This window comes from Tachypleus tridentatus, chromosome 1 (assembly GCF_004210375.1).
Source record: "Tachypleus tridentatus isolate NWPU-2018 chromosome 1, ASM421037v1, whole genome shotgun sequence".
NCBI classification, from domain to species: Eukaryota; Metazoa; Arthropoda; class Merostomata; order Xiphosura; family Limulidae; genus Tachypleus; species Tachypleus tridentatus.
The window spans coordinates 33,042,024-33,098,943 of NC_134825.1; the positions used below are offsets into that span (position 1 = coordinate 33,042,024).

Sequence of the window (56,920 nt, forward strand, 5' to 3'; positions counted from 1 at the left end):
ACTTAACTAATATCAGCCAAAGTCTGGGTGTGGAAGTCCCTAGAGTTGCACTTGTATTGCAGGAATTCCTGAAACGTTCCAGGCCTCAAAGATGCAGTTACATAGGAAATGACCAAAACACCAGATGAAATGTAAATTGTTGCACAGATGCAACGTCTTCTGAATGTTGGAGACTTACATTTGAAACATTTACTCCTAGTACACTCCTGATATAAATACGTAAAAAACTGTGGTAATTGTATCAACATGATATCGTTAACATTCCTCTGTAATTAATTTTCCTGCACCATAATACATGTGTGAAATATGATGCACTAGATTAAAAAACTTTATGATCATCCTGTACATTTCAATAGTATAATAAATATAATTACAAGGATAATGACAAATTAATCTTACTATAAATTTGATCAAATTGACAGTTCTACAAACCTAAAGGTTGTCGTGTATAAGTATTATATATCTTGTTCTCTTAAAGTATTTCACATTAGATTCATCTAGATATTACACATAACATGCTAAATATGACTGAGGTCGTATACTAAATAGAACCTGAAAAGTTACTTTCTGTAACAGGATATGTAACAAAACCTACTTCTATTTTATTGGAAGGTTGTATTGTATTCCATTTTACTTGTGTATATGGGGTTCATTATGCCTACAAGAAGGTTTACAATATCAAAAATGAAAAGGTACTAAAGGAAAAAAATCAATTATTACAGTTGGCATTTCCACAGTCTCTACTTTCTGAAGCAGTCCATCATCTCAACAACCTTCCAACAGCCCGAATACTTGAGTGTTAAGAGGGCAGTGGACAGTGAGAAATTGTTTCGATTTGGTGCCAAGGGTCTGTGAAAAATTGATGCAAATCCTGTGAACTATGCATATAAACTCTAGCAAGGAAACTTGTTCATGAATTTGTTTTAAGATTTGGTGTGTCTATGGAACTTCACTTCAATCAGGTGTGGGATTTTAAGTAAGCTTTGTTTCCAGAAATATGTCAAATCCAAGGAATAAAAATTTTCCAAACGACAGCTCTTTATTCATCTTCTAATATCATGGTGATGAAATACAACCATACATTGTTAATTCAACTAGCTATTTGAATTGATGAATACCATAAAACATGAGATCATGATTTTCCACTGCTACTTATGAGTATTTTGGCATCACTACATGAAGCTACAGGCAACACACCATGATCACTGCTATTTTTGGTAGAATAGGCCATGGATCTTCTTTACTTACATCCAGATGATAGTCACTCAATAGTCTTACACATAATGCATAGAGAGATTAAACAAACTATCAATGTCATACAAGACTTACCTGAGAAAGGCTTTTAAATAAACTAATGATAAAATAAAAATTTTCTGTGATATTAATGCTGATAAGACTGCATTCCATTGAACTGACATGGTATGTTTGTACAAACACCACTGTAAGAAAGAATAATTCGAAAATTAGGCAAGCATTAAGATCGACCATATGTTGTACTTAAATAAATCAATGATGTGGTTTATAGAATACAAAATAACAGGTAGTAGTCTACGCAAAAAATTGACCTGTCTGGGAGCCCAAGATTTCAATTGAGATTACTTAAAAATCATCAAAGATAGAACTGCCAATGGATTTACTCAATCATCTACCTAAGAAAACCCATTTCTGGCTTCCGTCAGGTCAATTTAAATGCTAAAACAAAGTCAAGGTTGTTTGCACCACTCATAAAAGTTAATACAAATATCATGTCTTGCAACTCAGCCTCTATAATGTACCACTGACTTTAGAATGGCTGCTAGTATTTCCATGATGTAGTTTCCAATGGGCATGGTATCTTACCTACCATGACAAAATTTATGATTGGTCACAATTGAAAAGATGAAGTCATTGTATTGAATGTTTACAACTTAAACCTGAAATGTAAGGCAGAAAAAATGTTCTATAGTGCAATGAACATTGGGTTTAGTTACAGTGCAAAGGGTGCAATTATCTCTCCCAGGCTCTGCAGGATATAATCACATAGTAGGTGATTACTTTTCTTCACAAACAAATATACATATAATTAGTTTTTGAACCATCATTCTTTTCCAATGTAATCTGTAAATCCAATAATTTATTATGTTATATAATCCCATAACCTTAGAATCATAATGTGCTAATTGGCATCATTCATATATATGGCTGTTAATTCATAGTTGTTTAGTTACTATAATGACCAAATCATCAAGTAATTATACAAACACTACACAATACAATAGCACTATTACACTCAAATATCATGCATCAAATGAAAATTTCAGAATTGTTTGCAATAGTGGGTGAAAAACTATTTCTCACTGTATAATCAGAAGTTAGTAAACAGTTAAAGTTGTATGAAAAAGGCAATACAGCTCACTTTTGGTTGTTTTTTTTGTTGTATAATACAAAACCCATACAAGCCTTCCTTTTTTAGATTTATGAAGTGACAGGATTATCAGACAGAAATGAAAATCACATTTTTAAAATTCTTTAAAGAATGTTATGGGAAAGTAATAATCCTATTAATACTGTTTAGGTATTCTTTTACACTTATACTTGTAATTATTTTATATCATTTTTGCACACTGATTTTTAAAAATATTTGTATTTGTTCAACACAATGTTAATTTATTTTTTTTATGAAATACTAATTTATTAGACCACACTTTGGAAATGTTGGCAACAAGGTCTCCTTCTTATAGCCATGGTTATAGGTAACCAGGCCTGTCCAGAATTTTTATACGTGATCATATATACACTGGGATATTATTTACTTAAAATATGAGCTGCACCTGTGTGGTAGCCTCAACATTGCATATACTTGTTGTCCCTCATTTATCCAGGTATTTTCATCTTTTTGTCCACTACCTGGACCACAAGTACAGGATAGGATAGAACATGTTAAGATATGTTAAGAAATGCTGTCTACCCAGTGCCATTACTGTGTAATCAAAAACTGTTTTATGAGTGTCATGACTACAAACAGTTCTTTCTTTACTAATATTTGTATGGAGAACATTTACTGCTAGGGTATATCACATGTTGAATTGCATTGTTCAAAACTACAATTTAATTATAATGCACCAACTAGCTAGAAGCCTGAAAATGTGGACAGAATTTTCATTTAACAGGTGAGAACTTGTCCATTTGTATTGTTTGAATCATAATGAAACCATACTCAATCACAATGTTAAATCAAGCAAACAGTGAATATTTCACTGATGAATGAATACTGAACATAACAAAAGAGCTCTTGTTCAAAGCTGAGAATAAATGTATGTTGACCAAGGTGTTTCTTTCTTATTTTATATAAGTTTGATTACTTATTACATGTAACCATTAGAGATTGTGTGATAAACTTAGTATTGTCATAAGTGACTGCACCAGGATGTGGTCACCAAAAACCTGACAAATTTTGTTCACTGTATATAGTGTATTTTAATATGGCCATATTTTATTTAAGACTCATTTCTATTCAACATGTTACATATTCATACTTTAATCAGCTTCAAAATATGTGAAAATCACATTTCATTAATTAACAAAAAGTATCTAAGAAGACAGTGCCATAAATAATAGCCACTAATGTCATTGTTGTAACACAAACTACGTTCATGTATTATGAATTAATCCTTAAACACATTAAAGTACAATGAAGTCACAAATGTAAAGAAGTTTTATATTTTGTATCCTATGAAGTTTCAGGAATTATGGTCAAAAAATGTTATAACATTCTTACAACCATGTTCAACTGGTATTAAATGTATAATACACATACACTCAATAAACATACATAAAACAGTTTTACACAAAAATAATACTTTAAATTCATATAACAATAATATAATTATGGTTCAAACCCACATACTTAGTTTTTGATAGAAAGGTTGTTTTGCACAACCAATTTTGTTTGGTTAGTCTTAGATATAAAAGTGCTGATTAATAGATACTTTACATTTGTCATTCATTAAATTTAAATTAGAAAGTTACTTCCTATATAAAATATTTTATGTACACAGAATCAACAAAAAATGTGAAAATTTTCAGTTACAATTTCTTAAGAAACACCAAATAGAACTTTTTATGTCACTTTGCCTAACTCACAGTCAATAGTCAAGTGTCATTCCTATACATTCTTTATTGGATACTTTATGTGGCTGAAGACTGCAGGCAGGTGACACAGAAATAACTGAAAACCATGAACTATGGTATGTATAGTTGCAGATTGTTTAGAGTAATGGTACTTCAAAAGATACAAGTATTTCCTCTAAACAAGTACAAAATATGAAAAATGCAAAACACAATAAGGAATAAGGCAAAACATATAAAACCAATTACAATATTAACAAAATCATGTTAGAAAAGTCATCAGCATTTAGAATAATGTGTATTTCATAGTATTACACTGTATTAAACTGACTAGAAAACAAACAAAATCCAAAGCACGTCTTTAAAGTTTGTTAAAGCTTATTTTTTCTATTTAAATTTAATTCTTTCTTCATTAAAAACAATACTGCTAAAATAATCATGGGATGATAAGTTTTATTCTAGCTATAAGAACAACTACTCTTCTAAATCAATATCAATAGCACTGTTTATTGTATTTTTATGCAAACTGTCAGACAGTCATGTGGCTGATATGAAAGTATCTGTTATTTGAGTCCATATTTCAAATGGTCATTTGTCACTAAAGACTTTACATCATAATAAATGATCCAGAAGAAATTGGTTAGAAAAACATATGATCAACTCAGATAGTAATCTAAAGGCACACACCGATATAGTAAACTCAAAATGAGTGAATCAAACAGTTGCAAAGGTAATATGATTCATCAGAGTTACTTTTAGTTCATTAACACTGCTTGGAAGTGAACAGTGCTACCTCGTGTCTTCCTAGAGAATTTCAACATGTCTAATAATGCTTGAGTGCAGTAAGTGTACTGGCCAGTCTATTAGCTCAATTCCTTCTTTTCTAAGAATTTTCTAAACAATTGAGCATGATGGATATGTGTATTACCATACATTAGAGAAACGTTCAGACTTAATACACCTATATACAGTAATGTTAATGGTTGTAAGGTTACATCTCTTAAGTTGTATGGCATTTAAAATGCCATGCCAATGCACAAAAAAAGTCAGTGTAGCCATAACTATCCTCATAACATTTGCCTGCTTCTAAGATGACCAAACCATAGCCTTGGCAATGTTTAAGATAGGCTGTTTGAGAACACAAATTAGACTAATCATAAAGAATAACCATTATAAAAACATTATAAAACCTGTTCCAAATTACTGATTTTTCATCCACTTGCTGTCTTGAACAGTTGATTCACTGAAGGTAACCGGTTGCTGCAAGCCCATTCATTTTGTGTGGTTGTTGACAATGGTCTACCTTATTCAGGTCTCCAACCAACTTCTATTTGTGTTATGAAGGCAAATTCATTTTTTTCTAACTATATTTTGTCAGACTTGTAGGTATTGTGCAAAGACTTGTATTTGACCAATTTTTATCCAGTCTGTTATACTCAGTATCTTTCATGGTTTCATGACATTTCACTTTCTACCTAGATCTCCTCATTCTTTCTTCAGTTGTCACTGTTAATTGACTGAAAAAAACTATTCCTTCACTTGTATACTCAACTGAAACATACATGGTAGATCACATGACTGGCCACCCATTTTGCATAAAAATGGACTCACTGGCACAATTGACATTATTTAACAACAGCAAATGTGTCTTTTCATGATATTCTAAAAACATGTGGAGCAATGTCTTGATAAAAATGAAACAGAAACCCTATAACCCATGCGCTTTCGAAAGGTGGACCTTTCTTCTTCAGGGGCAAACTGGGAGCAGTCGTATGATTGAATGAGTGATATATATAAAGGGTGTTTAGTGACATCATGGGGGTCATCCTGTGTTCTGGGAATTGTTTATTTCTCTGTGTACTGTTGTGAGCATCTCATTTCTGGTGCAAAGTAGCCAACGGCAATAGTGTGCATTAAAAGGTGTCAGTGATATTTTAATTTTGAAATGGCTATATGTATGTGTACTTTTTTTTAAATATGCATAGGTGTTTAAGTAAAATAGAGATAACACCTGTAGAGTGATTGAAAAAGATATTTTATAATAATCAATTTCAAAAACCAGCTTTGATATTTCATGAAAAAACAAAGAACAAAGTAATTTTTCTTTTTCCGACAGAGATGAAACTAATAACTGGAGATCATCGATTCCTGGATCTAGATTAATTCTGAAAGGTTGAACAGTGTTTAGCTTGGCAATCCAATAGCCTTCTTTTATTTCTCTATATGCTTTAGTTTTGAATCCTCTTTTAATGCCACTGAGAGTAACATCGTTAATGGAGTGACCATATTAGTTTAAGCATTCAGCAACAGGAAGATCTTTTGTAGTGTTAATAGATTTATGATTGTTAAAATGTTCTCTTAGAATTGTTTGTGTTTGTCCCACATGATTGCATTATTTACACTGTATAAGGTAAATTGAGTTTTTTGTTTCATAAGTTATTTCTTTAGATATTTTAAAATTTCTTTGATTGTGTTTGTAAGAAAATGAGTCAGTAATTTTTTATGAATTTGCAGGTTTGACAACAGGCTTTACTGCATGGATGACAACCATTTTGGGGTGGGATGTAAACTATGAAAGATATCCTTGTTCACACAAAAAAAATAACATCCAGATTACAGGGTTTCTATTTCAATTTATCAAGCAAATGGGTCTTGTAATAGCCAGGATGTAGAAACATGGATTATCTCTCAACTGCTTCTAATAGTGTATGTTTATACAGTTGCATACACACATTACCAATAAATAAATAATGATCCTTTATACATGGACTTGCATTTCTAATAAAAAAAAATGTTGTCAAAAAATGTTCCAGAATGTATGGCAAAATTTTAATGTTCCCAATTACTAATACACATTCTATTTTTATGTTATATTCAAATACATTTCTTACATAATATTCTTTAACTTACATATTTCATTGAAACTCCAATGAACAGACTTAATAACAGAATAATGAATTTGAAAACTGGAGAAATCAATATTTCTTTTAGGATAACAAATACCATTTTTTCTTTTAATTAAAATATAGCAGCTGCCCATAAATTATATTAAAAAAGTACAACATAATACTGTTTTGCAGTTCCTTGATTAATAATTGTTCATATACTCTTCAATCAGAAAATTATAAGAAGGCTAGATGTTTTTCACATTTTCCAAATCATTGACATGTGAAAAATGTAGGCCATCACCACTCTGGGCTGAAGGTATCCAAGGAAAAAGCCAGACTAAGTACCATCTTGTTCCAAGAACATCCAATAAGTTGCATTTGAAACCAAGGTTATAGGATTCTATATTATGTTTCCTTTCATACTGTGTCTGTCCATAGAATATAACAAGCAGTTGTATCAAAAGAAGATAACTAGTTATGAGAAAGACAACCATTCCTAAAGTGTGAAGAACAGCAACTAGGAATCCAAAAGATGAGACTGCACCAAATACCCATGCAAAATGTGGTGCTATTAGTACAAGAACAGACCCAAATCTTAACCCACCAAGCTGCTGTAAACAATAATCCCATTGATAAGAGACTCCATATATGGCTCCTGAAAATGAATTATACAAGGCTTTAAAAGTTATTACAAATCACAGACATTTTATATTAATGTTGCATCTAACAAAATTTACCTTTTCTTGATTGTAATAAATGGTTTGAAATGCAGTACTAAATATATACTGTTTAAATTTTTACTTTAAAAAAAAGAGTTTTTAACACTAAACAGATGCATTTTAATTTCATATTAAGTAAACCCAGACAGGTTTCAGAAACAAAAGAATAATTAAAACATCTGTTTAGATTTTATTATAACCACACTTTAATGACACTGGAGAATTAAAATCTACATTCTTAAAAGAATAATGTAGACAATTCATGCATTCATAAATTTTGCTCACATACAAACCCAAAATTCTGATTAGATAATTGTACAATGGTACATTTGCACTTATACAAGTGCAAAAGTGCACAATGCTTAAAATATATACTAATGCAAAACTACAATATTTATAACATTAAAGGAAATCACTTCAGTAACATAAACATACAAGAAACATTGTTTCTTTGCTATTCCATGGTTTGTAAATAATAATGGAATACCATTACACCTCAATACAAATTTGAACAGGTGTCTAAAATCTAACAGTTAGGCATAGAGTTTAAATAATCTTTACAAGCAAAGCATATATTTATCTGCAATGATAATCTATGGAAATTAACCTCAATAATTACTGCAACTTCGTAATTTACTTTTAATGTTCTACAGCTAACAATGAATGACAGAAAATAAGCATAGGTTTCAAGTGATATACAAATGCAATTTATACACATACACAAGAAATGTACACGAAAAAAGATGACAACAATTAATCTTCATACTTCTTGATGCTTTAAATTAGAAAATGCACTACTTCATAACTATTATGTTTACAATCATCTCATATGCCTCAAATGTGACAATTAGGCCTAAAGTTATTGGTTGTATAGATCTGATGCTTTGCTAATAACTTCAGCAGAAAGTAAAAACAAAAGTTAAAATCATTATAAAAGGAAAAGGTTATGGCAGAAAAACAACAGTGTAAATTAAGATGTTAATAGATAACAGAAATGTCAGACCATTCAAAGTGGCACCTCAATGCAGCTGAGACATACAATATTCCAAGAAACAAAACACATTATGTTCTTAAGAAGAGCACTATAATTATCAGAACTATAAAATAATAAACACATAACTACAGCAGTTATAACAATGATTATTCACAAGTAAACTAACTGGTTAACTGAAATTAGAATATTCAATTACTGCAACTATATAAATAATCAAAATATTGATGATAGATTTGTTGTTAAGCACAGAGTTACATAACTGATTATCTGTTATCTAGCTGATTTTAAATTTTTTACTTCAAGTTTTCAGGTTTGATGATTTGAATGTCTTGTGTTATGTTCCCATTGCCACTAAATTTGTCCACCCTTTCTTTATTACCAAACAAACTACTAAGACTATCTGTTGGTGTAATTAACTTTGAATTGCTGACTAAAGGGGAGGTACATGTCTTGTAGCATTTGCTGCCAACTTTGTTTTTTTTCTACTTGCATATATTATGGTTTGAAGAACAAGACACTAATCAATTAATTTAATGTAATTTACACAATATACACACACACAAACAACACAACTTACACAGCATCACATCATTAGATATTTATTCAATGATACTGTCTTTACTGCTGATAAAAAGACCAATATTCCAGCCAACACAATGAGGAAACTGCCACAATCTTTTGAAGCTCTCAAAGAGCAACAAACAAGTTAATAATTCAATAATTTAATTTCTGTGAATCTAAAAAATTATTAACATAAATTTTCAAACTATAATTTCTTTCTTTCCTAGATTTGTTGAAAAAGGCAGCAGTATTTCACATAGATTGTTGTTTTGGTATTAAGCACAAAGGTCTATCTGTTCTCTATCCACAATGGATGGGTATTGAAACCCTGTTTTTAGCAGTATAAGTCTACAGACATACTACTGAGCCACTGAGGACCATTTCAAGAGGAACTTAAACTTTGTATGTGTAAAGGACAAATCAGCTAACAATGACTTCAAGGAATTTAGAAACAGTATTAAATTTAACTGTAATGAGCATGTTCTATCAAGCAACACATTTTAGCCCTTAGCTTTGCAGAAAAGGAACTATTGATGGGTAGGAAAACAAAAGGGAGAGATAAGGATGTGATTGATAAACTTATGGTTATAGTTATAAATGATTATTTAACAATACATGGAGAGGATAATCTGCAGGGAAAATAGAGAGAAAAGAATTAGATTATTGAGGAAAGGGTTAAAAACATAACTGACAGAGCAAGAGATAGAATAAAACAGGCTAGCAATGATGGATTTTTTTGCTGTGGATGTACAGGCTGATGATGTAGGGAAAAGTAGGTCAGAAGAACTAATTTGGAAGTACAGGAGGTTGGATAAAGGCATTTAAAGAAAAACATCATAAATGTGTCAAGGGTGCTTTTAGTGGGCATTTGTTACAAACCACAAGATCATACTGATGAAACTGAGAAAATTAACATTGAAATTAAGATTCCAACTGTTATTGAAGCTATAATTATAGGTGATTTTAATTCCCAGCACACAGACTGGGAAATACTAGAGTCAAATTATGAAGAAGAAAAGTTTTTGAAACTGTTCAAGGTGGCTTTCTCCTCTTAAATACAATGGTATTTTAGATTTAGTGTTACTTCAAACACAGAAATGAGATAGAGTGGAAACTAGGTAACATCTAGGTACAAGAAAGAACTGCTGTATTAGGTTCAATGTTTTGTTGCATATGAAAATACAGAATAATGATATTTTGGTCACAAATTTCAAAATACACATTTTTAATAAAAGTGATAAGATGGTCTACTAACTGCCAATAAAAATCAGATACTGGTAGCAACAAAGATCAAGTTGTTGTAGAAGCTTCTTAAACTTATCCAGTGTAATGTGCCCTCCGTACGAGAAACCAGTTTACCTATCATTGGCATGACTGCTATCCTTCTTTACCTTAAGAAACATAAATCTAGCATAATGTTTGCAAACAGTAAGCATCTACATTGTTTGTCTTCTAAAGCAAGCACATACACCTCTACATTTGTCTTAAAAAAAAAAAAGTTCTTGAGCTTGTGACACTTCCAAAATTTTCACTTTCATCCAAGATAGCATCATCACAATCAAAAAGGAAAATATGTCTGTACTGTCAGTACTTTTGAATGCATATAAGCCTATGACAGCCTATTCTCCAAGTTCACCATACCTGTCCTTAATCTTCAACTCTCACCTAATTTTCTGATAACAGTGATCAAAATAGTCAATTATGAAATGTACCCCCTATCATAAACCAAATACATCTGTACCTTCAAACAAGACATCAAGCATTTTATCAAGGTCTTCATGTATAATAATGAACAAGCAAAGGATAAAAAACCAATCACCCTTTTCTAAAGAATGTTTGCCCTTAGTATTTTTGGAACACTCACAATATTAAATGTAATGTTCTAGATTAACTGACAGTTAATTTTAATATAAGTATGATAGGCAAAAAAATAGGTGTGGTACTTCCTTTGTAACAGTGTAACATAAAGGTTGGCTACCCAAATAATAAAAAGGGCCTTTTTTTGAATTTGATAAAAATGCAAGATAATGACCTACAGCAACAATCCTTGTAACCCCTAATTTGAGAGTTAAAAAGATACATGTACCTACAGAGCCTAGGTGTTCACCCATTGATCTAATATTTTTTCACTTAGGTGTCTAAGTTCTGACTTTGTTTTAATGCAAGAAAGAAATTTTTTCTCTGCTTTTGTTGGAGTGTTGTCATTCACAGAGAAATGACTAAATTTTTTTTAGACTCTCTTGGTGCAAATAGCTTCTTTAACAAATCCTTCAACATACTAATCAAAGATAATTTTACTCTCACCATATGCACAGGTGAAGCACATTCCTGTTTCAGCAAACATCTGTGATGGAACTTGTACGCTCATAAGTTCTGGAATATTTGAATCAAATTCACTATGTATATGTAAGGCATCAATGATCAAAACATATCCAGACTTATCCCAATCAAAAGCCGTTCATATACTATCTGGCAAAAGAAGCTCTATTAAAAATGAAAAAATGTGCACACTTTTTCTAAAAGCAAAACCATCATGCAATCCTGATGGAAATTAGGCAGAGGAATCACAGGAAATTCATATTTCTCAACAGTTTTGTTCATATCTATGCCTCCTTTGATTTTGAAATAACTAGCAACCTTGCCATCAGTTGTCTTTCTTGCATTATACAAAAAAACTGACATTTAATGTTTGTTTTGAAACAACACCTGCATCTTTCAAAAACCTAAATTTTTCTTCTTTTGCAGTTTCCAGAGAGGAGCCATTTCATCAGTTATCCTTTCCTTCTTAAATAACAGCCACCTGACTACAGTTTAGCTGTAATGTTCTAGATTACAATTTGTATGTGTCTTAAAATTAAAAAGAACTCTAAACAGTTGTAAACCATCTCTGTCAAAGAATAAATGCATGAATGAACACCATACATTTAATCCATTACAAGTTTTACTTTTTTTTTTATATGTACTGTAATATTACCTTAAGTACTTCTAGTGAATTTATTGCACAGAATTAGGATAATTAATTTACAAAATACAGTTTACTTGTGATCAAAAATGCTTATTGATATTTACAACAAATAATACTGAGAAGTAAACTATGAAAGTGCTTTTTCAGTCTACACATTTAAACACACCTTTTGGTTTTATTCAGTTATCATTGTGAATTTGTAAACAGATATTTACTTAACCATAAATGAATAACCATTTCAATCTTTACCTCACACATTATTCTGCAATAATGAGAAAATTCTCAGCAAATTAATATTAACAGATTAAAATGTAATAAAAATAATTTTTCCTTATATACTAGTACCCACCCGTGTGAATTATCTGCATTAATATTTATACAGTATGGAAACATATTTACAAAATATAATAACAACAATGTCAGTGAAATACTTTTGGTGATGATAGGGATAGTTGACTTCTACTAAACTGTACCTACCAATCCAAATATATAAAATTGCCACTAAGTAGTATCTCTGGTTGTGATAACCAACACAACATCCAGTAAACATGCAGTGATGATCACGTTTCAGTATACATTCATTACAAATTGGGCAATGATAAGACCTTGGAGGCGAATTTAACTCGCACAAATGACAGTAACGCCATTCTTGTTTCAGAATTGCTGGTAAAGATTTCTGTTTGCCAGATGCATCAACCCGTTTTAGAAGATACATATTACCAAAGATATTAAATACTATGAAGCAACTAACGAGAATGTGAATGAGTACAACTGTGGAGAAGTAGGTGTGGTAATTTGGAAGAACAACGCAACCTTCCCATAATACAGCGAAGGGAATTCCAACTACCATAAATATAAAAAGACTTCGATCTCGACGATTTCGCGGAAGCAAGTCCTTGCTATGCATAGGCAGTATTGCATCATTACTAACCATTTTAAATTGAATAATTTACAAAACCAACATAAAAATTACCGTAACATTAACACTGATATCTAAAATTTTATAAGATTTGACGATATTAGTGCCACTCTGTGGAGAAACTCGAAATATAGAGACTTAAACGTGAAATAAGCCTTTCCTCTAATATTACCTCCTAAAATCTAAAAGGAAATAAGGGTTTACAGGTGCATTCAAAAATGTTATCTAAATTAAATTTTATACAGTTTATAAGATATTGTGAAACTTATATTCAAAGATTATGCTACTACGTTGTTACTGTTAATAGTAAGAAAATAATGTTTTTTGTTGTTTTTTTTACTGCTTTTCAAAATTAAATTGAAACGCACGACCTTTCATGTCTATATTATCACGGTATTGTAGTTAGGGCGATCAACTCGCAATTTGTGGGCCGTGAGTCCATAGCCTGTCATTAAAAAATTGTCGCTCTTTTAGCCATGATGCATTATTATATGATACTCAGTTCTATTTCTTGTTAGTAAAAGACGAACTAAGAGTTGGAATTGGGTAGTGTTGACTAGCCATCTTGCCTCAACTCTATCGCTTCTAACTTACGGACAGCTGAGATAGTTCTCGAATGATTTTGTGTGAAACGTAACAAACAAAAGATGTCCCCTTAAAATTATTTTGCGTCTATGGTTTTCTAGTTTCATATTTCGTATTAAATTTATACTACGTAATTTTATTACTAGGAGCGGGAACTCCCCAGTCACACAGCAGTATGTCTGCAGACGTAAAACACTAGAAAACAGATTTCGATACCCGTGGTGGGCACAGCACAGATAGTCCATTGTCTAACTTTGATCTTTATTGCAAACAAACAATGCTAAAGAAGGGCAAGCGCTAAATTTTGTGAAATTCTCGCGTTCCACACACCCACTGGCCAATGAACTTCTAAAAAAAAATATTTATAATTATTAATCTTTATTGCACAAATATTAAAATTAATTAGTTCAATTCATTGCACATTATCAAAGAAAAATATTGCAGTTAAGCAATAATTTAACACGCAAACACATTACATAAATATTCACATGCATTGTACAGTTTTAAAATAAAAATCCAAAATTGAAAATTTGATAAGGTAAGTGAAGTATTAGTCAACACAAATTATAAGTAAATAAATGTCTCCTAGTAGCACAGCGGTATGTCTGTGGACTCACACCACCAAAAATGGGATTTCGATACCCGTGATGGGCAGAGCACAGATAGCCGATTGTGTAGCCTTGTGCTTAATTCTAAACAAAGAAACAAAATGATAGAGCTATGAAAAAATATATAATAATAAATAAATAATTATACAGTTTCCTATATAATCTTAAGAGAAGTTTAGATTTTGGAAATTAGGCACAAAATTACAAAATGGACTCTTTCTGCTATACACATCACAGTTACAGAAAGCGGGTTTCTAGCGTTATAAGTCCGCAGACATGCCGTTGAGCTACTGGTGGGCTAAGAAAATTTAAAACTGAAGAATAAAAACATAATAAAAAGCTAAAACGTTCATTTATCCCATTAGGATAAATATTTCCCAGATGAAATAAAAAGTTTTGTTTTATTGTAGTTTGTGGATATGTTTGTTCGCAAGGACTTTCTTCAAAGCAAGTATTTTAAAATCATCAAGCGAATAATTAAAGTGTCAAGCTACTGATTTATGTGGTTACAAACTGATATATGTCTGAGATATTCTCAAATACGTTCTTCTTATAATCTACTGTTATTTTTTTCGTTGTAAAAGCTTTCACAACACGTGCATAGAACGGAATATATTGCACATTTTGATGTGCAGTTAGGCCGTAAATGTAAAAATTTGATTTAGGACCTTGCGCGGATGTTCTTGTGTCAATATTAAGCACAGGTGTTGCAGCGTCTTCTATTACAGTAATATTTATGTTTGATGAGATAGATTTCTGACAGCTGCTGCAAACTAAGTAATTTCAATACTGTTATTGTTACAGTAATAAATTACGGAGTCTTCGAAATATACATTTAGTTGTGTCAAATTCATTTAAAATATTAAAATTATTTAATATATTATTTTAACCTGTTTGTTGTTCGTCTGGTATGTGAAAATAAGAGATGACCTGATACACAGGAGAGTTTAGTGTTTATTTCCATGAGAAATGGACAGGAGTTAAGGTTTTGATTTGCAACGGACTTACAAGTTGTTGTTTTTTTCAGGATATTTTAAGAGTACCTACGATCATGAAACAAAAATCATGATCATATTCAATAAAAAGGTTTGCAGAATTTGGGTCCGTTTTAGTTCTCATATATATTCCACTAACCTGCTCATACAGTTCATCGTTAAAACAAAGCCCACTGCCTTTTGAAGCTAGTTCTGCCAGAAGGACCAGAGTGTTAGTGAGAGAGATAAGTTCAGAATGTTTGCCAAATAAATGTTTTAAGGTTGTAGAGCCTTCCTGTTGTGATACTACTTTAAAGATTTGATGTCCATAGTGGATAAAAAGACTGAGTATGGTTTGGGGTTAAAAGTAACTGTGTTGAAGAGTTTAAGAGCATAATAATTATTCTTAAGATAATTAGCGATTAAGTTGACGAGAGAGGCCATTACAGAATCTAAATAACTGGAGATAAATTCGATTATTGCATTGCAGGTAGCACAATGGGCCTAGCAGGATTGTTGCTTTATAAAGTTTAAGCAATAAATAGGAAAAAACATGTCTGAGAGTCAGAAACACTGAAAGTTTTTTGAAAATTTGTCTCTAGAACATGGCATTACATTGGGAAAAAAATAATATATTAGTTCTTTCAGGATGCAGATACCATTCAAATGACTAAGTATCACTCTCAATCTAAAGTAAGGGATTAATATCCCCGAAAAATCACCCAACCAGCCAGTAGAAAAGAACACTGTTGTTTTCTATACAGAATGCACTATGTTACTACAGAACCTTTAACAAGAATGCTCACATGATACCTTAGTTGACTGAAACAATTACGTGTGTAACTAGGGTGAGAAAAACTTCGCGGCTCCCTTGACTGGATTTCTACATTAACAACAAAGTGTACAGAAATTTTGAAAAGTTATGTGTTAACTAAATGAACAGAAACACATTGAAAGCTTAGTATACCATCATAGTGTTGATAAATGTCTACATCATTATATTTGATATTGTTTTACAGCAGTTACATTATACAAATTTATGTATATTAATGCATTAAATATTGAAGTGATCTTAGAAACCTTGTCCGTGAAGCACTAGTAATGTGAAGAGAAATCAAGAAAGTTGCAAACTGATCATTTGATTATAAAATGAAGCTACTATAAACTGCTTTGATGCATCTCAGAGCTACTGGTATGGGTATTAACAATTTTATTAATAAGGTGAGAACAGAGTTTCGATCTTCCTAGGCCATCTTCAGGTGAAGAAAGAAAGAGTTTGCAAGTGATCGTTACCGGATACATGTCTAAGGGACGAGAGTATAAATGGGTACAGTACTGTAGGGAGCGCTGCAGTTGGGTGTCAGGTTATTAATTAGTATAGGTATAGAGGTGTTCCTTTATATTGATTTAATTTTGGTTTTAGTTATTACATAAGAAGGGCTTCCTTGATTTTGCGTTTGTTTATATTTGTTTCCCTACTTAGTATTTGGGTGTTTTCCATGGTAATGTTGTTTATTTGATTTGCAGTGTTCAAAAACGTGTGAAGATGTTTTTTGTGTTCTTTGAATTCAGTTTCAATTTTTCTGCTTGTTTCTTCAATATAGAAGTCGTAGCACATGTTGCATTGTATTTTATAAATTGTGTTGGTGTTGTGTTTGTCAGTGTAGTTTTTACACAGTATGGACTTTAGTCGTATTTACTAGAATGTTGTGTTTTGTTATACTTTTTTTTCGGGAACATGTGGTATGCATCAGTATAAGGTGTTGTATCTTGGGATTTATTGTTGTTTGTTTGCTGTTGGTCCAGGTGTATGGGTATAATTTTTCCACGGTTTTTTTGGGAAGGGGTTATTTGTTGATGTTGATGAGATGTTGTTTTATTTTGTTGATTTCGTCATTAATTTTGTCGGATGAACATAGTTTTGTGGCTGTGTTTACTTGGTTTCTTAATATGTTGTTTTTGTTTCGTTTCATGTGCTAAGTAACAGGAAATGTATAATCCAGTATGGGTGATTTTTCTGTGGATTTCTGTTTTGAATTGTGTATCAGTTCTAGTAATATTGAGGTTGAAAGATGCTATTTTGTTAGTTTTTTCCTGTTCACAGGCGAACGTAAGGTTGAAGTGTATCGAGTTAACGTGATTGAAAAACTAAATGTGTGTTCTATAGATATGAATACAGCAGTTTTATTATCAACATACATGTACCAGTATAGTGGTAGGTTTAAAGCTCAATTGATCACTTGAGATTCAATCTGTGTCATTAAAATGTTAGCTAGAGCTGGTGACACGGGATTCCCCATACCTAGACCATTTATTTGCAGGTAGATTTGGTTATTGAACATAATGTTAGTTTTGGTGGTAGTGAATTCTATAAGGGTTGCTAATTGGTTACTGTGGATGTGTATCAATTGGTTAGGCTTTTGGATATAAAGTTGTAAGGCTGTTTTACAGGCTTCAGTTGTGGGGACTCCTGTGAAGAGGGAGATTACATCAAAACTGGCCATTAAGGCTTTATGATTTAGTTGATTAAGAATATATTTAAAGTTAAAAGAGTCTTTGAAAAAGGAGCCTGTTTATGTTACATGTTTAGTAAATGCCCACGCTGCATACTTACCGAAGTTGTAGTTAAATGATTCATAGGTCGACATTATGGGTCGTAGTGGACAATCGGGTTTCTGAGGTTTGGGAGTGCCGTATAGTTGTGGTGTGCGTGAATCGGTCTTTCGTAGGTAAGAATAAATGTTTTCTGAGATTGTGTTGGTTTTTTCATTTGTAGTAGTATTTTGTTTAATTGCTTTTCATGTGTTTTTGTTGTATTTGTATTTAGTAGTTTAAATTTGTTTATATCTCATAAGATGTTCATTTTTTGAATGTATTCATTTGTGTTAATTATAACTATATAATTGCGTTTATCTGCTTTTAGAATTTTGATGTTGTCTAATTTTAAATTGTTTATAGAAATAATATATTTTCGTGTTTGTATGTTTTTTATTTTTCTTTTCTGTGAAATTATGTTGATAGTTTTGTGTGAAAATTCTTTGAAAAGGTTGTTTAAGATACTGTTTTTAGGTGTTTCGGGGAAATAGCTGTTTTTAGTTCTACTTGGAAAGATAAATTGTTGGTTGTCGGAGGAATTGTTGTCGAAGTTTTCTTCTTTCTGGTGGTTTTCTTCCGTTCTTTTGTTGGTGTTTTCAATGTATGTAAAGCGGATCACCTGATCACGATTTAACCTGGGAAATCCTTACACCCATATATATTATAATAGTTCGGTGTATCCGATCACAAATAAATTTTTAAGTGTTGACCTACCTGTTGGTAATCAATGTTACCTAAGAATACAGGTTCAACTGTCATTTTATTTATTTATTTAAGTTCAATCTTAAAATTGGAGAAATTGAATATTTTGTCACTGCACTCTCCAAATTTAATTATATTTATATATAGTGTTTTGTTGTTGTTTTGAGTTAAACACAAAGCTGCACAATGGGCTACCTGTGGTCTGCCCACCACTGATATCGAAACCCGGTTTTTAGCGTTGGAAGTCCGCAAACATACTGCTGAGCCACTGGGGGGCATATTTATACATCGACTTAACATAATTTTCAAGCCTCAAACCGAGAAAGTTTTCAATTTTTATTATAGGTACCGGCACCGGTATAATAAAGAAGCGCTTTCATAACCTAATTCTTCTTAAACTTTAATGCTGCCACAAAAAAAAAGGAATACTGGTAGTTTATATCTCTAATATTCATTTAAATTCAGCAATGCAAGGAATATCAAAATTTCACTAATTTTTTACTGAAACGTTTTTGAGACCATTCATATTTTTCACTTCAATGAAATTTCTTCAAAAAGTCTTTATTAGTTTTATTTTCAAAGAACTCACTGTAACTCGGGTCAATATTGAGTTTACAATGCAACAGTTCTTTTACTATTGATTCATCCATTACACCTCTTTCTTGAGACCAAATGCTATTCATCACCGAAAATACTCTTTCAACAGGAGCAGAAGTGCCTGGTAAACCAAAAATATACTCCATAACTTGCCTGAGATTAGGTACAGAAATACTTTGATCTTAGAAGTGATTAAAAAGTTCTACCCATTTTTCTTCACAACCTATTTCTTTTGCTTTCCACTCGTCACATTTTGATGACCAGAAAGATCTACCAAGAATAACTTCATCAAACAGATCAACATTGATTACAGCATTTCCAAACGTTTCATTAATTTTTTCAGCAGCTGCTTCTGTGTCAGGCCACACGAAAACATTGTCTTTTATCCAAACAAAGTATTTCCCACCACCAAAACTATTTTCCCACAGCTCAATGTAAGACAGGCAGCAATCAGAAAAAAATGGTAAATTTCTTCCTAATCAAGTCTACCTGGCATCCTCCATCTTCCTTTAGCACACTGAGTTTTTTTTTTTGGTTTTTTTTGGCAGCACCAAGGGGAATAAAGTTTTTCTCGTCTTTCATTCAGGTTGGTTTTCAACTTATTAAGTTCTGCAACAATATCACTTGCAGTTGGTTTTGTTTTCTTTGTGGCTAAAATCACTTTGTTGAACAAGCCTAGTTGTTCATGAACAAACCATAAATACATTTCTTCACAGTTACTCTCAAAAAATCTTTTTATCAACAATGGGCACTGTTCTTGTGAACAAAAAATATGACTTCCGTCCTCCATAAATCTGGGGAATTCTCTCAATAACTGCTACCACGCGCAGTATAAATATAAAAATACTTGTAAATTTTGACCACCAAGCTTTCCATTTCAATAGGAAAGACATCAACTGTAGTTTGGAGATAGTTATGTAGAATATGAGCACCACAACCAACACCTACAATATTTCTGCCAAGTTCTTCTTCAATCGACTACATACATTGTTTTCCCCTTTCTCTTTACACTTCCAAAATTTGTATTGCAATTATCATCACAATAAGCAACAAGTTTTTTGACAAATCATGTTTTTATAGTGGACACCAAACAATTCGTCAAAATTTCTGATATAACTCCAGGAACCGACTGAAAGTCTAAAAATTTTACTTTCACTCCTTCCTGTGGTTTCGACTCGTAATCTGGGGGTCGTGGGTTTGAATCCCAGTCCACCAAACCTGCTCACTCTTTCAGCTGTGGGGGCGTTATAATGTGACGGTTAATCCCACTATCCGTTGGTAAAAGAGTAGCCCAAGAGTTGGCAGTGGGTGGTGATGTATAACTGCCTTCCCTCTAGTCTTACACTGCTAAATTAGGGACGACTAGCACAGTTAGCCCTAGAGTAGCTTTGCGCGAAATTCTAAATGAAACAAAACAAAAAGCAATACCTTTGAAAATATGCATGCGACAGCACTATGGCTCTCTCTATCCATCATCTAATAAAATGAAAACTTAAAATTATTTTTTGTCAACACTAAATCAGGACTCTATGCAGATTTTAACATTTTCCGTGTATCCTTTTTGGAGTTTATACCTTTTCATCAAAAACCGGAACATTCCGAGACAATTCAGTGTCAGCCAGAACAAATTAACACAGGATATTTTGATCAGTGATGTCGAGAAAACCCACTTGTAGAGAAATATATATGCAAAAACGGCTTGTTTGGGTTGAGAAAATATTTTACATAGAAGAGCGAACAACGTTTCGACCTTCTTCGGTCATCGTCAGGTTCACAAAGAAAGAGGTAACTGACCGGAAGCTGACCACATGTTTGAAAGGGGGTTGTCTAACTGAGTGTCAGAATGTAGAGGGCGGTGTTAGATGTGTGAATATATAATTTTATTTATTTTATTATATTAATATAGGTATAAAGGTGTTCCTTTATATTGGTTTATTTTGGGTTTAAGTTGTTGTATAAGTAAGGCTTCTTTAATTTTGCGTTTGTTTATGTTTGTTTCTTTATTTAGTATTTGAGTGTTTTCTATGGTTATGTTGTGTTTATTTGACTTGCAGTGTTCGAAAACGTGTGAAGGTGACTTTTTATGCTCTTTGAATCTGGTTTCCATTTTTCTACTTGTTTCTCCAATATAGAAGTCGTGGCAGTTATCACATTGTATTTTATAAATCATGTTGGTGTGGTGTTTGTCAGTGTAGTTTTTACATAGTATAGACCTCAGTTTCGTGCCTGGTTTTTGAATAAATTTTGCATTAACTGGAATGTCATATTTTGTTACTAGTGTTTGCCAAATGTTGGTTATTTGTCTGCTGATGTCAGGAATATATGGTATACAGCAGTATATGGTTTCGTGATTTTTTGATTCGTGAGATATATTTACTTTAGATGGTTGATTTTGCTTTCTGTCTAGGTGTGTGCGTATAATGTTTTCTACGGTTTGTGGAGGAAACTTATTGATGTTGATGAAGTATTGTTTTATTTTATCTAATTCATCGTTAATTTTATCTGGTGAGCATAGTTTTATGGCTGTGTTTATTTGGTTTCTTAGTATGTTGAGTTTTTGTTTTGTTTCATGTGCTGAGTCCCAAGGAATGTATAGTCCAGTATGGGTGATTTTTCGGTGGATTTCTGTTTTCAATTGTGTGTCGGTTCTTGTAATTTTGAGGTTAAGAAATGATATTTGATTGCTTTCTTCCTGTTCACATGTGAAGTTAATGTTGGGATGTATTGAGTTAATGTGATTGAAAAAATTAAGTATGTGTTCTGTAGATTTGAATCCCGCAACCGTGTCATCTACATATCTGTACCATATGTTTATTTGGTTTCTTAGTATGTTGAGTTTTTGTTTTGTTTCATGTGCTGAGTCCCAAGGAATGTATAGTCCAGTATGGGTGATTTTTCGGTGGATTTCTGTTTTGAATTGTGTGTCGGTTCTTGACAATGACCGAAGAAGGTCGAAACGTTGTTTGCTCTTCTATGTAAAATATTTTCTCAACCCAAACGAGCCGTTTTTGCATATAAACTTTTTCTTGTTACTGAAACGTAAATTTCATGAATTAATTTAGAAACAAAGAAAAGAAACATATATGACTATGAACTCTCATTTATTGATTTTATTCTAAAATATCAAGTTACAAGTAATCGTATAGCAGTGTACTGAATCACACAACATAGTACATGTGACAATGAACTTTCATATATTTCTAAATAACATGTTACAAGTAAACATACAGCAAAAATATTATCAGTACTTTATATTTCTGATTTCCCATTAACCTACACAATTTTGGTGTGGCCAGTGGGGAGATGCATTCCCCCACCCACCCCTCTGTATCTATCCCTGGTCCTGGTTTGAGGGGTCTGTCTCAGCCAAACCAGGGCGTATGGTAAGCCTATTCATACACCATGTTAAAATGAATAATACGTAAAATATAATCTCAAGGATGTTTGTAAATGATACAGTGAATCTTAAAAATCAGTAAATTTTTACGATGGTTAATTTCTTTAATAAAATGTTTGTTGAATATTTTTTCAGATTTTAGTGTAACTGAAACACTTTCGTAATACAGAAATAGCTTTAAATATTAGTTGCGTTATTTGTGCATTTAAAGTTTAGATATTCAAAAAAATCATAAATTTTAGATTGATACTTTCAACGATTAGCTAAGGGTGCTTAGTACTTGTTAGCGCAAAACTATGCACTGTGCCATTCGCATTCTCTGTACGTGGGAGAATTGAACGTTTAGTAAGGTAATCAAATTTACTGCTGACACTGGGGAGCGTGCTTACGAGATTCAAATGACCAAATGTACTAGACAAACCATACTAGTTTTGAAAATCTTATTAAATTGTTTTGAATATTTCATAACATACAAAACAAATAATTTCTTGACGTTTTTAAGATAATTAATTAAAACATGTCTTTAATTTCTCTTGAAAAATTCATTGTAGAAGTACTAACTTTACTAATTTACCATTAAAAATAAAGAAGCAAAGTAACCCGAATTACGGAAAGCAAGATCTTTCTGCGGCATTGTCGTCCATGGTCGTTGGCGGTTTCCGTGCCACTGCATTGGTTGCGTTATTAAGGTAAAATTTCTAGTGAAAATTGAAATTAAATCCGAGACGAAGCGGGTTATTTATTTTACTCAGTTATTGGCAGTATATGGCTTCAATGATGCACGTTTCAGCCTGTATGGTCTTTCCTGATAGTTCAAGAAAGTTGAAGTGATATGATATGTAAACTGAACTTGGATTTTTGTTTCTTTTGTTATTTGATTACACTGGGGAACACTCATTTTGTTGCATTTAAAAAAAGACCTTTCTATAGTCAATTTGAGTGTGTTGATTTCAAATCTGAAGTCGGGTTTTGTCTGCAAGCTACAGATTTTATGCAATTTGACATTTTTATTTGAAAGACCTAAATCCCGCACTAAATCATTCAGTTCAGCCTGGGGAAGAGGCTTGGGGTCGGGAAAGGTTCAGTGTCTGAAGAACAGTTCTCCGATTGTGTACACTTTTCTGACAATTCACTGTCACAACTGTCTTGTTCGCTTGTATCATGTCCAATGTCTTTATCGTCCAATGAAGGCAAGCCTTTGAAAACTGGAACAGGAACTTCTTCAGAGTGCGGAGTAGGCCGAATAGCTGAGAAAATGTTCCGATACGTAATCTTATGTCGGTTTTTCTTCCCAACACCCGTTGTGTTTACCATGCAGAAATAACAGTCAGTTACATGGTTGGTGGGTTCGCGCCAAATCATTGGAACACCAAAAGACAGACCATTGCGTTTTCCTTTGGTCTAGTCTTGAAGCATTTCCTCACAATTGTGGCACACAACATGAGGAGCCCATTACTTGTCTTGAACACCAAGATGAACTTCAAAATATGCCTTGCAGGCACGCTTGACGAACGAGGATATGTTACGTCTCTGACGATTGAGTGTGTAGCATCCACATATGTAGCAGAAGGCATCAGGCTTGTTTCTGCAATGATATCTATTTTTGGAAGCCATGTTTGATCTGAAACAAAAGAAGAATGATCAAAATATTAGAAACTATCTATATATATGGACGTGAAAATGCTTATACATGGTTTACGCAAGTTCACATTTGTACAATTTCATTAACCTCAAATTGCATACAAACTAGAGCTTGTAGAGAAAAACTAATTTCAGATTTGAAATCAGCGCCTAAAACTCCTTCAGAATCAGTTAAAATATCCAATGCAACTCAAAGTTACTGAAAAAGTGTTCCCCAGTGTTATTAGTATTATTTCAGGAAAGTTTTCCACTCTCAGTTCTGTCCTAGGTTTATTCAGTTTTTACGTATTATCGATACATTTCATCAAACTGAAAAATCGGAGAGCAACTTATTTTTCCTGCAACTGTGAAACGTGTGTTCTTTCAAATTAGGGGTTTATATATAAGATACGAAGCTTCTGGTTATTTGCACAGTAAGCTGAGTCGATAATTGTAAAGTGTAATGTAGACTTTTCTGCAAGTGTCGAAGGTGCATGTAATAAATAAACTATTACAATTGTTTTCTAAGAAACGTGAAGTCTAATGTTATCAGGGTAATATCAAACCGTGGCTTTAGTAAAACGTGTTCTTATTTCGCAGTATTATCTAGAGCACTAATAATACTTTAGTGTTTCTATTATTAATGTTAACAATGCTAGAGTTCTAATTTAAAATTCTAGGCTTGATAGATCACAGATAGTTGTAACTTTTAGGTCATTATAAATGTTGTAATTCTAGTAAGTTACCTGTTTTCTCAAAAAGGGAGAAAAAATTATTATTATACTTTTGTTCTTTCTAAAAATTAATAATTGTAAAATGATTTTAATAATACCCATTGGGTATGTTTTTAAGTTTTTAAATTTTAAGCAGAACTTACTGTTGCTCCTTGAGCTAACCTGGTTATTATTGCAATAGTGTTATGTTGTGAGTGTTACTTATGTTGTGCAAAAAGTTAATTGGTACCTGGAGAGAAGCAATAGAAAACTCCTTGACATATTGAGTAATTTTATTTCACATTATAAGTCTGAAATATTATTAGTTAAGAGGTAAATAACTCTCCTCCACAATATTGCAATGTGCATTTCTTTAATTTTTATTTTCTGTCTTTTTAACTATCACTTAAAATTTTTAAAATCCAAAACACAACATCTAAAAACAAAACCAATAACCCAAACACTTTTCTAAAGTAAACTTTCTACAGCAAGGGTCCATTTTCTGACTTGTGATGAAGAAACTGCATTTGTCAGAATTTCATAGTGTTTAAGGACAACAAAGAGTTTTATTGGTCCACTAAGATTATCCAATCCTCTGTACTTTTAATCAACAACAAAAAATGTTTAAAACTAAAAAATGAGCACTTGCTTATCTTAACCATTGGTATATTTATTTAATGCCCCTTACTAGTACAGCAGTATGTTTACGGATTTACAATGCTAAAATCAGGGGTTCAATTCCCCTCAGTGGGCTGAGCAGATAGCCTGATGTGGCTTTGCTATAGGAAAACACACAAACCAGGGGCATAGATCCTGGGGGGGATACATCCCCCCTTCATTTTAGGTGGGGGGTATGGTACATACAATCATCGCCCCCTACAGTTTGGTTTGTTGAATTGTTTTATTGCATCATAGGCCTACAAACTGTGTGTTTGTTCTTGTGATTCTCGTGTTCTTACCAATTGAATTACATAATTAGGCCTAGATGTAGGTTTTTTCAGTAGCTGAAATGTACATCTTTAATATAGGCGTGCTTCTAAGCTTTTCGACCTACGCGATAGTTCGTAAGTATCAGTCAGTAGGTCTAAGTATACATGCAAATATCATGGCAACAAGATTACTCTGTAACTGCAAGTTTACAGCTTTCAGGTTTACATAATTGGAGATTACCAATTTGCAAATAGAACAGTCCACGTAAGTGGTTGCAAAAATCATCCCCCCCATCGGGTGTAAAAAATCTACGCCCCTGACACAAACGCACACATTTATTTAATGTAGAGCATTCTAAAAGTAGTTTTAAAAGTAGTACAAGTATTTTTATGATAATAACATTAAGTATCGGAGTAAATGAAGGTCTCTATTGGTTAGCTAAGAATAAGAAAGCATGATAGCACAAAATCATACTTAGTGTTAATGTCTATAGACATTTACTTTGGTCATGTATGTGGATGTCTGATAAAAATTTGAATGAAATGCTGAACATTACTTATATTTTATAATTTAGATCTAACTTTAAATGTTTACTCTTAGTCTTTTCTTCTTGGTAGTTTTTAAAACAAAGTCTGGCACTTGTAAAAGTCTAATATTGTTAAATATTTTGATTTAATTCAGTTAACAGTTATTGTAAACTAGTAGTGGATGTATCAGTTAATTAGAATTATTAGAAGTTTATATCTTCAAGTTTGATATATTAACATGTTTGTTTTTATTTTCTGCTTGGAATAAAAGTAACCAGGACAACGCCTCCATGTTGGAATTTTGATCAAATAAAGATTCTGACTTTACTGCACATTTTTGGAACAGAAAGTGGTCAAGAAGTCAAACATGGTAAGAATTTCTGATATTTATGTAGTATTTTCATTTATAGAATTAAGTTTCCCTATTTTACTTGTATTTTTATTTTTATACTTTGAATGTATGGAAAAAGTATCATGTTAATAATATAGCTGTTTAAGTGCTCTCTTAACTTTAATATATTTTACTGTTTTATGAATGCACTTAATAAGTGTATTATGTTTTTGTGTTATTTAGTTACATAGTATTTTAACAATAATTCTTTAGGATTATTACTTATAAAGAAAAAACACAGACTAAATCCTCAACAGTAAAATGACCATACCAGGAAATGAATACACATTCAGATTTTCAGATTCCGTCCTTTCCTTAAGAAAAATCCTAAATGATCGATAATGAAAGTAATAAATATGAATTTAAAAGATACATTTTTACTTACGTTATTGCTGTTACAGATATTTCTCTCACAAATTTTTTTTTCAAGCAACATTTTGTTGGCCATGGTTTGTCATAAAATTCTGAGAAAATGTCATTCTTGCTCACCGTTTAGTTACTTTAAATAAGTGCTTCTCAACTAAATGTTGGCTGTGAATAGAAGCTGCCATTTTCATTCAACTATTTATTTTAGCAGGTGAAATATCATATCCTCATTAACCTGTGTGCTAGTGACATCATGTCATCTTAAAGTATTGAACATGTACAGCAGTATAAAAAGTGACAAATTATAGACAGAATGAAAACCAGGTCATTTAAAATTATCAAATGATTTAACAGGACAGCAAGACAACATTACAAAAATGTGAACATCTGATAACCCTACTCAACAGTGACATGTGCAAACCAGATTAGCTTTAGGTGGCATTATTTTTGAGCATCCATAAGTAGGTAAATTTGTCACATTTACATATTAGAGGTTTCAAAGTAAACTTCAAAACTCTCTCTTAATAACATAAAGTTTCTGTTACATTTGTATAATTTTGGTTGTTTGTGTGTGGACCAGGGGCGTAGATTTTTTACACCCGATGGGGGGGGGGGATGATTTTTGCAACCACTTATGTGGACTGTTCAATTTGCAAATTGGTAATCTCTGATTACGTGAACCTGAAAGCTGTAAACATGCAGTCAGAGAGTAATCTTGTTGCCACGATACTTGCATGTATACTTAGGCCTACTGACTGATACTTACGAACTATCACTTAGATCGAAAAGCTTAGAAGCACGCCTATATTACAGATGTACGTTTCGGCTACTAAAAAAGCCTACATCTAGGTCTAATTATGTAATTTGATTGGTAAGAAAATGAGAATCACAAGAACAAACACACAATTGTATACCTGTGATACAATAAAGCAATTCAACAGACCAAACTGTAGGGGGGGATGATTGTATACCATACCCTCCACACACACACACACACACACACACACACCCAGGATCTATGCCCCTGGTGTGGACTAAGGTTTAATAACTCGTGCTGTACGTTTGTCTTTTTTGGGACATGATTAAGCTAACACATTACATACCATATAGGCTTACTACAATTAGGTTGTGTTATGATGTGACAGGTACAAATGTATGTGAGCTATTGAAAGTTGTTTTTAGTTGCAGTTTATGCTGTTATTTAGTCGACAAGGAAAGTTGCGTCTTCAGAAATGGTATGTAGCACACCCTGATAAACAGAAAAAGAAGATTACCAGAGAGTTAATAGCTATAGTATTGGCAAGAAAACCAAAGATGTGTTCTTTCTTAGAATGGAAGGACTTAAAGATTGTCTATAAGAGGTATGGTATTAATTTAGTAAAATTAAGTGGTTATATCCCTATTACTTAGACATACAAGGTAAACATTAACAACAAATATCACTGTGGGTGATTGTGTAATCAATCATTATTAGGCCGCATCCTCTTATTCATTAATTCCATATAAGAATTCACACCATCACACTCACTTTTAAAGCACAAAAGTTTGTGTGTCTGTCTGTTTGTCCTTTATTTAACTACTCATAGGTTGCTGGGCCAATCTCAAACAAACCTTGTGGGGTGATAGTTTGATACAAAAGACGTGTTAATGAGGGATTCATAATCTCCTCTTCCATCATTATTTGATGTTATTGAACATTTATCATCTTTGATGTAAGTTAAGATTAGTTGTGTTTGTAGACAGTGCCACATTTTTAGAGCAAACAAAAAAAACAACAAAATCTTTGTGAAATTTCTCTCCTCCAGTGGGACAGCAATAACTCTTCAAATTTACTATACTAAATTCTGTGTTTGATTCTCCTAGGTAATCGCAACAAATAGCTTAGTGTGGCTTTGTTATAATTAGACACACACACACACACACACATTATATTTACATACACACATGTAACACAACATTTACATGATGAAGGGGAAAATACACAAAACTTCTTGTGTGTGTATATATCAGAGTGTACTAGCACTGTCTGTAGAAGAATACAGTAAAAACATATTGCTGACAATATTGCAATAATACATAAACTCTGAATCTTGTACTACAACAGCCACCATAATGCTGATATGAAGAGCTATTTCTTGAGCTCTACCCACTTTCTACTTTTACCTGTGACCTCACAACTTCATCCTGCAAGACACTTCTGTGGCCAATTAATTATTAATGAGAAACACTGTGAAAGGAAATTAAGAGTTATGTGTTGAAATTGGGTAGCAGAAGGCACCCCTTACTGTTATTACTACATAGGCTCTTACTTCTTCATATAAAGTCACCCTGACCATCTCTCAAAGTATACCATGTTTTAAGCATATACTTAGCGAGTTCTTTTAATGTAAAATAATGAATCTATGTAAATATAATAGTGCTTTCTGTTGTATGTCCAAATCACTACTTCACATGGTGTGGCTGGATCTTCAACAAAATTATATGAAGATTCATTAGGTCAATGCAGGATAGACAAATTTTTAGTTTTACAGTTATTATGGTGGTTTTTGTGTTTACCACTACTTCACCCTCTTTAGATGGATTTTCTCCAAATTTGTTGAAGAGATCAATTGGATACACAAAGAAATATATATGCATATTTTTATTTTAAATTTTGCATTTTTTTATTTTTATGTAATACTACTTCACCCACTGTTGATGGATCTTATCCAAATTCGACATGAAGGTTCAAGTTCTTCTGCTAACTTGCAGTTTCACATTTTATATTTTGCAGTTTTTATGAGCATTTTTGAATATTTTTACAGTTAGATACAAGGGATGCAACTTTTTATGTCCAAAGATAACCTTTCATTAATTGTGAATTTACATAATTTTCATCCACTGGATGGGTACTCCTGCTAGTACTGTAATGTTATATTGTGTTAAAAAGAAAAAAAAAGTGAAAGTTAAAATTTTTTGCATTATTTATTATAGCATTCATCACTTTTTTTTGTAGTTCATGACCCAGACAAAAGATGAATACCTCAGCTTGAAACATATAGTTTGATTATAGGATAGTTGAAAGTACCAACTGTATTTAACTGATAATTTCCATGAGCCATGGCACTAATCAGTTGAGCTGAACTACCTTGAATTTAATCAAATATGCTAATCAGAAACCATAATTGCAAAATTTTGTTTAACTTGATTGTTAAAATAATTAAAGTCCTTAATAAGTGGTTACATTAATTTTGATTAATCAGTTATTTTACTTGGTGCTAAGTGATGTAATTGATGTTTATAAATTATTGAATTAATAATCCAGCTCTGTGTTAGTGAGGAAGTGTAACTATTTTAGCAATATGTTTCTGGTGTTAATAAGCACAGTTTCTTGCTTACTACAATTTGGGTACTTGTTGCATGTCTCTTTGTGGATGGTTATGATACTCATAGTTGCTCCATATTCCTTTGTTTTCTAATGCTATTAATTAAAAGGAATATTCCTTCTTGGTTACTCTAAATTCCCAATTCTGATGCATTTTTATTATCTGAATGTATGACCGTTTTGCAACAGAAAGAGGTATTATGTATCGTTCCTAAAAGTAGTCAGTTTTGGGAAGTGTCATACTACCTATAAAATGGCAAACAATGTCAGAACATAGTTTTGATACATTCCATTTTAACAGAAATGTATATTGGCTGTGGTGTAATGTGGCTTCTTGATTTGTATATTTAAATTTGTTATAAAATATTCTCTACTCTCTGTAAGAAGAATTTTTTTATGTTAGTAACTAGCAGTACAAATAAGTGTTTAAAAGAAGAATATATTGGAGAAATTAAAACTTACTGAATGTTTTGTTTTATTAACAGGTATGCAAGTTTGTACTTCTGTTGTGCCATAGATCAAAACGATAATGAACTTCTAACTTTGGAAATTATACATCGTTATGTTGAATTGTTGGATAAATACTTTGGAAGTGTAAGTACATTTTTATGTATTATGTGTGATATTATCTGTAAGTATCCATTGTATCATATGCAAGTTTTATCATAGGAATTTTGTAACAGTTTTATTTTGTGCTTTTATCATTATGAAATATTATTCCATTATTTGTGTCAGTTATATTTGTGCATGAAGTTATAATTCATCAAGAAATGAAAAACTACTCATGGTTTTCTGCTTAACTATTGAGACATCAACGTTCATCTATTTGTCAAGGTATGCAAGTTCCTTAACAATCTTTTTCTGCTCTTTTAAGATACAACTTTGAATGATCAGTGAAGTTAATTAACATGTGAGATAGTCCACTATGATAAGTAATTAAACTTAGAAACTTAATTGTAGTTTAAAAAATGCATTATTTTATGCAACATTTACTTAACATAGATATATTTTGAACCATTCACCACAAATATGACATCTGTATTTTCAAGTCCTCTTGACAACAATTTTTGTATACTTATATCCAACATTTGAAGATATTTTTATTGATTTGTTTTGAGGTACTCAAAAAAACAAATACTTGTTGTAATAAGTACTGATTAAAAGATGTTCATCTGCTACTGAATGATGTAAATCTTGCTTTGAGAATTCAAATTTTCCCATGAAATTGTTTCCTTATAACAAAGTAGAAAAAAAACATTTATTGGCCACTAAATATCACCAGAAGTATTCATGTCACTAATCAGTCATAGCAAAAATTTTAAAGTTGCAGGTCTGACAATGCATCAAGGATATTTTTAGTTGCTGTATAATTGTTGTAAAATTAAATTTGAATTTTGAAACATCTGAAATATGTAAATATAGTTTCAAGTGAATCTACAAATTTAGTGATGAATCAGTAATAATGAGCTACTTTATGCAGTTACCTACTGTTAGATGGTGATTCCTAACTTTGGAAGATCTTGTATGTGCAAGGTCCTTCTCCATATATGAAATACACAAGATACAATTATATCTGCATGTACTAATTTCATTCTTTATGGGCACTGCTCTTACAAAAATTCTATATCCTGTATATGTAAATCAATTAAAGAAAAGATTGTTTCTTTGCTGTTAATAATAAGAAATCAAGAAGCCAAAGATCCTCACCCTGAAGACTCCACATAATACAAGTAATGGTTGTGGCATTGCTGTGGGACACACATCAACCTGGTTACCTTAAAGAGATATCAAAAGTGACAAGGCTATAAAAATTCCTTAAAGAGATACCTTACCTTAAAGAGATATCAAAAGTGACAAGGCTATAAAAATTCCAACACAAGATTAAGGAATTTTTATGGGTTATGAAAGACAAGATGGGTTAAAATGTTTTAAAATGTATGTGGGGAATTTTTGAGATCAAAGATGGAATGTGTGTCTACTGCCAAGACATTTGTGACAAATGGCAAGAATTACCAATATGGTGAACTTGGTAAGTAGAAACATGTATTCTTATGAAATGACATATGGCTGCTGCCAAGAAGATGTAATGCACAAACACAAATTGATTTGGAATAAAATGTTTGCAATCTGTAGTTGGTTAATTTGTTAAGAAAATTGAACAATTTTAAGGTATACAATATGATAAATAATGGCATAAATTAAATTAAAGAAACTTGTATCTGAACTTTAGAATGTCTATAGCTTTAAATTTAGGAACTTTGAGAGGAGGTGAAACATTATGATGTTTAACTTGGTGAAAAAATTCCCCCAAAAAAAAAAAAACTATAGAGGATTCTGATATTTTGATATCATGTAAGATGTTTTTTGTTTTTTTTCCATTTGGGTTAGAATGTCTCTCTGAAGGCTCTGCATGTATTGGGTTCCCAATGGTGACAAAAAATCCTCAATTTGATACATTTAATTAAAAAGCTATGGCAGAATTTTCTGGGCAAATGCACTAGGACAACCTTCTGTGATTACATGTCCAGATATTTTTGGCAGGATAGGTTATATACCTTACTCATTGTTTTTTACTTTTAAATTTATATTCAATCTGCAATTTTATTTTAGCAGTAATAAATGGTCTGTTACTCCAAGCCAACTACATTGTTAATGATACAGTTATTTTGCAGGTTTGTGAATTGGACATCATTTTCAACTTTGAGAAAGCCTATTTTATTCTGGATGAGCTGCTTCTAGGAGGTGAAATACAAGAAACTAGTAAAAAGAATGTTTTGAAAGCAATTGCTGCCCAGGATCTCTTACAAGAGGTTAGAACTTTATATTAATTTTATAGTCATTTGAAGACTCCTTGGCTTTAACCAAAATTGAAACACACACACACACACACATTATTACAAGATACACAACATAAAGTGAAACACAGTTGTTATTTCTTGTTTTTTCCTTTTTACAAGTAATTAATTTGTTTAATACATAAAAAAATAATAGTTTTACGAACAAAGTCAGACAATGCACCCTTATTGTTTATGTTTTGGTGGACTAGAACTGATTTCTTTTTAAATCATAAACTGTTATAACAGAACTAAAAGTTTGCTCTTAAACACAGTTTTTGGTTAGTACTTTTTTATGAGTTTATCAGCCTTTTCTCAAGTATGTAATTATACAAAAGAAAAAAAACAGTTAATCTTTAATTTGTATACAGAAATAGTAAAGAAATCACCAGATATGTGCAAAAAAGTAAAATATTATTAAAACAATTATTTTTTTTACAATGTATAGAAAATATTCATGATAAAACCAGTAATGTATTTTAATACCTTGAAATAAAACTTAACACAATAACACAGTGTGTGGGGTAATTTTTGTATGCCTACATACATAATTGTTTTTGGAATCATTCAAGCCTCAGAAGTTAATGTCTTTGTTTGAAGTGTTTATAACTTATGTTTTGATTCTTACAGGATGATGCAGTTGAAATAGCATTGAAAGAACTGGGGCTTGTGTGACAGATCAACTATCTTCAAGAACCATTGGGTGTGGCTGAATGGGTTTCTTCTAAAAACTCCTGTATTATAGCATAGCTAGATATGTCTATAATTAGAAAGTGAGACCAAAGATATCTTAGCAATATTAAAAAAAACCAAAAAAACTTGAATTTTGTGCCTACCTGGGGTCAGTTTAAAATCATGTATCAGATATTTCTTATTTATTTAATTATTATTAAGTGCCAAAAGTTAAGTGTTCAAATATTTATTGTTTGCACAGTTTTTATCACAGTTTCAAATCTTTTCTATTTATTCACTGGTACTTAACAAAAAAGAGATGATAATTTTCAGTTTACTTAGTATTTGTTGTATGTATTGACATAAGACATTCAAATTGCCATAATGTATGAGTTTTGTTTTTTTTTAAGTTATTTTAGTCTTTTATATGAAATTTTGATGTACCAGCACTTGAGGATTTTACTTACAAATCACTGTTGCAAGTTGACATCCATAATATTACACCCTTTATTTATGCATCATAAAGACCCTCATTTATTTTGTTTATGTAAAATGCCCCTAATAGAGTGAAAAAGGAAGGTACTATAAGAAATAAGGGGACACCTGCTATGTAATATCTAGAAGGTTGCACATATCATGCTTTTCTTTTGGTGAGTGTTTTTTTTTCTTTCAGATGTTAAACAACTTACAATCATCATTAAAAGTAAAGAACTATCACATTAACATCACAGTCTAATTATGAACAACACAACAACTGAAGTGATGAATAACAACATATTTATTATGCTCACCAAATTGTTCTATAAGTAAAACACAAATCCAACTGAGAATTACCTGTAAATCAGTTAATTGGATGAAACATTTTTTTTCCACGTGAAAGACCTCATTCTAATCCCACTTTGTTTATGGATTATGTATTCATATATATACGTATGGCTTCAATACTACCTACATTGGCAAAAACCAAGTTGACATTTAACTGTACACATCCTTGAGCACATGGGTATTTCTGTAGAACTGGTCACCATTTAACAGTTTCCTGCACCTCTTCTCTTCACAAATACAGTCAAACTGATGGACACAAAATCTCCTCAACTGACTTTAAAATTTAAGTCACAGGCCATGCAGTTTTTGAATTGTACTAATTCATATGTGTGTGTCTACTTTATTTCTAAGTTTCACTCACTGGCTTTTGTTATTCTCCTTTGCATACAGTTGTTTACTGTGGTCTATAGTCTTTAGTTTAACATTCAAGTGATTAATTCATTTGGGATTAATTTAGTAATTTTCTGAAGGTGGAATGTATATATTTTAAAATGCCTAATAAATGTTGTTTTTATCACTTTTATATTTGCCCACTGGTGACTGAGCAGTACATTGGAGGGCTTATACATCAAAAATTTGGGTTTTGATCCCTACATTTGGCAGAGAAAAGGTAGCCCATTATTTATATTTTGTGTTTAACAATACAGAAACATCTCTGACTGTATTGTTCATTATAAAAAAAACATATGTTTTCCACATCATGAACTGATGGGCATGTTTGTGCTTTGTTTTCAGATTGTAAAAGTGTTTGCTGTTACCAAAATCTGTTAAATATCTATTCATCCAATTTCAATTGTACAATGTGTATTTTGTAAATACAGGACACCTTTTTCTCAGTAAATGTTTTCACTTTGAAGATATATAGAATAACAATTGTATTGGAGAAGTTGTTATTAATGTATTTAAGGTGAGTAATTTTCTGTTAGTTTCATTACTATGTACATAGGTTGTGTGGATTTGCCTACACAATTAGGTATTTGATCTGAAACAAACAATCTGATGTTATATATATGTATATATGTAAACCTAGTATTTCTTTTTGAAATTAATAAAAAAAGGAGACTTACATATTCGCAAATTGTTTTAAAATATATGAAGAAGTTATTTCAGTAAACATTCTTTGAAAAATCATTGTTTTGTTGTAAACTTTCTGTGCTAATAGAACTGCTTTTAAATACCAAAGCAGAAAACTTCTCATTTTTTTTCTCATAAGTTATGGTTAATGTACAATTAAAGAGACAAATTTAACATCAAGAAGAAAGATACATTGTAATACAAGAATTGTAAGTACTTGATATAAACTTCTGTTAAAGTTTAATCTTCTCGTAACTTACAGATGCACTTCAGTTGGGGAGAATTTTGAAATCCTGTATTATGGTGTATCATAATGTCACAAATTCTGTTTTTTCCCTTTATGTGTATTATATTTCTTTCATATTTAATGAAATGACTTTTTTGTACTATTAATACTAAAGTTATACAACATTCTGATAGTGAATATTGTAGCTTCTGGTTCCAATATTTTTTGCCACATTTCTCATATGTATTCTATTATTGCATGCTTTAATTTTTTCTCTGCTCTTTAATGCTTATTACACTTCATTATATCAGGCATTTGGAAATGAATATTGTTATTTTAAATAACAAAAATTGAATATAAAGACAAGTAGCAGGCTTGTATATTTTCAGTTTTGATAATTAAAGGACTTCTATGTGTCTTCCATCATTTGCCATAATTAATCTAATCCTGCACTGAAATTCTGAGAAAGCATTTTCCAACACAGCAGTGGGGATGGGTAATATAACATCAGAAATCAGATGTGTCATTTCTTCAAGGTCTTTTGGTTTCTTATGGTAGACTTTTGTTTTCAAAAAAGCCCCAGAGATGAAAACCTAAAAGGGTTAAATTGGAAGAATGAGCAGGCCATTTGGTAGGTCTGTCTCTTCCAATCTAATGGTCTGCAAAAGTATGGTTTAAAAACACTAACAATTTGAGCAAAGTGGGGTGGTGCTCCATCTTGTTGGAAATAGCCCTTTGTAACAAGCCAAGAGCTTCTCAGAGTTGTGGAATAAAGAGCTCTTGTAGCATATGTTGCTACATATTTCCAGTAACAATTTATTCATCAAAGAAACGAGAACAGAACAAAAATTAATATAACAAAACAGAATGTACAACCCTACTACTTATGTGTATATATTTTTGTTTATTCTCAAATAAAAAAAATTCCAATTTATTTTTGATATATTAATTTTTGGACACCCTCTGTTAGTACGTCTCATAATATGTCTGTTTCCATTTGTCTTTTAGGTTCTGTTGTAGTTTCTTGTGTTCTGTAACTACCACCATATTACTTGCACATTGTATTGCTGCTGGTCATTACTTTTATATTTCATATTGTTTTTCATGAATTCTCTGAATTATGCATGGTTTATTGTACACTTTAATCTGTTATTTATTCTTTTTTAATAGGTACTTTAGTGAAAAATAATTTTCAAAACAAATATGCCCATAATTTGTTTTAGTTTCCAAGTTGTTATTTTTTAAATAATGGGATACCAAATTAAAAGATTTATAAATTACAGTGTTTAAAATATAGTCTAGATAATAGATTCTTAGTGTAATAGCATACTTTATTTGATAGTAAATTTCTCTTTAGGAAAAAGTTGTGACCTCATTTTTTGTTAATTTTCATGAAATTACCGTATTATATGAAGTCAATGGGAAATTTCGGTGCTCAGTATAAGTGTCATTCTGTTGTTTCTGTTGTACAATACAGAATTGTGGCAATTGAATTAGTAATATATATTGTAACATTTATTTGTACATGTACTACTTTTTGTTACTTTTAAAATCAAACATATAGTCATTTTTTCAGTGTTTTTTTTAATGGGTATTGTGCTACAAATTGATTTAACTGTGAGGCTTTTTCCTTTGCAGTTGCATTCACTTACAAGTAAATTTTGATTCACAATGGATGTTATGTTTTCTTTTTTACTATTTCAATTCCAGATGTTTATAGATAATTTGCCAAGTTTTACACACACCACTGTACACAGTATTAGTTCTGACAAAAAGGTACTTTCATACTTGTTTTTGACCATTAACAGTAAGTGGCAGTTATGTGTTAAAAAATAGTTGTTAAAAAGTACTTGTAATTTTGTTCTGTCTAATTAATGTGGCTTATTTCTATCTTAGAAAACTCTTAACATAATATAACATTATGTTTTGGGACAATAAGAGACTTATTGATCCACACAGCCTGTCCTATCCTCTAAATTAACCTGAAACTATTAAATAAAAACATAATAAGAATGAAAACCTTAAACCTAGCCTTTATCATTCAAACAATTATCAAGCTTGTTCATAAACTCTCAACTTTACTGGCTTCACAACATTCAAAGGCCAACCAACCACCCTGTTAAAAGTATTAAACTGTTCTAACTGAAGATAAATGACTCCTAACTTGCCAACATTTATACTTGTGTCTCCTGTCAATTCCCTTAACAATCTCAAACACCTCAATCAGAGCCCTTTTTCCTCTTCTTTAAAAAAAAAAAAGAATTTTAAAGATTTTAACCTCTCCACCCCAGGCATCATTCTAGTAAACATCCTCTGAACCTTTTCCAACAATTCAGTACCTTTCCTCAAGTAAGGAACCCAAAACTGAACACTATGCTACAAATGTGGCTTAACCAGTAACCTATACAATGAAATTATAACCTCTTTAGACTTTTATTCAGTGTATCTGTAGATACAATCTGAAATCTTATTTGGCCTACCACTAGCAACAGCATACAGCCTGGATGGCTTAAAATACTGATCAACCACTACACTAGGATTCTTTCATAGCATTGTTAAGGTTATTCTCACCAAAATTGTGCTGATAATTCAAATTATAATGACTCTCATACATTATTTCACATTTATTATAATTAAAACCCATCTGCCATTTATTTGTTCAACTCACTAATTCATTTAAATCTTTTGTAAAATAACAGTATCATCCTCGCAGCCAGCGACACTGTAGATCTTATTATCATCAGTAAATTTAAGGCCATCTATTCCTTTATGCAATTTATGTAAAACAAAAAAGAGCAAAGGTCCTGAGACTGAGCCCTGAGGTATCCCAGTTGTGATATTAATCCAGCTTGACTGAACTCCTTTTATAACAACCCTCTGGTTTCATCCATTTAGCCACTTTTCCATCCATGTAGCTAATTCACTCTCCCACACACACATCTATAGCAATAAATTGTTTACAAACCTCTTATGTGGCATTTTGTCCAAAGTTTTCTGAAGATCTAGTTACATTAAATCTAAACCATTAACTTTATCTACATAAGCAGAAATATTAAAAAAAAAAGTTAAAAGATTTATAAGGGAAGTGAAATCATGTTGACTATCCAGTAAAATTCTGAAATCTGTTAAATGACTTTGCAAAGCATCTTTTATCAGACATTCCAAAACTCTTCTGACAACTAATGTAAGACATATACCTAGAGCAACTTTTATCATCTCCCATTGGAATAAGGATTAATATTAGCCAACTTCCAATCATCTAACATTTACTTACTATTCAAGGACTTAGAAAAGTAGTACAAAGTGGCTGACATATCCTTTTCTTAACTTCATTCAAAACCCTTGTGGCAGTATTATCTGGCCCAGAAGTGTTATCATTCTTTAAACATCCCAAGTTTTTCTTAACAAGCTCAAAATTAACATGATCATCTTGTCCAGCCATGTTTCCATCTATTAACTGTTCAAGGTGAAGAATGTTGCTTAAATCTTTATTATTATAACATGAAGAAAAGCCAGAATTTATATAATTCAACCATCTCGTAATCATTGTATGTGTCTTTATCACATTCAAAGGTCATACCCCCATGCTAGCATTTTGTTTACCCTTAATATATTGAGAAATTCTTACTCTTCATTTTTATTATTTCAGTAACATTTTTTTTCACAAATCCTTTTTGATATTCTAATTTTTTGTTTGACCGGCTTCCATGATATTGTATAATCAAATTCTATAATCCTATCAAATCAGTCAATTGAAATTTGTTTTTCTTTCATATAATTCATTATACCTTATGTGAGGGAACCAAGATGTTTACTTGCAGCTACCCTTTTCTTTCTCTAAGGAATATATTTGTCTTGAATATTTAAAAAGTTATGTTTAAATGTTTTTCATATTGGATTAGTATCTCAGAATAACTTAACTGCCCAATTCACAACAGATAATTATTGTTGCATCCCTTTAAAATTTGCTTATTTTGAAATATGTAATAAAAATATCATTATTCCTGATCTCTCTGTGCAGTTAATTATTAAACCTCATAGAGCAATGATCATTTGCATCCAGATTTTCCCCAATTTACACTTTCTCAAAAATTTCTGTATTGCAAGTTTACAATAAATCTAAAATACTATTGTTTCAAGCAGGTTTCTTGATCAATTAGTAAAGAAAACCATGTTGATCAGTTTCCAAAAATCTTTTACCCTCATGGTTTAACTCTAACATTTCCCAGTTTGTATGCCTGAGGTTAAAAACACCCATAATTATGACCTTGTTAACAGTTGAAATCTTAATCTCACTGTAAAGTTTCTCATTTATTTCATCAGTAGCATTTGGTGGTCAGTAAAGAATCCCCAGTAAAACTTTTCTCTTTTTTAACTATTTATTTATGTAATTTTCATTGTCTTTATTTTTTACCCTTGTCTTTATTATCTGGATTCCCTTTCCATACATCATTAGTCCCTATGTATACAACCAAAACTGCATCATTGCTAGTTCTTTTTATTATATCTCCTGCTCAGTCAGTTATTTTCTACACCCATGCCCTTTAGTAGCATAATCTAATTTTTCAACCTATTTATTTTACAGACTACCCTATTCACATGCCTTGTTAAAGAATCAACCTATAAGTATAACATCCTTAAGTTAATTATTCATATCATTCTCTAACCATTGTGTTTACTTTCTTTCCAGTAGTTCCTCATCTGTACAAGCCAAAGGCTGAAATCTGTTGCTGAATGGAGCATGCTTATTACAACTAAGCCCATTACTTTTAGTTCTAATAGTACTGTTTCTAACTTCCTAAAAGTCATTGTTAGCTGATATATACTTTGCATGTGAAAGCTTAAGCTCCTCTTGAAATCCTGCTGCCATTTCCCAGTCTACACATCCTTTTGTGTATTGCTTCTACTTTAATTAGGATAGCCTCAAACCTGCAAACTCTATAAACAAATTTAAGATTTTCTCTACTAGCTTTCTTAAAAGTACGTATCAGCTCATATATCTCAATAAAATCCACTCATTACACCCATCATACCTGAGAAACTGTGAATGCTTAACTCCCACACCATTCTCAACAGTTTTATTTGTAGCCAAGGAATAACAGGTATATTCTGTACCATTGAACTTTCTCAATGTTTTTTGTAGGTTCATGCATGATTTTAAATATTTTTCCATTTTTTATTTGTGTTAGATATTATGGAATTTTTGGAACATAGTAGAACAAATATTCTTTATTCATTGATTTGATGTGGTTGTGCTCTTTAACCAGGTGTTGCTTAATTAAATCTAATGCGAAACTGGCTTGTCTACATAATTATTAAGAATTAATGTATTTTGACTGTACATTTCTTCATAATTTAGTAAGTGAAGCATATTTCTGTAAAACAGTAGCTGTTATTAAGATGCATGCCATAGATGTAGTGGGGGAAGGGGGTTGCTATCCAACGTTTAAATTTCAGAAAACTATTTATGTCACAAATCATTAAGTATCTTGCTTATTTCACTCTGCTATGCAAATGTTTTTTTCTGTTTGTGATATGACAAAAATAGTTGAAATGTTTATTTAGTTTCCAGGTAACATGGTTATTTGTACTGATATATGCATATGCCAAGTAATTTATAAGAATGAAGATTCTTTTATATAATAAGCCTAAACTGCTATAAAGACAGATGTTCTGTAAACTTAAAAGTAACTGATGTCACTTTCTTGTTGAGAATACTAATTTAGTCTTCGTTATAAATGTAGTGAATTTCAGAATTATGTGAACCATATGTTATACAAAGTGAAATGACTGAGGTTAGTTCTTTATTGTTACGTTTTTGTACTGTTTAGTAAACAGAAGTGTGTTTGTAGATAGGAGGTATTATATTTTAAAGTACATGATATATAAAACCAAGAACTTCCAAAAATTTACATGTGATTATGCCTAGGACTTAACTCCCTGTATATTGGTAGTTTTTGGTGATAGCATTGATCATCACTCAAGAATGGGTGTAGTTGTAAAGTATGTTTAAAAATACTAATATATTTGTGTCATCCAATAGGTGTATAGGATGTTTCACTGAACTTATATTTGCAAGTAATTTGATAAAAGATAAATAACTCATACCTTCCCGCACCTATGACTTGTTTCATCACACAAGTTTTCTTCGAGTCTTTGTTTTTCTACAGATGCTTAGTTGTTGATGATGTACAATGTAACAGTCAATATAGGGCTGCAAGTTTTTCACCTGAACTCTTGTCATATGGAATCTTTAGTACAAATCATATAATTCAGTAAATAGAGTTTATTCCATCAATCCAAAGCAACATCTAGTAGAATACAGGCTAAGAAACAACTAATATTGTTTAGGATAATTTTAAAGTTGTTTTTCTTTAAAAACCCTGGTAAGATATAACTGTGAATAAGTACATTTTGATGTATGTTTTGGTTTCAGATAAACATTTCTATGTGTGTGTGTGTGTGTGTAGTTACATTTTGTGTTCTATTCAATTGTTTTTGGACAGTACAGTAGTTAATACTGATCTTTGAAAGTTTCCATGAGATTGAATAAAGTAATTGTATTTCAAGTCAATGCATATACACACAGATACATTTTTGCAGTCATTTATAGGCATTATTTTTATGGGAACAATTATTTTACACTTTTGTTTAGTTTTAAATTTGGTTTTCCTGATTTAAATGTTACTTTTAAGACATGAAATGATTGTATCAGTAAGCATATGTCATTAAAGAATGATCTTGTGATGAATGGCTAATATATTGTGTTCACACATTTGTTAATGCTGAAAGTCTCTGTGCTTACAACAAAACAATTTCTATTTGAGGTGACAAAAAACTAAGTAAGGTATCTATTTGTAGGAAAATTAATTTTTTGGATAATTATTTTTATTCAATAACATTTTTGCCATGTTTTTTGAAATGTGTAGCCAATTGGTGTTTAGAACAATGACAATGTATTTTAAAATTATATATTAAAGTCATAATTTATTTAATCACTAGGTAGCAAATTATGCCATAGCACTATTGTTTGTGTTGGATATTTACATTTAATTTGGTGTTATTTTGATATTGGATAGGTACCAAATTAGCATTTACTACTTTATCCAATCATTACATTCTGCACAACATTACAACAGAATATGACAAAATTTTCTAATGTGCAATGTTTTCTTTTATTTTCAAAATTATATCTTAATATTATTTGGACAGTATAAAGCAGTGCCATTCAGGTCATTATTCTTCCACCAAACACCAATTTTCATTTATGTATCCAACAAATACTTGAAATAATTCATCTAGTAGCATACAACAGAGCATCAGACAAACTATTTCACATATTTATAATTTAGCAGGAAAAATAATTTTCTTAAAAGTAAATCTTACACTAAACATCCAAACCTTAAATATATTGCCTATAATAGTCAAGTTTTCCCTTCTAGCTTTTATTCATAACACCCAAGAAGACAGACCATTGTTCTGTCAAAATATGCCAGTAAACTTCTTTATGCTTATAAATCATTGTTTGCCAAACTGTTATTATAGTAGCATTATGTGCTTCCTAACTCAGGTAACACAGACATTAATGAAATGTTCTCACTAAATGCTTAAAAATCATCTCCAAGCTAACACAAGTGATGAGGTTCTTCATACCATCTAAGATGAATCATTACACACACTATGAAATGTTTAAATTAATGCTTCAGGATGTACTGAAATGATTTAAGATAAAAATGTTTATGTAGAATTATATGTGACGCCAGTGGGAATTAATTGCAACGGTATTACAAAATAACAGATGTAAGAGTGATGACGGATTATATAAATAAATAAAGTTAATAAAGAGAATTTTAAATGCAGTTGAATTACTAAAATTATTACTGATAATATAACAATGTTTAGATACAGCTATTGAAATTAAGATTAGATAAAATTAAAGAAGTTATAGTAGATGAATGAGAAGCAACCTTTCAGTTATAGTGTTTTATACATTTCAGTTTAAAATTAACTTTCTTGTGTGTTCTCTCTGTATGTATTTAAGAGTGAAAACTTCAAACCAATGATAGCAAAATCTTTGTTCATGTGTCCATTTTCATTGAAACATCATTCTGTAAAATAGCCAGTGACTTTCTTGATGTGATATATACATACTTTTGTCCTGTCACCAAGTTTGCTGCCTTTGTGTTTGTCTATGTTTTTTCATATTACACAGAAACCAGACAGTAATCTGTAGAAGTGAACAATTTATGGCATATTTATGTACTTTTATGGTCTGTAATAGGTGAGGAATTATGTAGTCATGTACCTGTTATAGATTTACAGTGCTAACATCCAGGGTTTGATTTATTGTGGTGGACAAAGTGCGTATATCTAATATTGTAGTTTTGCACTAAAACAAATGTAGATTTGGTACAGCTCAGAGGTTATCATGCTGGACCGTGGATCTAAGGTTCTATAAATTTTCATCCTGTTACCTCAAGAAGAAAATTGTGCCCCACACTGTGGAGTTACAAGTTCTTTGTAAATGTGGTGGTTAAATCACAGTATTTAATAAGGTGGCCCACGAGTTTACAGTATGTAGTGCTTAGTATGTGTGTCTGACACTGTTGTTCCTATAAACAACATTTCCTCTTCTTATTTCAAATTAGGGACAGTTAATGTATTGAGTAGCTTTGTGTAAAATTCAACAAATGACATCCTGTGCTAAGCAGTGTAGTTGTAGTTGTATGTTAATGCCTGTGTCTTTTGAGTTATTTTGGTAACTGACAGATGGCATACAGTGTTTAGAATGTTACAGGATTTAGGAGCTCCAAAATATTCACATGCTCCCCTTCCCAATATTTTAAGTTATATTTTAAACACCAAAAGCTAGAAAAAGTGTCATAAAATTTGTCAACTGCAGATGATTTGTTTCCAGATTCCTCTTAATTTGTCCTTTTCAGAATTGAAATCAAGCATATAGAGAAATAGTATTTCATATTTGTCTTTTGATCCCAAATGCACTGAAGTTTTGGATCTGATATTGATAAATTAAATTGAATATTAAATAAAAAGAAAATCTTCAGTTTGCCAGCTTTTTATAAAAACTCTTAGACCTGTTAGTATCTAATAGTTCATCACCTTTGCACATTAATTTTTAAAGTAATATATTCACAAGGCCTGACCTTTATTGTATGGATACTCACTGACAGTAGGGATGTTGTGGATTACCTTTTGTGGCTGCAGGGCCTTATTATCTAGGCAACAACATATATTTAAAGCATTGAGAACTTATCACCTCCACCACCAAACAGTGATAAGTGTTTTAAATGTAAATCTCATTCTACAGACAAACACATCATTAAACCAATTTGCTGGTATTTTTGAGGATCCCTCAATCTCAACTCTGTGATAAAATGGGTGTGACACCTATCAGTTGAACCCTTAAACCAAATTATTCTTCCACTTTAGCAAATGTATGCACATCTGACACTGTGGGTGGAAAGACAGAGTTGTTTATAGGAGTTGGTATCAAATTGACATATCAGTAGATGATCTTCTATCTGTAGATACATATGATTCTTTGATTTCTGTAAACAACATTCATTATTACCAATGAATGAACTTTTGTACTCAGTAAAATTAATTTTGCTGCTGAATATGCTTTCAAAATCAATATGCAGCCCAACTATTCTGGTTTAAACACTCATTTTCACTGTCAGTAAATCATGGAGCTTGGATGGCAAGATCAGCTAGGAACATTGTTGAACCGTTTTTGTTAATAGATTTTCTTTTAAAACTAATATACTTTTGTTAGAACCAGTATTGCTTCACATATCCCTTGATTGCATATTACATAATGATACCTCCCTGAAGCCAACCTTTTCCTTATGGTTATCTGCTTACAATGTACACAAAATTGCTATCTAAAAGGAATAAATAATTGGATTAGAGTGGTAATTGTTTGTAAGACATCATTGGCAGTTTGGATCCAAGATTGCACAATCATGTCTTTCTGGAATACCTCATCATTACTTTGTTTGCCATTCCATAATTTTATATTTGCCACTTTTTGAAAGAAGTAGAAGAATTGCCTTTATTGATCAGACCTTGAAAAACTACACTGTTTTAGCCAATGTCAATATTTATAGCTGCATATTTTCAACACTATGACAGTTTAATTTCACCCTAGAGAAATCTTATGGTTCCTTTCTGCAAATCATGTTTCCTACATGTTCTGAGCCAAATACCACATATAATACACCAGGTATTATCCTTGAGTCTTATATTCCATCTCTGCTTAAAAACAATGTTTTTTTTCAAAACCTATTACACATGACCACCACATACTTAAACATTTTCAAATTTTCATAAAGCTAATTGGTCCTCTTCTCAGTGTCAAATTGATAATGTATTTCAGGACATTGATTCAAACCTCTCTACATTTAGGAGTATCAATAATTCAGCTCATATTCTTTAATCTTCCATTTCTTTGACTAGTTCATAAAATTTATTTTGGTCCAAGCCATATGAAATTTAATCCTTGATTCTTTAATGTCCAACTTTGTCATCTTACCACTTCAGCTTTCAGATTTTTTTAAATTATACAGGCATTACCTGTGACCAATATTACACTTTGAAAGTAAACTTTAATACAACATGATCCAAAGTTGTCAAGGAAATCAGTATCAACTGATGGCATAATGGAATCTACTGGGAATTAAATTATACCCATTTACTTTACATTTATAAATCCTTTGTTCTTGTATTATCTATGATAATACTATGTGGATAACAGCTTCTTCAACATCTTATGATCATTATATATGGTTTATATTCTCAGTTACACCAAAGAACTATCAGACAATAAAACTTTTTCCCCAATAATTTCACATATCTGTCAACTCCATCAAAGATACATACATCAGTTTATCATTAACAACAATGCTATTCTTGTGGACTTGCTGGGTTTGTCATTGAGTTGATAAGCATTAAATTTAGAGGCTTAAATAGCTAAAATTTGGTGTTCAGTTCTTGGTTGAAAGAGCACATTTTGACCATTGTGTGGCTTTGTACTGAAACAAAACAAACCAATTTTGCTGGGTTTGTTTGTAAATCCACTCCAGAAGCTCATTCCATCTACTGAACATCTCCTTCAGTGCCCTTCAGATCTAGGGAGCCTGGCATGGTCAGGTGATTAGGGTGCTCAATGACTTCAAATTCCATCTCACCAAACATGTTTACCATTTTAGTTGTAGAGGTGTTATATTGTGATGGTTAATCCCACTATTAGTTGGTAAAAGAGTAGCCCAAGAGTTTGCGGTGGTTGGTGATGACTAGCTGCCTTCCCTCTAGTCTTTCATTGTTAAATTAGGGACAGCTAGTGCAGATAGCTCTTGTGTAGATATGCACAAACTTTCAAACAAACCAAACCTTTTCCAAGGGATGTTCCCATTTCTTACAGTGCTCCAATGTTAATTTTTCTATCTTGTAGCTATCCATCTTCAGTGATTAAAGTTGCATTTTCACAACCGTAACTTTTTGCACATTTAATCTACAATACTATTATTACTATCAGCATCTGCTTCTCCCACTGATTTTTTCAGTCTTGTCTCTCCTAAACTGAATAAAAATTATTAATTTTTCACCAAACTATCCATATTTCAATAAAGTTTACTACTCTCCTGGCAAAAGAAATGATAAAGCTCTTTGTTGGTCCACTAGTTCCACTGCTGGGAATGGAGTGAAATAACAGAAAAAAAAAAGAATGTCACTGCCCAACCCAACTAATGAGTTTTAGTATTGTATAATAAGAAGCTTCTAGGGCATTGACTTGTGGAAAACACAAATAATTATTTTGAAGTACTATAGTTAAATGCTTGTGAATTTTATTCCAGAATGTATAAAACATTTTTGCAGCTTACTTGATTTCTATACACATATCATGCCTATTGGTTTGTAATACTTCACCAGTTTTCTTCAGTTCCATCTCTTGTACAATGATTAAAATTATTAATTTTTCATCTGATCATCTGTATCTAAACAATTTTCTATAACAGGATACTTTTCTGACCAAAGAGAGGTGACTCTTTGATGGCTCACAACTTCCTAACAGCAATTGGAATGAAATGACAATTTTTTTTCTCTCTCTCATTGTTGAGCCCAACTGATCAATTCTAGTATTGAATGAAAGGCCTCTTGAGCAGTAGTTTGTGGGAGACAAAATTAAATCTGAAACGTTATTACTAAATAATTCTGAATTTGAATTGAAAGTAAACAAATAAAGGATAATATAAAAAAAAAATTCCTGATTTTCCTCCAAATTTTATGCCATTTGGTTTGTAATGCTTCACCAGCTTTCTGTATTTAAAACAATAAATTTTAAAATGCATATCAACACTCCTTTAACAGAAATCAAGCTTTACAATATCGATATACAATCTAATAATAATAATACATCACACATAATCAATAATCTTTTCACAGAAACTAAATACATTAATATGGATAAACCTCTAAGATTAATATATCACATTATGAAGCATAACATTTCATTGAATTCTTCAACACACAATCATAAAAACGCTAAACATCATTACAAAAACACTCTCTCTTCTCATAGAGAGATTACTTACTACATAATATTTCGATTTGTAAAAATGTTTTCACGTTAGCAAAACTCTTTCATACTGTTTCAATACAATACAGAAACAAAGATTTAAAATATATATATTAGGGCAAAAAATATAACCCTTTGGTAACCAACATTACAATATGATACAAATCAAGAACCTTTAATGGTAATTAAAACATCACATAGTAAAATAAGCTGTTTGACATTAATTGACTGAAATTGAAATGTGGAAAGTGGACAATATAAAAACACCCTTTAATATGTTAAAGTTCACAAAACAACATTTTTCACTTAAATTTAGCAAGCTGCTGATGAAAAGTAATATATTTTATCAAACTTTAAGATATCAAAAGTTACAAAGGGTAATGCCCTCTGTACATTGTAGTACAAATCCACCATAGAGATGACTACCTTCATAGTCATTTACACAATAAAGAACATGTTTTATGTTTTACTAAAATACTTAATAATTGATGAAAATATCTACTAACTTCTTGAGGAAGAAAAATAGAGCTTTACACTTGTACACAAGATTTTTAAAATAATAAGTAAGTTATCGATAAAAAAGGATAAATTCAGCCTTGTTTTATAGTAATAACATCAGAAATAAAATAATAAAAAAACCTTTTAATTCAATTGACATTTGCTGTGTGGCTCACAGACTTGACTTCAGTGAAATAGCAGGATTAGGTGATGTTTTCTAAACTAATTTTTATGATAAGGTGATATTCATGAAAGAAGCCTTTAGTTCACTACAAAAGATGAACAAGGATGTCCCCTCCAGCTCCCTAACTTTAACTGCCCAGTAATACTTGTGTATTCATCCAATATTTTCTTGAGCTCAGTTAAATTGTTTGCCTCCTCTACCCTTGAAGGTAGCTCATTTCAAAAGCCAACCATCTTATTGGAAAAGAAATACTGTCTAAACTGCAGAGGACTCTTATTGTTTGATTTAACTCTCTTAGGCAATCCTCCTTCACATAGTTTTTTGACTTTTTAACTTCCTTTTTCAACCAGCTTTCTTGATTTCCTATAGTCTTCCAAAACCTTATTATTTCCAATACGTTTAAATTTCTTGAATTTATTACATTTGTTCCTAATATAATTTCTTAAACCTTTGCTAACTCATACTGGCTTATTTTGCTCCATTGACCATCCCTTTTTTTTTCATGAAGAATATGTATTTTCTGTATGCAATTACGTTTTCCCTAGATGCTTCCCACATCTGTTCAAGATCCTCTCTCAGCTCATTATTTCAAACTACAGAGCCAAATCATGTCTTATTCCATCAAAATTAGCTTTCCTAATATTTGGAATTAGGATACTGTTCTTCAGCTCTGCATGTATTAAAATCCCAAACCTAATAATGCAGAGGTTGCTTGTACTTAAATAATCACCAACTGTAACCCTGTCTATGATATTCACATTAGATGCTGATATTAAATCTAATATAACTTTTTCTCTGTAGGTTCCATTACCATTTGGTGTATAAAAGTGTCCTGAACAATTTTTAAAAATGTATTCCTCTAACTGTCAGACTCAAAATTTTCCCATTCAATACTACTGAAATTAAAATCTCTCATAATAACAACATTTTTGAGCTACTATCCTGAATTCATTGTACATTTTTCATTAATTTCAAAATTCTTACCTGGTGGTCTATAATAAATCCAAGTTACATGGCTTTTCCTTTAATATCTACTTACACTAACCCATTGCCATTTTTTTAATATATTCTAACTCAACATGTTGCAAATCACTCTTCACATATAAAGCTACCCCTTCCCCTTTGTTTCAATGTTCTATCTCTAGTAAATAAAATGTAGCCTGGTATTAAACAAACATTCATCAAAATTATTCAAATCCAACCAATTTTAGGTAATATGTATAATATCAATATTCTCAGTTTCCACAACTGTTTTGAATTCATCAGTTTTATTTCTAATACTCCCAGTATTACAAAAGAAACAATTAATCATATATTTTAAAATAAGTTTATTTTATGCCTGTAGTGCATGTTTTCCTATCAGTTATATTTCCTATTTTGCTGATACCGTAGCCCTCACTTCTGTGTAACATTAGTTTTAATCTGTCATTACAGTTAAATTAAAAGCTCTTGCAAACATGCCAGACTTTGCCATGCTGATGTGTAAGTCATCCATTCCAAAGACATTAACTTTCTCATTAAAATTATCCTACAAATCTAACCAACCTACATGCTTATCTCCACATATTGCTCTAAGCCTGGTATTCAGTACTAGTGGCCTACGTATTATCTTACCACCACAATTTATTCTTGGCAATATCCCGGACAAAATCAAGGTATGACCCCTTTCTTTAAATGCCTTGGCAATGTTTTATACTTATCAATAAACTTCTCAGATTCATCTCCCCTTATATCATTAGCCTCAACATGTACCATGAAAACTGTACAACTACTACCATTGCTGTAGTCAGGGCAAAAAATGTGCTTAGAATCTTTAGTCCATCAAAATGAACATGTGAACAATTGCCCTGAAGTCCAATCAGAAAAAAATAGTGAAAAGAGTTAAAATATTTATTTTCCATAACAAAATACCAGGATTGAAAAGATGAATGGTCATACAAATTCATATTATTAAATAGCTAAACCATAAGTATAGACTTAAATATTAATATAATTCAGTCACAACCACTAACTACCATCCATTTGTTATTTCTATAAGCTTACATGTCATCATGTACATATATATTATCTGTAGACAATTAATCTCTACCTATGGATGACCTTGTCTATCAAGTTTAGTTAGGATCACATATTTGACCAGCTTGTAACTGCATTATACCTGTAACAACAGTTAGCTTGGCTCTCTCTAATCTGTCATGACAACTATTCCTTCCAATGCAGAAGGAAGGGAGTAATGTCTTTCAGGTAAAAGTTTAGTAAAGGTATGAGTAGTTTCATAGTAGCCATAACTTTTTTGCTTCAGGTCACACACTTAGAGTTTATATCATCAGGCATTTCAGTTGCACCTTGTACTGAAATAGAAAAATGTCATGCTTAAAAATATTTCAATTTGCATGAATGAAGATATTAAATCAACCTAATAAAACACTGGGTATACCAATTCCACAATTAGTATGGCATCTAAATTACTGTTTGTAAATTTAACATTTTATATATCATTTCATCCAATTTAAATATTTTGATCCAGTCCAGTGAAACATATTTCTCACTAATATCACTGAAAATATCAGCTGACTGTATATTTTCTTGAAAAATAGACTGATCTTACCTTTTTCTCTCATATCTTCAACAAAACTCCACTACTTATTGAATATTTCAGTATTGAAACTGAAAACTTTTTGTCAGCATTGATGAAAATATTGGCTACACAATATCTACTAATTGTATTTCACAGATTAATAATGGTTTCATGTCTGAACATTTTACGATTTAAATCATATCTTTTTTTTTCATTTATTTGCTAACTTGGTATGGCTAGACAGTTAGGGTGCTCGACTTACAATCTAAGGGTCACAGGTTTGAATCCTCATGATGTCATGACACCAAACATGTTTACCCTTTCAGCTCTGGGGGCATTACAATTTGATGGTTAATCCCACTATTTCTTGGTAAAAGAGTAGCCCAAGAGTTGGCAGTGGTGGTGATGACTAGCTGCCTTCCCTCTAGTCTTACACTGCTATATTAGAGACAGCTAGTGTAGATAGTCCTCATGTAGCTTTGCATGAAATTCAAAAGCAAACCAAACGAAAACTATTTTATTGAAAATGATAAAATAATTCATTACTAGAGGAAACTGAGAACACATTGAATTTGGATTCATGTGTAAAGAGTACTTGCCAGCTTTACTTATTCTGTTGTGTCTAGTTTGACACCCTTTTTCAAACTATTGTTTTTGAGCAGTTACACTTCAGGTGAGTCTTATTGTTTCAGATGTAACATTGACACCTGTACTTACATCTAAGTCATTGGCAAGATCTGTAATGTTATCGTGTATTACGTAGAGAGCATACCTAAAGGTACTTGACTTTACATTTAAAGAGTTGTATTTGATAACTAAACTACTGTTATCACTGTCATTAGTTCTGCATATCTTTTCCAGTAATTCCTTATAGTTTCTACTAAAACATGAAAGTTTGAATCGGTTAGCCCTATGGATTAATTTTAACCAGTACAACTTAGATTTCTATATGTTTTTTTTTTTAAGTGGCATTTCTGTATCTAAAGCAAAGATTGCACTCACCCTACTACTGCTGGGAATACTATAAGTTCCTATACTTTTATAGATATTATGCTGATGTGTCACTGTCTGGTTAGTTTGATGGCATCTACTTGCAATTTAAGTTATTAACATGTGATAATACTCCATTTCATTTTCAAACAATAAAGAGACAGCATTTTTATTTGCATTTTATGCCCCTAGTGGTAAATCTGTGGACTAGCATGTTAAAACCAGGTTTCAATACCCATGGTGGGCACATCACCCCTTTGTGTAGCTTTGTACTAAACCATGAACAAACTCATTTTATTCACTTTTTTCCACAAGTATTTCTCAATATCTCATGTTGTCACATATTCTAGTAATTATAGACAGAATGCTTTATGTGTATGCACAGTAACAACAGTATCTAGCTTGGTATGCTTTTGCTATCTATCACTGTTTATGACCCCTCCTTGTAACTCTAAAGGCTCGTAATGCTACAATTTTTTTTGTTTGGTTGGCACAGCACAGATAGTTTATCATGTAGCTTTGTGCTTAATGACAAAAACAAAATAAACACTGTCTATAAGCCCACAATTTGTCTAGCCCTCTCAGCTTCATAAAAGAAATAATGACTGGTAGAATTTGGCCAAATTAGTCAAGATTTTGCAGTATAATTACAACCATGATTAATTTGCATGTTATCCACTAATGTATACGTCATCACATATTCAGATTGACACAGATGAAATTAATATATTCAGTAGTAAAATACATTAACTGCAACAAAACCAGTACCTGAACTATCACAAGATTGTACCAAAATTTGATCTACTCATTTAGTTAATGTCAGTGAAAAATGAATACAGACAAATCCAATGAACCAGGGTGGTTCATGTTATGGGTTGATTGGTATATGCCTGCATAAATACACATGTGTAATCCAAGTATATTTGTGTATGTAAGCATAGCATCAGCAACATATCTCCCACATAAGCTTGGTCAATGCCAAGTTGAAATATATTAGATGTCAAGGTACAGAGTGTTGAATGTGCTTGTGGAATCCTATATTCAAGTGGATGCTAGAGCCTTACTCCTGGGTGGCAGTACAACAAACTTTGAATATCAACTTGTCCATGAGCTTTAATACATGTTTATACGAGATTCATGGTTACCCAAGCAGAACAATTCTCATGGAGAGTCTCACATCTGCCAAAGGGTCACCGTCTTTGTCAGCAAGTGCTTGATCATTGCCTTTCTTGCTGATAAGGTAGCTTTCTGGGAAAAGTTCTCTACCACAAGCAATTCATGGGCAGCTAACATATAATAGTCCAGTAAAGACTGTTCAATTAACTCATGACTCTTCCAGATTATAAGCCACTGCATTGACCCTGATCAGTTATGCTTCATGTACAATAAAACTAACCACCGGTTAAGAAAGTTCCAGCTAGTGGTTCCCCTTCTATATTCCACTCTTGCATAAATCCTTGAACTTGTGAAAAGCTACTTTGTCTGGTAACAACATTTTAAAATTTTCTATCATACAAGAGTTAAGAAGAATATAACAAAATACGCTTATTGAGAAAAACAGAAAAATCTTATTAAAAATCCAATACACGAGCAAATAGAACTCGTAAATTCAGGGGCGTCGAGGGCAATTATGTCACCGGCCCTTTTTTGAAGTCTTCATAAATTCATGGTACATTAATGGGCGTATGAAGAAATTTTCTGGTGGCACATATTTTTGAGACAAAGCGATTCTCCACAGTACGGCGACTTTCCGTTAAGTATATTATGAAAATGAGAATACATTATTCTCTATCCCACATTTCCCCGGGCCCCGAAACTCTAGGGCCCTTGATTCCCATCCTTCTCGTCAGGCTTGCGTAAATTAAATGAGGTTTAACAGAAAACATTCAGTTTACTGAATTTTCGGACCCTTACTGAGATAAAGAAAGAGACTAAATACAATGTTGAAAAAATAAAAGTTTATTTTTTTAGCTATAAAACAAATTTAGAGTGCAAAGAAATAAAACAACACCGTTCTTAACAAGAAGACATATCTACCTAAGATTGTAATACAGTATAAATATTTGGAGCACGTAATAAATTCACGATAAAAGTAGAAGAGTACAACAATGTATATAAAATACAATAGTGTCAGTTGCTCCAGAGGGCACGTTCTATCCACGTTATTGTGTGTTGGTCATATCTTAAGCCAGATACGGATAATATATTTAAAGGTATCATTACTAGCAATATTCAATATCACGACCAAATATCTACATTATACATCAGTCTTTTCAACGAAAAAGTGATTGCAAAGGATAAAGACCATATGTAACTGAAGTGAAAAATATATATATATATTTTTCGTATTTCGCACAAAGCTACTCGAGGGCTATCTGTACTAGCCGTCCCCAATTTAGCAGCGTAAGACTAAAGGGAAGGCAGCTAGTCATCATTACCCACCGCCAACTCTTGGGCTACTCTTTTACCAACGAATAGTTGGATTGACCGTACATTATAACGCCCCCACGGCTGAAAGGGTGAGCATGTTTGGCACGACGGGGATGCGAACACGCGACCCTCAGATTACGAGTCGCACGCTTTAACACGCTTGGCCATGCCGGGCCCCATATTCCCTGTACGACCAAATTTTATTTTTGAGATTGCACGTACGCCGAAAGCGTTTTTTTTTTTTTTTTTTTGACAAATGAGATATTTGTACCTCACTAAAAGAAAAGAGGCAGATGTAAGTATTTATTCTCGGGATAGTACAAAAAGACTGAATCTATAGTAATGGCAATTCCAAGGACAACTTATTACTGTAATTATATCGTGGTAGTTCAGTCAATGGAATAAAGGGTGTCTGATAAAAGCCTGACATGGCCAGGTGGGTTAAGGCGTTCAACTCGTAATTTGAGGGTAAAGGGTTCGAAAACCGGTCGCACCAAACATGCTCGCCCTTTCAGCCGTGGGGGCGTTATAACGTCACGATCAATCCCACTATTCGTTGGTAAAAGAGTAGCCCAAGAGTTGGTGGTGGGTGGTAATGACTAGTTGCCTTTTCTCTAGTCTTACACTGCTAAATTCGGGACGGCTAGCGCAGCTTTGTGCGAAATTCAAAATAACTTTCTGTGTCTGATAAAAGTTTTTAATTTATACTTTTTGGCAAAATGTGGCGATAGTCTTAAGCAGTTTCGAGTAATTTGAAATTGAAGATTTCTTTGAATTTTTAACTTTACGAGTAATATTTTATACTTTTTAATTTCTTAATAACAATTTTTGTAAAATACATATCGAAAGACTTTAGCACTGTGCAGTGATAAAGTGTTATCACTGCGAAAACGAGTTTCATAGCTGTATTAAAATAGCCAATGGCCTATAACATTCCTGCTTGTATGATTAAAAAAAGACAAGCACGTATAAATAAGTTGTTATATTGTTGTTTCCATCCTTTGAACTACTAATTTAAAGTGATACACGCACACCGTTTAAAATTTCGCATGATAACAAAATATACGAGCACACAGTGTGGTGATACTATTTCAATTTTAACCCACATGGACCACATTCACTTTCTAAATACAATATTTAAGAACCGAATTGCTCCAAGGTTCATACTGCTACTTATGATATTAATAATTATTCAAATAATTATTTCAATCATTCTTAATGTACCAAGCGTCTATATGAATAGAAAAGCCAAATCTATGTTTTTTTTATGATTAATGATGATACAGCCTGAAGGTGCTTTGCGACATAACAAAGTTACAATCGCCGAGCCTCTGGTCAGTTAACTACCTTGTTCTCACCCGCACCCATGTCAGCGGACGTAATTAATGGTCACTTTATGGTACTTGAAATTCTGTAAGCTGAATTTCGATTTCCCAGAGTGGTTAGAGCGCAGAAATCCTAAGTATGACTTGGCGCCGAAACAAACTAA

At 31.9% G+C, this 56,920-nt stretch overlaps 2 protein-coding genes across 8 annotated transcripts; one reads left to right on the forward strand and one right to left on the reverse strand.

Annotated features, from left to right (window-relative positions):
* Positions 1-3,447: 3,447 nt before the first annotated feature.
* Positions 3,448-13,315, reverse strand: LOC143245452 (putative palmitoyltransferase ZDHHC24). Its single transcript, XM_076491818.1, has 2 exons — positions 12,712-13,315; positions 3,448-7,650 (listed from the first exon to the last, which is right to left on the reverse strand). The coding sequence occupies exons 1-2, from the start codon at positions 13,166-13,168 to the stop codon at positions 7,241-7,243; spliced, it is 867 nt and encodes a 288-aa protein (XP_076347933.1). The 5' UTR covers positions 13,169-13,315; the 3' UTR covers positions 3,448-7,240.
* An 11,133-nt stretch (positions 13,316-24,448) lies between these two features.
* LOC143245461 (AP-1 complex subunit sigma-2-like) lies at positions 24,449-43,988 on the forward strand. 7 transcript variants are annotated; one of them, XR_013025633.1, is made up of 8 exons: positions 24,654-24,785; positions 26,673-26,771; positions 28,341-28,519; positions 31,008-31,116; positions 33,195-33,332; positions 33,987-34,129; positions 35,402-35,463; positions 40,844-43,988. XR_013025633.1 is itself a non-coding variant. In XM_076491836.1 (6 exons), the coding sequence occupies exons 2-6, from the start codon at positions 26,769-26,771 to the stop codon at positions 34,029-34,031; spliced, it is 474 nt and encodes a 157-aa protein (XP_076347951.1). In that variant the 5' UTR covers positions 24,449-24,721; positions 26,673-26,768; the 3' UTR covers positions 34,032-37,826. The 7 variants fall into 7 exon arrangements, 4 of the variants coding, with proteins under 4 accessions (XP_076347951.1, XP_076347947.1, XP_076347940.1 ...); XR_013025631.1 differs by having other exon boundaries at positions 33,987-35,463; XR_013025632.1 differs by lacking the exon at positions 40,844-43,988 and having other exon boundaries at positions 35,402-37,826.
* Positions 43,989-56,920: the final 12,932 nt, after the last annotated feature.

Bases quoted from the DNA above. Each gene is read 5' to 3' on its own strand.
- LOC143245452 (XM_076491818.1), bottom strand. From the start codon at position 13,168: ATGGTTAGTAATGATGCAATACTGCCTATGCATAGCAAGGACTTGCTT. The intron at 7,651-12,711 runs GTAGGTACAGTT...ATTCATTTTCAG, and splicing joins AATTTTATATATTTGGATTG to GAGCCATATATGGAGTCTCT.
- LOC143245461 (XM_076491836.1), top strand. The intron at 28,520-31,007 runs GTATGGTATTAA...TTTTATTAACAG, and splicing joins TTAAAGATTGTCTATAAGAG to GTATGCAAGTTTGTACTTCT. The intron at 33,333-33,986 runs GTTAGAACTTTA...TGATTCTTACAG, and splicing joins CCCAGGATCTCTTACAAGAG to GATGATGCAGTTGAAATAGC.